We start from the raw sequence: 67,505 nt of genomic DNA on the forward strand, positions 1-67,505 counted from the left end.
ATTAATACGACGTCATCACACAACGGCAAACGTCCCCACGTGCAGCCTACGCAGGCTCTCGACGCAAGTGCTGTTAGCGAGCACCTATTCAGGCCAACACGAGGGGGGGGCGGGGTGGTGGTGGACAGCGCCAGGCGCGACCGCTCTTGTCAATGTTAATGTTTACATCCTCCCCCCGTCGAGTACTCGTTTAGGGCTGAGTCGACCTAGGGGAGGACACCCACACATCTGTGTGGATCACACAGAGATTTGTGAAAATCCCGAACCCCCCGGCTTGTGAGGTGGTGCCCATGAGATTGCAGTACAGCAAGCTGGGAGGGAGGGTTCGTGAACCCATCTGTGCGGCGCTGCGAGTGTTGCCACCCCCTCGTGTTCGTGGTGGGCGTTCTCCGGGTTGTTCCCACGTGAAGCCAAAGACCCCAGTGCAGCAGCAGCAGCAGCGTCCTCGTGGAAACGAGTCCTGACGCTCAGTGGGGGGCCTCTGCTGCGTGGAATGAGGACATCAGTGTTGTTGATCTATCACCATGAGGACGGTGGAGTAACAGCCTGATAATACGAGTCGTCCTGTCGCCTGGCTCGTGCTCGACCATACTTCACCACGCTGGTCAGTGCGTGTGTTGGCGAAATGCATTGTCGGTGGTCTCCCTGCAAGAGAAGTTCGCTTCAACGCCCTCGCTCCTGATGAAATCCGTGGCTGGGAACATCCGAGTTCGTAGCGCGATGCGCTAACCACTACGCCACAGCTCACACCATCACCAAAATGACAAAGCTCATCCGTAAAGCCTTAAAATATTATTTAGGCAAGTGCTGTGAGCCAGCACCATCACCACCGTCGCCACCACCACATATCACTCATGCATTCGTTCAGGCACTCGATCGCGATAGACTGATGATTATTTAATTAATTATACATTCCGCTCCGGGGCCAGGACTTGGCGGTGGTGCCGTCTCGTCGCGCGCTGCTCGCGCGACGAGACGGAGCCGCGACATTTCATCGTGAACGCTTCGCGGAGGTGAGGAGGCTCACAGGTGGCGGTGAATACTTGAGCCGAGCATCCCCCAGCCCCCACCTCGCCACCCACAGGACCAGCCGGGCGTGGCGCTCTGGGATAGGGGCGCGAGCTTGGGGCGCGATGTGCCCCACGCGGACGAGGACCTCGCGTCGGGGCCTGTGGACGGCTGCGGCTGATGAGGCAGAGGCGACCGCGCGGCGTTGGGGCCTCCGGGGGCCTCTGAGCGAGAGACCCCGAACGTCTGGGTGGGGGCGGGGGTGCACAAGCCCCCACTCCCCCCCCCCCCCTCGTGTGAATAAGAAACAAGTTGGGCGCCACGGTGGCGAGGAGATGTTAACTACCTCGCCTGGTGTGCAGGAGGTCGTGGGTTCGATCCCGACCCTGACGCCTGCTGCTGTATAGGTGGAGTTTGCGTGTCTCTCTCTCATCATCATCACGGTGGCTAGGAGATGTTAACTACCTCGCCTGGTGTGCAGGAGGTCGTGGGTTCAATCCCGACCCTGACGCCTGCTGCTGTATAGGTGGAGTTTGCGTGTCTCTCTCTCATCATCATCACGGTGGCCAGGAGATGTTAACTACCTCGCCTGGTGTGCAGGAGGTCGTGGGTTCGATCCCGACCCTGACGCCTGCTGCTGCTGTATAGGTGGAGTTTGCGTGTCTCTCTCTCATCATCATCACGGTGGCCAGGAGATGTTAACTACCTCGCCTGGTGTGCAGGAGGTCGTGGGTTCGATCCCGACCCTGACGCCTGCTGCTGCTGTATAGGTGGAGTTTGCGTGTCTCTCTCTCATCATCATCACGGTGGCCAGGAGATGTTAACTACCTCGCCTGGTGTGCATGAGGTCGTGGGTTCGATCCCGACCCTGACGCCTGCTGCTGTATAGGTGGAGTTTGCGTGTCTCTCTCTCATCATCATCACGGTGGCTAGGAGATGTTAACTACCTCGCCTGGTGTGCAGGAGGTCGTGGGTTCGATCCCGACCCTGACGCCTGCTGCTGTATAGGTGGAGTTTGCGTGTCTCTCTCTCATCATCATCACGGTGGCTAGGAGATGTTAACTACCTCGCCTGGTGTGCAGGAGGTCGTGGGTTCGATCCCGACCCTGACGCCTGCTGCTGCTGTATATGTGGAGTTTGCGTGTCTCTCTCCCTCCGTGGTTCCTCCGGATTTTCCATCCACATTTAGAATCAAAGTACGCTTCGAGTATTCGGTTGCTCTACATTTCCACGTGATGAGCCACTTCGTTGAGCTCTCATTTGTGGCCACTCGCTTCTGAAAAGAGCTACATATCTCAGTGGGGCCTTACCTGGTCAATCTTTAAAAAGTTTAGTTTAAGTGGAGGGACCTCAGACGTAGGCACGTCGTTCCGACTCCTCAACATGATCCACTGCTCACTGTGAGAACTCCCCTTACCCCCGTCCCACTAAAGCGACAGAGCAAGCGGCTCACGATCAGAACGTTGCGAGTTCAAACATTGGTTGAAGGTTGACTCAGCCAATCATACCCCCGGGGTAGGTAAAATACCTACCACTATGTGTGGAAATCAACGGTGGTTTTACGAATAATTGACTCGCCCCTGCTATAGGAATGTGGAATGTCTGTCACTGGCGCAGGGCTGTAAACGGGATATGAGCACCAACGCCTCGTCGCTCGATCGATCGATCGAGCTGGGATTCACGGTGACTCCGAGATGTTTCAATCTGGGTGCGAAACGCGGTCGAGTGACGCGCGTCGCTTGGAGTGAAACAAAGAAGACGGTCGCTCCAACCATCAATCATCATCAATCATCATCATGATGACCATCCGTGGTCAATCCACTGCTGGATCAAGGCCTTTCCCCCCTCCGTCGCCTGGACAAAACGCATCTCACTCCGCGGCGCTAAGGCGTCCACGCGACCTTTGCCCGCGGAGCGAGACGGGGAAGGCACCGGTGGTATTGTCGCTGCTGGAATAATGGGGAAGAACATTCATAATAAATCATCGCAGTCCACGCGCCGGCGTGGAATGAGGCGTCACGTGGTGCATGGTGCTCTAGTCGTCACGTGACGCATTGTGCTCTAGTCGTCACGTGGTGCATTGTGCTCTACTCGTATTGTGCTCTACTCGTCACGTGGTACATTGTGCTCGAGTCGTCACGTGACGCATTGTGCTCTAGTCGTCACGTGACGCATTGTGCTCTAGTCGTCACGTGATGGATTGTGCTCTAGTCGTCACGTGACGCATTGTGCTCTAGTCGTCACGTGGTGCATTGTGCTCTAGTGGTCACGTGGTGCATTGTGCTCTAGTCGTCACGTGGTGCATTGTGCTCTAGTCGTCACGTGGTACATTGTGCTCGACTCGTCACGTGGTGCATTGTGCTCTAGTCGTCACGTGGTACATTGTGCTCTAGTCGTCACGTGGTGCATTGTGCTCTCGTCGTCACGTGGCGCATTGTGCTCTAGTCGTCACGTGGTGTATTGTGCTCTACTCGTCACGTGGTGCATTGTGCTCTAGTCGTCACGTGGTGCATTGTGCTCTAGTCGTCACGTGACGCATTGTGCTCTAGTCGTCACGTGGTGCATTGTGCTCTAGTCGTCACGTGGTGCATTGTGCTCTAGTCGTCACGTGGTGCATTGTGCTCTACTCGTCACGTGGTGCATTGTGCTCTACTCGTCACGTGGTGCATTGTGCTCTAGTCGTCACGTGGCGCATTGTGCTCTACTCGTCACGTGGTGCATTGTGCTCTACTCGTCACGTGGTGCATTGTGCTCTACTCGTCACGTGACGCATTGTGCTCTAGTCGTCACGTGGTACATTGCGCTCCAGTCGTCACGTGGTGCCGGGATAGGCGGCGGACATTCCGCGCGGGACTCCGCGGTGAGATCGCGCATCGCTCTCTGACTGCCCACCCCCCTCTCTCTTTTCTCGTCTCTGCCTCGCCACCAAGTGCTGTGCTGCGTGATCAAACAACGGGTGAGAGACGGAGAAAGATCGCAGCACGCCCTGGGAGATCCTTCAAAGATTCAGCTCCTGAAGAAGTTCCCAGCACCACCGCTGCAAAAACAATATTCATGAGACTCGGTGAGGCTTTCCTGGGTAAATCGAGCGGAGTGAATCATCGTCGCGAAATCTGAGCGTCACGCGGCACGACCCGAGCGCACGTGGGAGAGTCTCGGGTCCCTTCACGACCCGCAGACTTCACTGGCGACGCGGGGAGTTGCCACGACTCGGGGTCACGGTCTGGTCATGTTCAGGGGTCGGCAACCTTCGGCTCCGGACTGCTTCGTGATGTTACTTATTAAGGACCACCGTCTCGTGTTCACGTGCATTGCGTCTCGTGTTCACGTGCACTGCGGCTCGTTAAATATTGACGGGGGGTGTTTTTTTTACTAAATATCAAAAAAATGTCACTTCTTGTTATTTTGGTTTCCGATCCCTGTGGGTGAACACGTCCATCACAGGTCGTGTTGTACGCTGCGGTGGATGTAACGCCTCTCGCGGCTGCAAGGGGCACCCCGAACAGAACGTGGGCACCGATGCGAGTCGAGAATGACGACGGCGCACGTGGGTCGCGATGACGCGGCCTGAACTCTCCTTACGGTAATCATAGTCAGGGTTGTACAGCGTACTGATGTCCGGCGTTTCGCTTCTGTCCATGAAAAAACACTTCCAACACGTGGAGCAAAACGTCGAGCATCGTGCCGAACGGCACACAGGGACACGGGGGGGCTGGAGCGCGCACCCGGACACGGGGGGGGGGGCTGGAGCGCGCACACGGACACGGGGGGGGGCTGGAGCGCGCACACGGACACGGGGGGGGCTGGAGCGCGCACACGGACACGGGGGGGGCTGGAGCGCGCACACGGACACGGGGGGGGCTGGAGCGCGCACACGGACACGGGGGCACATCGCCACGCGGCGAGACGTCGCGACCCGGGCTCTGGATTCAGGTCAAGAGGTGGGATGCCACCGCACGCTCTCCAGGTGAGCGCTACCCTAAGCCTTCCTCGCACCTCCCGTGGCCACGGAGAGAGGGGGAGAGGAGAGACGACGGATTTCAAAGGCTTGAGCTCCGCGGGCATCAGAGCCGCGAGCATGAATGATTGATGCCGCTCGAGGCGGAACGCCGCAATCACTGCGCTCGGTGCCGACAGGTGGCGGAGTCTCAGCGGGGCTGAGCCTGGAGAGCGCTGGGCGCTGGGCGGCCGCCGTGCGTGCCGCGGGCTGCTGCGGGGCCACGCGCTGGGCAGTGCAGCAAGAACGGCGTTGCTCCGCGCGTCTCTGTTCTCATGGGCCTCCTCTAGGTCGACTCAGCCTCAAATAAGTACCTGGTGCGCTGGGTAAACGTTGCTCCTGGGGATACAAAGGCGACCGGGCGTGGTGTCGGCCACCCACCCCCTGATGCGCCGTGTCGGCTTTACTCGATACTCGCAAACAACACTTTCCTCACCAGCTTGTGCGAGCTGCACGGGAGATCTGCGTGGATGCTTGGCCTGTGTGCGAACATTTTGCACGATCATCATCATGAGCCATGGTCAATCCACTGCTGGACGAGGCCCTCCTCTCACGATCTTGCGATGCAAAACTCCACCCGGCGCCTGCCCCATAATCACAGCTCCATCTCCTCGGTGGGCGGTCGTCTCGCACGCTTCCCGTTCCATGGCCGCCGCTCCGCTATTCCCCTTGACCAAGAGGACTCGAGGCGCGCACACATTGGCCACGACCCGATCACTGTGTTAGCTTGACGCGCATATCAACTGTTGACCCCCTTCAGTAACCATCTGTACAGCATTTGTATTATCGCCACTTGGTGTGTCCACGCTGCACCACGCTGGTCACCGCGATGTTCACAAAGGCGGGGAGCAGCACTGCCCTCTGCTGACAAGTCTGCCCACTCAGCAATGTGATGGCCGCCCCAGACTATAACAACTATACACTCTTTCTTTTATTGATTCAACTAAAACTATGAACTATTTTTTATGTTGCCAGCTAAGGCCCACTGAGCTATGTAGCTCTTTTTCAGAAGCGACCTGGCCACAAATGATAGCTCAACGAAGTGGCCGATCGTCGTGTGGACATGTATCGCGACCAACTACTCTAAACGCGTGATGTCGATTCTACACGTGGAGGGAAAAACGGGAGAACCCGGATAAAAATCCACGCGTCCACGGGGCGAGAGAACTGCAAATCTAAAATCCAACGACCTCCTGTGTACCAGGCGAAGTAGTTAACATCTCGCCGCGGTGGCGCATGCCCTCCGTGACCCAGGAGTGTTGCAAGGGGGCACAGGTGGACACGCGCCGGTTCATCGATTAGTATTGATTACTGTTCTCACGAGAAATTAATCGAAACGTGCGCGTTATAATTAATGATATACCATGTATCAATAACACTGTGGGCCTTCTTCACGACACATAGAGGGTGGCATGGGACTGACTCCACCTCTCTGGCCTTTCTATGTACTGTGCAGAAGGGCCGTTGCCTGAAACGTCGCCTGTCATATGTCTAAGACCACACACAACACACGGTGTTGTTGTTGACGAACGCGTCCAGTTGTTGTTGTTGTTGGCTGTGCTCGTGCACCACTGCCAACGCAGCAGCAGCATCCCAGAGAATAAGAATAATAATATTCTTTGGGTCTTTCGGTAAAGCCAGATAGAACAAATACAAAAAAAAATATCGCGACGTTTCGATCGCAACACAAGCAATCGTCATCAGGTAATAATAATAATGTATAAGAATAATAAAAGGAGGTCCCATGATGTAGACGCTCACCCCGAGCTCTCATTACTCTGCTAGTGGCATTGTCTTTGTGCTGAACGCCTTTCGGCGTACTCTGGTCTAACACCGTTTGAGACGAGGCTCAAAAGAAAGCTACTTCACCAAGCTGGTGAGGGCGGTGTTTGGAGCGTGGCTGATGCGTGAGCGCCACCCCGTGGGGAGATCTGAGACTGCACGGAGGTCAGGTTCCAGGCGATTCCGTGTCTCAGCTTATATCATTTCACGAGGCCCACTGAGCTGTGGTAGCTCTTTTTCAGAAGCAACCTGCCCAACGAAGTGGCTTATCATGTGGAAATATATATATATACCAGACACATACTCTCAACGCACTTTCATTCTAAATGTGGAGGGAGACACCGGAGGACCCGGAGAAAAATCCACGCGACCACGGGGAGAGAGGCACGCAAACTCAAATTATACAGCAGGCGTCAGGGTCAGGATGGAACCCGCGACCTCCTGTACACCAGGCGAGGTGGTTGATGTGTCGCCACCACGGCGCCAGGAGAAGCCCTGAAGAGAGCCGGTTGAGTCACGGGGTTTGATACTCCGCGAGTGGAGCCTCGCTGAGTCTCAAGACTCTTTTAAGAGGGGTCCTGCTCCATTGGATGTTTGGCCACCTCTTGTTTTAAATAAAGCAGGCGGGGTTTGTCGTGTTTGCATGAGATGCTGCCACAGTTGCGCAATGGTCAGCACAGTTTACTTGCAAATCCCGGATCGATCTCGCGGCGCGGCAGTTGAAACAAAGAAGCAATTTTATTACATTTCACCCCCTCCCCCTCTATCCAGCAGTCTGAATGTGATCACAGCCATCAGTTGAATCGGTAGTTCTCGCGTGGTGGGGTAAAGTGTGATGGGTACTCTCAGCTCTCCCAAGACATCTGGTCAGTCAGAAAGAGTGAGGCCACGTGGCCACTCTGGGAGAGGCTTTCGAGAGCTCCGCCAAGTGGCGGCCACTACCGCCAGCAAGTGGCGTGGCGAGCAATTGCGGAGCTGCTCCTTTAACTGTACGGGAAACCGGAGAACCTGGAGAACACCACTTCACGCGTCCTCGAGGTGAACACGCGGAGAGTCGGCGATGCAGGCCGCACGGCAGGCGAGTTGCAGCTACTTGCTGTACTGCCATCACGTGGTCCCCGGTCCGCGCGCGTGACTCTGTGGGCGCGACTCGGTGGCATCGCTCGCCGCGATTCTCAGCACCGGGAAGATGCGGCCCCTCTCGCGACCACCACGATGTGAACATCCACGTTGGTGGCACGGCTCACTCGGTCTCCTCCACCCTGCCGTCACCGTTGGAATCCTGGGTAGCCGCTCCCAAATCTTCTCCCCACTCACTCCCACGTCCATCGCTCTCTCACCACCTGGCACCTGTCACGTCTCGCCACCACCATCTCGCAGACCTCTCCTCTACCCTCCATGAGCCACCTGCTTCCAGATCCCACATCTACTTCCTCCCCACCAGTCATCAGTCTCCTTCACTTCTCTGCTCCCGCATTCTCTCTCGATCCCCGCTTCAAGCCCACGCGTCTCTGTGACGACGCGTGGGCAGTGAAGCCACTTACATCTCTCTCCAGTTACTCAACGTGATCCACCAGCACTCACTCACACACACACGCCGTCACCTGAGGTCGTGGGAAATCGCGGAGCGTGACGTTTGTAGCCTCCCCCAAGCTCGAGCCACACCACAGAGGGCCACGCTCGGCTCGGCCGCTCGCCGCCCGGGTTAGCGGCGCGCGGCCACGCGGCGCCCGCGGGGCTCCGTGAGGAGGCTGGGCAGGAACTCGGCGACGATGGGAACCGGCCACACCAGGGCGGCCACAACCCAGACGGTCAGCACCGCCGTCATGAAGCAGGCCACGACGGCGGCCTCCAGCGGCCCCCTGCCGCCTTCGCGGACCCTTGGCCCCTCGCCACCACAGCCCGGGCACAGGTACACCTCGGCGCGGCTCATGTCCCGGCAGCAGAAGGGTCGAGCGCGGGGGGCCCGAAGGCCAAGGGAGGCCGTCGGAGCGCACGAGACGCAAGCTCTGTAGCCGTGGCCATCGTCCTCGCCCAGGTGTCTCTCCAGGAGCAGAGGGGAGCGCACGCGGGTGAAGGATGTGGAGAAGGAGGAGGCGCGGCCCGGGTTGGTGGAGAAGATGTGGAGGTCGCACGGCGGGGAGCCGGTCCCGCTCCACCGCGCCTGGAGCCCCGTGGTGCCCGGAGTCAGCGAGATGTTGCACGTAGCGTCCGCTGTAGACCATGGTCCACCACCACCACCATCTCCATCATCATCATCATCTCCAATATCGTCGCCCTCACGATCAGCGTCATCTCGAACATCGTCATTTCCACTGTTATCATCAACACCAGCACCAACATCATCATCGTCGTCGCCAACATCATCAACAAAATGTCCAGCAGCATGAACATAACTTCTAACAACGTCATCCTCACCACGTGCACCCGCGTCATCATCAAGAGGAGGACAATCCGAGCTCGTGTCCTCCTCTGCACCTTCGGGGTCGGGGCCCGGAGACGCGGGGTCCGGAGACGCGGGGTCCGGAGACACGGGGTCCGGAGACGCGGGGTCCGGAGACACGGGGTCCGGAGACGCGGGGTCCGGAGACACGGGGTCCGGAGATGCGGGGTCCCCTCTTGGCCGGGGGGTCGCATGCGGGGACCCCGGGGAGACCCCTGGGACAGCAGCAGCAGCAGCAGCCACGGTGGTGCCGAGTGTCCAGCGACTCGTTGCCTCTGCTACAGGTTGTGACCCCACCACCGTCATCATCAGCATCGTCAACAGCATCATCGTCAGCAGCATCAGCAGCAGCCGCCGCAGCGGACATGAGGGTGCGACGGCGACTTTGGCGCGGAGTTGACGATGCGACCACCAGCAGCAGCTGGAGCTGCAACAGCTGGAGCTGCAACAGCTGGAGTTGGAACAGCTGGAGATGGAACAGCTGGCGCGGGTGGTGGAGCTGGAACAGCTGGAGTTGGAACAGCTGGAGTTGAAACAGCTGGCGCGGGTGGTGGAACGGATGGTGGAGCAGGTGGCTGAGCGAGCGGGCCGCATGTCTCCGAGTCTCCCGCGGGAGATGCGCAGCGCGAGGAGGCTGGTGCTGCTGCTGCTGCTGCTGCTGGTGGTGCTGCTGGTGCTGCTGCTGCTGCTGGTGCTGCTGGTGCTGCTGTTGCTGCTGTTACTTCTGCTGCTGCTGCTGCTGCTGCAGGTGACGCTGCCGCCTCCCGCGGGGAGGTTCCGCGGGGGGCCGCTCCGCTCCGCCCCGTGGGACACGCGGCTCGTCCTGACGTGCTCCGGCGGATGATGATGACGATGATTGTGGTGATGCTGATTGTGGTGATGGTGGTGATTGTGGTGATGGTGATGATAACGATGATAATTGTGGTAATGGTGATGATTGTTGTGATGGTGATGATGATGATTGTGATGATGGTGATGACGATGATGATTGTGATGGTGATGACGATGATTGTAGTGATTATGATGATTGTGGTGATAGTGTTGATGATGATTGTGGTGATGGTGATGAAGATTGTGGTGATGGTGATGACGATGATTGTACTAATGGTGATGATGCTGTTGCTGATAGCGTTCCCGATGGTTTTGATAATGATGTTGTTTGAGATGATGGTGTTGATGCTCGTGATGTGAATGGTGGTGGTGGTGGTGATGTGTTTATTTTGAACGCAGCTCTCCCTCGGAACAAAGACCATAGATCCAAGATTTTGATGGGCTCATTAGGAACCAACATGACAGCACTTTGACACTCACTGCTGGATGAAGCCCCCACGTCAGTCAGCATCGGGAGGTTCAAATGAAGACTACCTGATGACGACGATTATTTATTAATAATTGAGTTATGATACGTTTTATATTGATGATTTTAATGATGGTGATTAGGAATGATGATGCAGATTTTTGATCATGGAAATGTCTGGTGATGTTTAATTCTTGTGCTGATGTTTTATGGTGGTGGTGGTGGGAGTTTGACAGCACACACACCCACTGATCATCCACGCGAGATCTCTCCCTGGCGCCCGCGTCTCGGGTTTAGCAGCCGCGGCTATTTCCGTCTCCCCGCTCACCCCGCCCGGCAGCCCCGTGGCGTCGAGGGGGTGCGGGGGGAGGGATGGGGCTGGGGGGCAGGTGAGGGCAGGTGAGGGCCCAGGTACAGGTGGAGAATGTTCCATTATTGGTGCGGCTTCAGCGCAGCCTGATTGACGGCCGGAGTTTGTTTTTATTGCTCATTAGAGGCCGCCACAGGGAGGGCCCGGGTCGGGCCATCACTCGCCACTGACGTTAGCCGTGGTCGGGAATCGGAACTCTGGTGGCCTGATCTTAATTTTGGAGCTTTCGTGACTGCAGGAATTACTCTTTGGTTCTTTCGGTAAAGTCACGTATATAAAGATAAAATAATAAATTAAATAATACCATACGACGTTTCGATTGCAACACAAGCAATCATCATCAGGTATAAATGAAATAGCAACAAAAAATCGATTTTTGTTGCTATTTCAGGTGGCCTGGTTCACAGCGGCGGAGTGCGCGAGCCACAGAGCCCTGGCCACGACTGAGCGCAGTGTCAGCCCACTGGTGGGCCCAAGCCACCCTACGCCGTGCCGCTCGCGGGGGTTGTTGCTTCTGACCATACTTCACCGCGCTGGTCACTGCGGGTTAACGACGGTGGGGGGGGGGGCATGTGATTGAGGGCATCACTCCCCACTGATGTCAGCTGCGGCCACAACAGTTCTAACGCCGAGACACATCGCGGCACTTCTCAAGGTTGACAGCCAGCGGCACTGCTCGCCTTGCGCACCACGGGAGGCAGCAGCAGCAGCGGCGGCGGCGCTGTGCCTCGCAGCTCCACAGCCTCACAGCTCCACGCTGCTGCTGCTGCTGCCTCCCGCAGCGCTGTGCTCCACAGCTCCACAGCCTCGCAGCTCCACGCCGCTGCCGCTGCTGCTGCTCGCCACGACCGAGAGGGCTTCAGCACAGCGAGTTCGTGTCGCTGTTCCGTCGTACATCACGGACACTGTTGTCACGTGTGTGTACTTCAATCATAATTGACGTACAGCACACTTGATGTGCTCTGTTGTGCGCGAGTTTTGCGTTGTGATGCCACGCGGCTGCGGTGACTCCTCGGCACACGCGCGTGTTTATTCTCAGCCCCGATTGGCTAAATGGACTTCGGTCTATTTGCATAAATTAACATAATCACCCTCGCGCTGAACCCAGCAGCGCCGATATCAACTTTATTGATACAACGAATAATCGGCACACGTGGGCGACGGTGTCAATAAAGTTTCTCCCATGGCGATTGGCCGGTGGGCGGCGTGACGTCATCACCGCGCGCGTACCGCACCCGGCGGCCATGTTACTAAGGGAGAGAGGCGTCTACCGCTCAATGACGTCACTCGCGTTCCTTCCCATTGACCAATCAGAATGAAGTGCGAATCTGAAGAGCTATAAAGCTCTTGGAATAGGTTTTCCCCTTTTTTCAACGTTTTTACTCAACTTGATTCCTGTGTCGTGGTCAAATCTTGTAATCAACATTTAGTCTACTTCCTGTTGTCCAATCAACTCCACATTCTACACACGTACTCAGATCCGGTGACAAGTTCAAGTTCATTTCATGTTCAAGTTTATGTATTTGGTGTAGCCCTGTGAGCCATTCGGCTCTTGAATCGGGTGCAACCGCAACAAACAAAAAACAAAAACATGAACAAAAAACATCTTAAAGTGAATATGTGACTGAGTGCAAACAGAAAATCCAAGAAAAGACAGCAACATATTGCAGAAAAATCACCGTACACCAACGCTGTGCAAAAATCCCAGTGGGATGCAAGTCAAACAACAACAACCACAAGACAACTTAGATTAAGGCCATCAGTCTAACTCTGTACTACAACAAACAAACATGGCCAAACCAAAAACTTTTCGAAAATCACCAAAATAAAGCCATAAAAGCAATGTAACAGTGATCATAGGAACTGTGACCGAATTTTCACAATAAACGACGTAAACAACATGTACCACCAAACTCTGCAGCCATAGCTGGCTGCATGAGTCACTCCACAACAGCAGGAGCATCAGTCGGAGTATCAACATTTGTCAATGCACCTTTAAGATCAGCACACTAAATCAAAACACAGATCATACTTTGCAGCGATCATCCGGATCGCAACACAAGCGGTAGTCATCAGGAGAAGGGGGTCACAGCCTCTAAAGGCAAACTACTTATAGCATTTCCCATAAATATGCTAAATTCATCTTGATATGCAAATTATTTTGTCAAGGCGCTCTTCCCCCTCCAACCCAGCAGCTTAAATACACGCTCCAAGCCTGGGGTGTTTCATTCAGACGCTGTCTTCCCGACAGACCTGTTCTTCACTTGAGAACGGCTGCTTGCGTTGTGGCCGAAACGTCGTGAGAATTGTATTTTATTATGTTTTATTTTTATTAGTTTATTATTTCCCTTCTACGTGACTTTACCGAAAGACCCAAATTGTATGAAGCTCTTCTAGTCAACCGTGCTAGTCGGAGGTTCTGGGTTAATTAAAGACAAGCCACAGAGCTGGTAGACTTGCACTTTACACCGAGGAACATGCTTTTAAGACCAATATCTGTGCATAGTTTATATTGTTGATGTCACCTCAAGCAATGCTCATCGGGACACATTCCTTCAAAAACTGTGACCCCTCCCTTGGTGCAAACGCGCAATCTCCAACTCGTGTCACCCACTGTTTATATGCCATGAATGAGGGTTATTGCCCGAAACGTCACCGATGCTATACCTCTTCCTTGTAAAGGCCACAAACAGACGGTGTTGTTGTTGTTGTTGACACGGACCGTGTTGTTTGTGCGCCGCACGGAGTGTGCACAGCCACTGCGGGGGCTGCCCCTGAGCAAGATGGCGCGCGCGGCTCGCGCCCCCTGAGCAAGATGGACGCGCAGAGGGCGACCCTGGCAGCACGTGTGGACGGTACAGTACACCACCACGGCACGTGTGCGCGCGTGTGTCCGCTGTGTATCGAGCAGTGGAGAAGGCACTGTTTGTAGTGGGTACACACAACTATTGTCGGCGGGCGAGAGCGGATCGGTCTCAGACAACCGCACGCCGAGTCGCCTGCTGTACGCGTGAGTGTTGCACACAGAGAACATCAACAACAATGTTGATGAGGATCTTGTTACAGCGCGCACAGTTTCTGTTCACTCGGAGAGAGCGAGCGCGAGTCAGAGGCGCGGCAAGCCACAGCCTGCAGAACCGGCGCCAGCAGATTCCCAAGTTCTGTGGTCCGATGTTGCGACGTTTGCCCAGCTCCATCATCAATGAGTGATCATCACCGTCTATGACATGAACAATGTCGCGAGTTGTCGTCTCGTTTGCATGGCTGTTGAATCGCCCGTGCCGATGAAAGTCACACACATGGCGTGAACCCCGTAGATGCTGTGTGTGTGTTGTGTGGGGAGCGGTGGAGTAGCGGTTAGCGCTACGAACCCAGAGACCCGGGTTCGATTCCCGCTCACGGCCAACACCGGTGACGATTATCTGAACCGATCCTGGGCCTCCCCTAGGTCGACTCAGCCTTAAATGAGTACCTGGAGCGGTGTGTAAACATCGCCACTGGGGAGACAAAGGCGGTCGGGCGTGGTGCTGGCCACCCACCCCCTCGTGTGCCGTGCCGGCCTTCGTAGGTGCTCGCTAACAGCACTTGCCCCTACAGTCTGTTAAGGCTACACGGGGGATCTTTGTCTTTGTTTTTACACACAATGCCCGTACTGTCATTGTCGGATAATTGTGCGAGCGGTGGGGCAGTGGTTTGCGCACTGCGCGATTAACGCAGCAGCTACCCCGACTGTCTCTTACCCACCACGGCTAACATCAGTGGCTACGGTACTTTGTGAACCGGTCCTGCTCTCATCCAGCAGTGGATAGACCATCGCTGCCGGTGATGAAGAAGCCGAGCCAATTGAGTTAGAGGAGCACCCAGTGCCATCGATTGCCGCCGGGCGCGTGACGCGGATGAAATGTAACGCGCGCGCGTGACACGGACTCGCGCGCGTGACACGGACGCGCGCGCCGGGTCCACTAATGAGTGCTCCCGTCCGGGAGATCTGATGACAAATCCGTGCCGATGTCCCGAGTCTCCTCCACCCCGTCGCCTCACCTCACCCCGTGCAATTTTTTTGTAATGAGCTCTGGGATGAAAAACTTCCGACCCCTGACCCCAGCCGCAGTAGTGAGTTGGCCATGCGACTCGCAGCCCAGACACGGCCCCGTGACTTCATTCCAGACCACGGCCCGACCACGGCCCGCAGCAACACGAGGCCCGCAGCAACACGAGGCCCACCGCACGACAAAACCCGCGAGAGGCGACGTCCATCCGTCACGGCGCTCAACTAATGAGCCGTGCCCATCGTGGCCACCGTCCGCGTTGTGCAGGTCATGCTGCTGAGGCTGCGCCTGCGGGCCCCCCGCGTGCCGTGGGCCCCCCAGCGCTGCGCGTGGCCCCCGCCGCGCCGCGGGGTCCCGGCGCGGAGCATCTACAGCGAGACGGGGCAGTGGGAGAAGCGGTACACGGCGGAGACGCGCGCCAAGGTGGAGCGCTGGTGGAGACCCAGGATCCAGCAGATCTGCAAAGAGCTGTCGCGCTCCTCGGTGAGACGCGGGCACACCACATCCAGTATCGCCCTCGCTCGCTCTGGCCGTGGCTTCGACTGGCCACGTGTCGCCGACTCCGGTCTCGACAGCGATCCGGAAAATATCCGGTTTAGAAATTTATGCATAATGATGATGCTTGTTCAACCTCAAGGGCTTATGGATCCGAGGCCATTATCGTCAGATGATACTTGCGCATCATCGCAAGGTCCCTCTGCATTCCAACTGAGTGTCAGGCATTGGAACCACGTGCCACGTGGAACCGCGATTTAACTCCCCACGAGACACTAATGGGAACCGCCTGTCCCGTTTGTCCCATTTGCAAGGGAATACACCTCAAAATGTAACTGTAGCATAACGGATCTCGTCAATAACAGCCGCCAAGTGAAATTCACAAAGGTCGTGTTCAATGCGCATAATAGGAAATTAAATCACAATCGTCTGAAGCGGTTTTATTAAATTAATGTAATCAAGCCCGTATCATAAAAGCGCTTGTAAAAATAGTGTCGGAGAGGGTAATAAGTCCGGTGGGAGCAGACCGCTCGGTGCGTCCAGCGCCACAGCGGACGCAGCGACGCAAGCTTCTTAATCCCCACCGCCGCCTCTGTCCATCCGGCAGCACACATTAGGATACACTGGGATTAGACGACCAGCAGGTCGAGTGCTGGCGGGGTAAAGTAAGAGAACTCCCACCTCTTCCAAGACGTCTGGCCAGCGTGGGAGACGAGGCCACGGAAGCCTCTAAAGGTGCTCTGCAGAGCACCTCTCTGGTGGAAGCCCTTCCGCCAGCAGTGGCGTGAGCGAGTTATTGCAGGGATGCGCCTTTACCTTCCCGCAGCTGGTGTTTGCACGCGAGAGTGGCATTTGCACGGACGGCGCAGTTGCAAATCGATTCGTGGAACGGTCCACGAAGACCTCGTGAGACGCCTCTCTAAATGAGCATCAAAGCCCCCCGGTGGCTCGCAGCGCACGAACCCACAGCGCCGATTCGTCCCGGGGACGCCCGAGTAAACAAGTGCGATCCGCTGCTACGCGGCCCTCCCGTGCGCTTTCGGGTCGTGCTGCACGACGTTCGGCGCGGTGTCCGACGTTTCGCTCCGCGTGCTGCTGGGAACGGCTGGTTTGAGCCGGCTCGGTTGTCCCTCCGTCATAAAGCGCCGACGGCTGCTGCTGACGTTGCTGCTGGCGTCGCTGGTTCTTGATGCTGATTGGCTCGGCTCGGTTCGTCGCGGGGGGAGGTGAACGGCTCGGTTCGGTCCCAGCACGTGGAGCAAAACGTCCGACATGGCGCCGAACGACGACGCGATGCGACTCAAACACGAGGTTCAAGTCGCCAAGTGCGGTTTGTGTGACCGCGAACTCGAGAGACGAGGATTAGCCTCATTTTGCAAGCGCGAACTCGGTCACCAATCTGACAAGAGCAAAACAGATCATTTGAAGCACAACAATAATGCAAATAGAAATATGAGCAAGCACAACTGCATATGGTTAACATCTTAAAATATTTCACAATTCTAATTACGTATGAATGAATTAATTCCCTGTAGCCTAAGTCGGCTTGGGCAGATTATTTTTCGGCTGATCGTAGCGCAATTACAAAATAAGTTACAGAAACATTAAACAGATATAGGGTGACTGTGGTACGAATACAGATGAGGATATACGAGTCAAGTGGGCAATGTGAGTGTGGGAATTGTTAGTCTGTGGGCAATGCGAGTCATTGAACAACGTGAGTCTATGTGCAGTGTAAGTATACGGTGACTCTTGCCATGAAATGTAGACACGAGGATATTCAATAATTGCAAGTGAAGTTATCGTGCAGAATCGACCTTTCGGCATCGAGCCGCTCTTGAGATGGGAGAGGAGCCAAGGGCGTGCGTGTGTGCGTGAAGCGATGGCTCCAGCAGTTTTGGGGCGTTGACAGCGATGGAGTGAGGCCCACGAAAGTCTCCGTGGCGCCACGCGCTTCAGCGGTGCTGTGAGGAGCGAGCACCGGAGAGGCGATGCGCGGTGTTAGCCGGCGCACGGCGCGAGATCGCCGTGCGAGCCCCGCTCCACCCGGCTGCCCCGTGCGTGGGATCGGAGTTCACGTTGACTCCCCCTTTCCCGTGACCCCGGCCCCTGAACCGTTCTCGTCGTGGCTGCAGCCACCGCTGGGCTCAAACCGGCGCGATCGATGCGCGTCTCCTTAAAACGCGGTCTCTCGCCCGCGATTGATTTTTGGGGCGAGGTGAAAGTCCTTGTTCCGGGATTCTTTAAATCTCTACGCTCGGTCGTTGACCGTGGTTCGTTAAAAACCCACGGCGCTCTTGAAGTCGCCCGGCGCCGCCGGAGCGAGCGCCTCGGCTCTCGCTCGCTTTGTCCCTTCGTGTCAGGGGGTCGGAGGTCATCGTAACAGTATCCTTGGCGCAGCACGGAGTCCGGAGGCGCGGGCGTTACCGCGCTTTTGTGACAGCGCGTACGGGCGTCGCACCGAACACGCAATCCCATCCGCTTAAATATTTGCGCCGAGTAAATATGTGGCGGTATAATTACAGGTCCTGTGACCTTAAGTTGACAGTGACATAGGCACACAAACCGCGCGATCCATTTATAGATGTTGTTGTTGTGAGCCGGTAACTTCCTTACCGCTGGACAAAGCCCCCCCCCCCCCTGACAAAGCCCCCCCCCGTCTTCCTCCACCCCGCTGCTCCCCGCTGCTCCGTGCGGCCGTGGCCTCTGCTGCTGATGCCGTCTCTTCCGCTGTTTCCTTCCCTGTTGGCTCTCCACTTCCATGACAAGTCCGACACAAATTACTCTCCATTCGATTTGCTTTAGTTACAGCATCGCTGACCTGTGTTATTCCTATTTAAAGATACCCCACGGATTTATGATGATCCAACTATAGAACCCCACGGATTTAGAATGACCCCTCAATAGAGATCCCACGGATTTATAATGACCCCGTTATAGATACCCCACGGATTCATAATGACCCTGCTATACAACTCCACTGATTCATAATGACCCTGCTATACAACTCCACTGATTCAAAATGACCCTGCTATACAACTCCACGGATTCATAATGACCCCACAATGCATCTCTGTGAACTACAATATTCTTTTCTCTAGAGTTTCTCCCCACAATTTAGTTTTTTCGGGCATCCACGAGTTTATCGCTGGCTATATTTAGCGGTTGTGTTAATTACGTTTGATAAGAATCTCCCGTGGACGGTACGCTACCCCGCTAAGCTGGCCACAATGCACCTCCAGCCCTCCCCTTCCTCGCTACCCGCGGGCGAGCGGATGGATTCCATTGGGAGCGGATTACCGGGGACATTGTGAACCGCTCCGGTGGGGGAACGCGATGATCCGGCGCCAAGCGGTCCGGTACGGGACCCTCGCCACTCCAGAGATGGCCCGCTTGCCCGGGTCACGACCTGCAGAGCCCAGAACCTCGTGGGTTCACCTGGTTGGACCTCGTTATCTTCATCAGCCACAGGGAGGGCTAGTATTGTAGCAGTGGAGCATGGGGGTAAGGTGGGGTGGTGTGTCCAGCACCGTGCCCGGCCGCCGTTATCTCTCAAGTTTTGATATTTACACACTCCACCAGGTACCCATTTAAAGCTGAGTAAACCTAGGGGAGACCCAGAACCGGTTGAGACAATCATCACAGATGTTGGTACTTAGCGGGAATCAGATTCGGGTTGTCGGGTTCGTGATGCACTGTGCTGACCACTCCACTGCCGTGTATAATGGGTGTGTATGTGAGAGTGCTTAGGGAGCAGTGGCACAGTGGTTCATACAGATCATACTCGGCAAACCGAGTTCGATTCCTAAACTCGGCTATCGTGAGTGATGAGTGCTAACTTGTCCTGAGCCACAGCTAGATCACCTCAGCCATAAAAGAGTACCTGGTGATGTGGTGGTGCAACGATGGCGTGGAAGCGATGTGGTGACACAGCAGTGAAGATGTGGCGGTGTTGATGATGTGCTGGTGGTGGTGATGGTGTGCTGTTGTGGTGGTGGTGATCATGTGGTGTTGATGATGTGCTGGTGATGGTGTGCTGTTGTGGTGGTGGTGATGATGTGGTGGTGATGATGTGGTGGTGTTGATGTGGTGGTGGCGGTGGCGGTGTGCTGTTGTGGTGGTGGTAATGATGTGGTGGTGTTGATGTGGTGGTGGCGGTGTGCTGTTGTGGTGGTGGCGGTGTGCTGTTGTGGTGGTGGTGATGATGTGCTGTTGTGGCATTGCCTCCTCCCCAGGCTGAGAAGCCCAAGAGCTACGTGCTCTCCATGTTCCCGTACCCGTCGGGGAAGCTGCACATGGGGCACGTGCGCGTCTACACGATCAGCGACGCCATCGCGCACTTCCATCGCATGAACGGCAAACAGGTGACCACCACACCACCACCAACACCACTGGCACTACCAACACTAGCAGTACCGGCACCAACACCACCGACACCACCACTACCAACACCACTGGCACTACCAACACCAGCAGTACTGGCACCAACACCACCGACACCAGCACCGACACTGCCATCACTGTGACCACCAACACTTGACACCACAAACACGGCCACCACCGCCAGCGTCACCACCCGCATACCTCGCGACGGCCCAGCGCGTCGTGCTCTGCCGCCCCGCGGCTTCCCGAGGGAGCGAGCGCCCGGCGCGAGTGCCGGGCCGCACCTCCGTTCCGCCGCCGCCGCCGCAACCGCTCGGACTCGCGGTGCGGTCGACGGCGAGCGCGTCCCCAGACGGGACCCAGAGCGGGAGGGGGGTTACCGTGAACGCTCCTCTCGTGGCGCCGCGGCCCGTGACCACCCGCCCGACCCCACGACCCGCGCTCCATCGCCTGTGTGCGGTGGAGGGTGTCCTCCGCCCCGTGCCCAATGCCGCGTGCCCCGCACTGCGTGTCCGACGCGCGGTTGCCCCCTAACCGGGCGCCCCGTGCCCCCTGCCGTGCCCCCCCAGGTGCTGCACCCCATGGGATGGGACGCGTTCGGGCTCCCCGCGGAGAACGCGGCCATCGAGCGTGGCCTCGACCCCGAGGAGTGGACAACGAGGTGGGGGGGGTCGCCGTGGCGACGTGCGGCTCGCAAGTGAACGCGAGCATTCCAGATGTATAACGTCGGCAAGACCTGCGCTTGGATTGGCACTGGACTGGCATCTGTGCCGCGGGCGGCGTGAGGTGGTGGCGCCCCTGTCTGGGGATAAGAGGGAATTGCAGGGACCCGAGAAGCGGTTCTGTGACGTCATCTTCCAGGGTCGCTCCTCTTGCACGGCGGGGCGCCGCTTTCGTTACTTAGCCCCGTGACGCCCCCAATTCCTAACCCTCCTAACCCTGCGTCACAAATGCCGATGTCGAAGCGCACCCGAACGCGTGCAAACGTGTGTCTGCGTGCAGCAACATCGCCCACATGCGGACTCAGCTGCAGAACCTGGGCCTGTGCTTCGACTGGGACCGCGTGAGTAGCACCCCGACTCGCCCCGCGGATACGCGCGTACGTTCACACGCTGTAGACACACGTGGGTTGCTGTTGGCGCGGCGACGGTGCGGCGGTGCGGCCCGGCACGGGCTGATGCGTGCCGCGCCCTGCGCGCTACCCGCCCCACGTCTCGTTCCAGGAGATCTACACCTGCAAGCCGGAGTACTACAGGTGGACTCAGTACCTGTTCGTCAAGCTCTTCGAGGCTGGCCTGGCGTACCAGAAGGAGGTACGCGACGGACTCGCCATTTGTACGCTTTGGTCGTCAGAGTCGCGAGAAGGGACGATGGCCGATGGTGTAGACTCGTGATGGAGCGGAGGCCAAGGGGACATCCCCGACAGAGATGGAGTGATACGATGAGCCAATGTGCGGGTTCCGGATGGATTGTGACATCGCAGCATCATGGGAGATGCCGACGGCCTCATCTAGCAGTGACTCCTGCGAGAGCAGAAGCCCTTAAAGCCCGTGTGGGGTCGTGGTGGTGGGTGGTGGTGGGTGACATGCACCTGGCCTGGCACCGCGGTGACGGCACCACGATGGTTGTTGCTGTTGGGTGATTGTGGGTGACGTGTTGGTGAGCAGGCGCTGGTGAACTGGGACCCCGTGGACCAGACGGTGCTAGCGGACGAGCAGGTGGACGAGTCCGGTCGGTCGTGGCGCTCGGGAGCCGTGGTGGAGCAGCGCTACATCCGCCAGTGGTTCCTGCGCACGACCGCCTACGCCAAGGTGGCGCGAGCGCGGACGCACGCACGCGCGGACGCACGCACGCGCGGACGCACGCACGCGCGGACGCACGCACGCGCGGACGCACGTGCCGGCACCGGCGTGGGCCGGGCGTGGCTGCGGCCGTTGAGCGTCCACGTGCGGTGTGTCACCGGCAGGCGCTGCTGGATGGGCTGCAGGAGCTGCCCGCGTGGCACGGCGTGCGTGCCATGCAGGCCAACTGGCTCGGGGACTGCTCCGGCTGCTTCCTGCACTTCCCCCTCGAGGTGACGGCCACCGCACACGCGGCGCACAGACAAAGGTCCCCCGCGTAGCCTTCGTCAGACCGTTGGGGCAAGTGGCGTCGGCGAGCACCGCTTAAGGCGCAGGAGGGGGCGGGTACCACAGCTTTTGTCTCCCAAGTGTCGATGTTTACGCACCGCAACAGCTCATCATTTCAGGGGAGTCGGCCTAGGGTAGGATCAGGATCTGTTCAGATATTCGCCACTGATGTTGGCCGTGAGTGGGAATCGAGCCCAGGCCACCGAATTTGTAGCGCAGTGCGCGAGCCACCGCACCACCGCTCTCCACACACACGTGTGTGTGTGTACACTTGTGTTGTTCTCGCTGCTAGTTTTGACAATCAAGGACAGTCGCTTGGGTAGTTTGGGTTGGTAGCGTCGCCCTTGATGAACAGACCTCTCGGTAGTTGAGGCTGCCCGTGTCACCCGTGGTGACATTCGGTTCGTTCGCACTCTCAGCATCACTCTTGATGGACAATTTGTCAGCTTCGCCCATGAAGATGAACATTCCGTTGGGTAGTTGAGGCTGCCGGCGTCTCCCGTGGTGACGAACGATCGCTTGTGTGGCGGTGGCGGGGCAGGTGGACGGCGAGCCGACCGGCGAGGTCCTGCCGGCCTTCACGTACGCGCCGGAGGCGGCGCACGGCGCATCGCACCTCCACCTGCTGCGCCGACACCGGCTACTGCACCCCAAGAGCCAGCTGCGCGCAGCGTTCGGCGGTGGCGACGTCTCTCCCGACACCGGTCAGTCCCCAAATCATCCTCACGAGCCGTGCTCGATCGGTCGCAATCGAGGTCACTCGGTCTTCGTGCCGCTACCACCACCGCACCTCCTCCTCGCTACTGATGCCCTCTCCCCTACGCCAGACCCCGCCGCAGCAGCCGCAGCAGCCGCAGCTGCTGCCGCTGCTGCTGCCGCACAGTCGAGAAGCGCAGTAGAGACGCTCCCGGCCTCCAATGTCCGCCCCGACGGTCTCCCGCCGTCGCCCAACGGCGCAGCAGGCCAGGCCTAGCCGGGTCGGGCGTGATGTCACGTGCGGGCGGGCCGTAGAGAAGAGTCGCGCTCTGGCGCGGCTCGCCCTGCTGCGTTCCCGGCAACACGGAGCGTGTTTGCTCGTCGCCCTTTCCGCTCCGGTTCCCGTCTCCTACGTTTGTGACCGTCCGGCCAGCGGTCGTCATTGGAGTCGTAGTCTCCGTGTCATACCAAGGTGCCCGTGGCGCGACAGCGAGTCGACAAATCAACCCCGCGTCACCGTGTGCACCGCTCCGGCGCTGTCTCCACAGACGTCCTGACCCAGGTGAAGGCCGTTCACCCCTTCACCGGACAACGGATCCCCGTCGTCATTGCCGCCAACTCGGAGTTCGAAGGTTACCTGGAGTGCGTGATCGGTACGCCTTCGACAATATCAGCCGCGATCCATCCACTGCCGGGTGAAGACATTGGTGCTCCGATGGTGATTTTGGTGGTGTTTCGGTTGTGATCGTATGGGGATTCGGTGGGGGTTCGGTGGTGATTTGGTGCGTCCGTGTGCTCGTGAATCGTCCCAGGAATCCCCGGCGCATCCCCCGAGGACGCCGCCGTCGCCGAGAAACTGGGCCTGGAGCGCATGGCCGTCCTCGAGAGCCTGCCCGACGGCACGGAGAGAGTCATCAACTCCGAGCAGGTGCCGGGAGAGCGCGGGGAGAGCAGGCAGAAGAAAAGGGGAGAGTACGGGGAGATGCAAAGAGACTCGTTAGCGTCGTCTTTTCTGGGTTCGTCACGCTTGGTGATGATTTCCGTCCGCACTTTGTCACCTTCGACTAAAGTGAAGGAACGCCGTTGGTGAAAGTTTTCGCCGTAAATTCCATGAACAGATTCACCACTGGCCCCGAGCCACCCTCTGGCCGCGTGGTTGGTCCACTACCCGCCCCACAGTGGCTCAAAGGGAGGGCAGTGCCCGGAGCCACCAGGCCTCCCGGATTCTGCCCACACAGACAGAAACACAGACGGGTCGCTCAGATCTCATCGTCATCATCGTCATCATCGTCAGCCCCGATCAAAGCACTTCGTTGACAAACGCTTTCATCACCAGTTTTGTCCAGTTCAGCCAAGTGGAGCCAAAAACAAACACAGATCATGGGTCCCTAATTTCGTCCACGGAAATTGACGCTGCCTCTGTCCTCTGACCTCCGACCCCCCCCCCGCGGCAGCTGTCGGGGCTGGAGCGGGGGGCGGCACGCGACGCGGCGATGCTCCTCGCGCGCCGGCTGGGTGCCGGGGGCCACGCGACGAGCGCCAAGCTGCGCGACTGGCTGGTGTCGCGCCAGCGCTACTGGGGCACGCCCATCCCCGTGGTGCACTGCGCCGGCGCGTGCGGCGCCGTCGCCGTGCCACCCTCGCAGCTGCCCGTGCATCTGCCCCGCGTCGCCACGTTCACGGGCAAGGGCGCGTCGCCCCTGCTCGCCGCCACCGACTGGCTGCACTGCCGGTGCCCCAAGTACGGTGGCCTGGCGCGGTGTGGTGCGCGTGCGTCTATCGTGCTGTTAGGGGAGCAGTAGTGTCGCCGTTAACACGCTGCGCTACTAACTTAACGACCTGAAGTTTATTCCCGCTCACGGCCAACACCATTGATGGTCCTGGGCCTCCCTTAGGTCGACTCAGCCTCGAAATGAGTACCTGGTGCGATGTGTAAGCATCGCCACTAGGGCGTGGTGTTGGCCCTTGCGTACCGTGCGGGCCATAATAGGTGCTTGCTAACGCACCAACATCCTGATACTCCGTATGGTGCGAAAGATGCACATGGACATATGCGAGTCTTTGTCTTTATGTTTTTGTCATGTCTGTGTGATGGGCATGAGCTAGTGATTGAGTGGGCGTGGCTATGTAAAAGTGGGTGAGGCAGAGGGAGGGAGGCGCTACCAGCCGTCCTATTTGAGCCTCGCAGAATTTCGGTATCGTGACCGTCGGCATCGTCCTGGCCGTGACGTCAAGGCCACGAGCTGCTAACGGCCGGGGTCCACGGCCTCTGCCCATCTGCGCCAGGTGCGGCGGCCCGGCGCGCAGGGAGACGGACACCATGGACACCTTCGTGGACTCGGCCTGGTACTTCCTGCGGTACACCGACCCCGACAACGACACGAGGTGAGTGGCAGGCCTGGTGGCGCAGGCCTCGCCCGACGGGGCTGCTCGACCCCCTCCCCTCCCCGTGCGCCCCTCCCCCCACGGCAGCCATCGTGTCACCATCTCGCCCTGTCCTCAGATTTGATGGTTCCACTCCTAGAAGCTGCGCTCCCCTTCTAGGATCGTCGGGGTCACTTGAATGGATCTCATAAGTAGTTCCACGTTGTCTCCTTCCACAGGCCATTATCTTGGCTATTCTTTAACACAGGGTGCATTGGGGTAAAACCTTGGATAAATAAACATTTTACAAAATATGCGTTGGCACTCGTGCGCGGCCTGCGCTGTGAATTACGGTCGTGTTCGGGTCCCGGCAGGATGTGCGGGCGGAGGCCGAGATGGAGATCTCCTGATCCGCGCGCTCTGTTTACGATCTAACTCTGCGATTGGACTCTCAAATTGCTGCTTCTTCCGGCGAGTGCCGGGGTCAAGGAGCCGAGCGTCCCCGCTCCGAACCCAGATCGCCGAATCGTCACGTCAGCTCCCTGGGCCGTCCGCACACCAGACAACCAATCGGCAGCGGTTTCGCTAGGAGCAGGACGCAGTACCGCACCCTGTGATTGGTTGATCTTTGGAGAGTGGAGACGGAGTCTTTGCAGTGGTGCGGTGCGTGTGGTGTTACAACTCGGTGTGTATTGTGGTGCTGTTGGAGCGTGGCGTTATAGTGTTGGTGTAGACGCATGCTGCAGTGTGGTATTGTGCCCTTGTGTTGTGGCATTATGTGCCACAGTTTGTGGCCTGAGGTCACGGTATGGTATGGTGCGGTGTAACGGTGCGGTGTGACACGCCGGTGTGACATGGCGTGATGTGAGAGTCCGGTGTGATGCGGTGCGGTGTGTGACGCGGTGCGGTGTGACAGTGCGTTCTCGCGGGCCCGTGCCGACCGCTGGATGCCGGTGGACGTGTACGTGGGGGGCAAGGAGCACGCGGTGATGCACCTCTACTACGCACGCTTCCTCAGCCACTTCTGCCACGACCAGGGCATGGTGGCCACCAGGTCGGCTCCTCCGCCGCCTCCTCCGCACCCGGCACGCCGCATCCAGTCGACCTTCTCCCACAGTTGTTGTTCTTGCGATTGCCCTTGTTCACCCGGGAGAGCCTCGTCGAGTTCACGTCCTCCCTGTCCTGCACGTGTGTGTCCTCCGGGTTCTCGGGTTTCCTCGCACAGCTAAAAGAAAAAACATGCAAACATCCTCAGCGCTGAAAAATCATCTGAGACTTTGCTGGATAAATAAGCGGAATAAAAATAGACTATAACGGGCCTTTTGAGCATGATTCCAGAGCTCCCCACTGGATGGCAGGCTAACCCTGTTAGAATGTCGAGAATTTAGCATGGCGATCGCCCATTGAACAACCGTCCGGGGTGGTACCGTGGGATTGCATTCCGATTCCTGCCAGAGCTGCCCAGCACCGGTCTGCACCTTGTGCGTGTCTGCTTTGTGGTGCATTAAAGATTCCCATTCACACGAATGGAGATTTGTAGAAATGTCTTCTGCCACGTCCTCCAGGGAGCCGTTCCGGAGGCTGCTGGTGCAGGGCCTCATCAAGGGCCAGACGTTCCGCCTCCCGTCCACCGGCCAGTTCCTCCCACGCAGCGAGGTGCTCGTCAGCGGTGAGCCGGGGTCACGTGACTTTCAGACAGAACGTTGGGGGGGAGGGGGGGGAAGGCGCGTGCCTGGCGGTGGCGGGGGCGGTGAGCTGGCGTGCCGTGGTGTACGGGCGGTCGCCGGTCCAGCCGCCTCAACGCACTTGGCCGCGGCTCGCGATGGTGAAACGCGGCCAAACGCGGCTCGCCGAAGCGGTCGCCGGGTTCTCTCCCGGACGGTGCCGCGACCGCTCGCCGTGCCGTCGCTTTGGCATCGACGTGACCGCCCGGATGCGGGTGCCGCGGCCGCGCGAGTCCCAACACCGCCGTTGCTCCCTGCGCCCCGCGGGGCCCCCTCTCGATCCCGCGCAGGCGACAAGGCGACGCACCGCTCGACGGGCGAGGCGCTGGAGGTGACGTGGGAGAAGATGAGCAAGTCGAAGCACAACGGCGTGGAGCCAGACGAGGTGCTGGCCGCCTACGGCTTGGATACGGCCCGCCTCTTTCTGCTGTACGCCGCGCCGCCCGAGCAGGACCTGCTGTGGGACAGCAAGAGTGGGTGGCGCCGGCGTCAACCCCACCGCAGCACCACACGCTTGACCACGCCACGTGCATCACCACGTGCATCACCACGTGCATCACCACGTGCATCACCACGTGCTTCACCGCACTGCCCATCCCACCGCAACTGCTGTGTCAATCGCCCCTCACTACCGGTACCACTGTGGCACCCTCGCTCTGCCACCTTTACCACCTCACTGTGCCACTATCATACGAACTGTACAATCCCTACTGTGCCACCTGTAACACTGTATCACCTGTGTTCCACCATCCCTGCAATCACCCACTGAGCCACTGGTCCCATGCCAACACTGTGCCGACGCTAACCGTACAACCCACCCTCCCCACCACTCCTCTGCCACCGGAGCCGTGGCCTTCTCCGCTGACCCCGCCTGCTACAGGGGGGTGGGGGCTGGGGCAGGGGGTGCGGGGGGTGAGCAGTGCAGCTTCCCTGCTCCGTTCACAATGGCCGGTTTCGCGGCGATCCTGGCGCCGCTGCCGTTGCCCCCCGCGCCCGCCCGCCCGCCCGCGCGCCGCGTGCCAAGAGCGAATTCCTGGCTCCGAGCCGATCCCGGCTCGGCCGTAATTCACAGTGGCCGCCCCCCCCGCTCCCCCTCACACCCCCCACTCCACATTCCGTCTTCCTTCCCCATGACGCATTGTCCCGAGCCTCTCTCCGCCCGCTGCGCTGCTCCCCGGCCGCGCAGTCGGTGCTCCCGTCGTGGTCTTGTCGCTCTTTAGTCGCTCGCTCAGTTTAGCCGCTCCCTCAGTTTAGTCGCTCCCTCGGTTTAGTCGTTCCCTTAGCCTGGTCGACTAAAGAAAATAGACGAGTGAGGGGTGCACAATTCCCCCCGCACACCCCCGCAGTAAATATTACGAGGTCAGCCAATCGGTGAGCTCGGGTCAACCATTTTTTGTCTAGCCATTGACCACGCCTTGATTCCTCGGTGCACTGCCGTCCCTCGTCACGTGATCGACGGTCTCGGGCTGCGGCCTCGTTCATACTCGGTAGTGCCCTCTCGCTTGTGCCCCCTCTGTAGTTTGTATGTTTAACTTTGTTTGCACCATACGTAGCCAACTGTGCTAATCGGAGGTGCGGGGAAAGAACTAAACACTAAAAGCAGCCCTCTCAGAAATTCCCTCTTGCTTTGGGCTGTGCGTTAGAAGTCCGAGCCATCGTCGCGCTCGATGAGTTTCATTCCACTCAGTCTCCGTTGACACAAATCACTGTGGCGATGAATATTATCGTCACTTATTGGGCGTGTGTCCCACCCAACGTTCCATGCCATTGTGTCCCATTGTCCTGCCCGTGTTCCCGTGTACCCTGTGTGCCCGTGTCCCCTGTGTTCCCGTGTACCCATGTGTGCCAATGTACCCCCCGTGTGCCCGAGTGCCCATGTACCCCCGTGTGCCCGAGTGCCCATGTCCTCGTGTATCCATGTCCCCGTGTGCCCGTGTCCTCGTGTCACGGTGTCCCCCGTGTCCCCCGTGTACCCGTGACTCCATAACCTCGTGTGCCCGTGTCCCCGTGCCTCGCGTGCCCGTGTGTTCGGTGCCATGTGCGGCCGTCGGCGCTGGCAGCGGACGCACTGCCCGGCGTGCTGCGCTGGCAGGTGCGACTCTGGGCCCTGGTGTCACGCCTCGTGGCCGGCAGGGCGGCCGCGGGGCCGCTCGACGCCGGCCTGCTCTCCGGCGACGAGAGGGTGGAGGCCGCGACGATCCGCGAGCAGAGGAACCTCACCGTCCGCAAGGCCAGTGATGCCAGCGTCTCCCCGCGGCATCGCAATCCCAGCGTGTCGCCGTCCTCATGTGTTCGTCACTGTGTCGCCATCTTTGTATGTTCGTAAATGCGTCACTGTCTCGTGCGACGGTGGCTGCGTCACCGCCTGTGCGTGCGCGACATGCGCTAATGCACGGTAACACGTAAACACCCGGTGACGCACATTTGTCAACCCCGCCGATTATTTCGGCCGTAAATTTGCGGTTCGCGTGCAGCAACGGCGCGCGCAGGGTCGTGCCTTTGCGTGCCGCGGCGCGCGGTCACGACGATCGCTGACGCCGCGCCCCCCGCGTCTCCTGCAGGTGACGGCCGTGTTCGAGGAAGAATTCCTCCTCAACTCCGCCATCTCCAGGCTCATCGGGCTCTCCAACGTCCTCACTGTGAGCGCAGACACCCACGGCACTGCCGGTCCCCACTCGGGTCGACGTGTTCATCGCCGCGTCACGTCCCCGCCTGTTCCGGGCCACGTCGTGCGACCGTGTGAGACGTGTTGCCGAGACGGCGCACGGCTGATTGGTCTGTACAACGCGCGAAAAACTGGGCAGCTCGCACGTTCCCGCCGCGCGCGTGTACGCTTGCGTTTACTCGTGCGTGTGTGCGTGCGTGTGCGCGCGTGTGTGCACCTGTGTACCAGAACGCGTCTGCGCGTGTGGCGCTGCTCAGCGAGGAGTACGAGGAGGCGCTCGCCACGCTGTGCCTCCTGCTGGCGCCACTCGCGCCGCACCTCGCCTCCGAGCTCTGGAGAGGTGACGCCGTTCGCAAGCCGCGACCAGCCGAGCGAGATCGATCGTGTCGGCGTACACGCACACACGTGCACATACAGAAGCCCGCGCCATCTCTCTACTAATTGTAGAAACGTTTAAGATAACATTGTTATCAATACATGTTTTTTAATGCACGTGTAACTTGTAATGTGTAAGCACTGTGGTGCTGCCGCTGGTGTCTCCCGGCCAAGTCGCCCTCGACTCGGGGACTCGACTCCTGGCTCTGACACCAACGAGCAGCAAGTTCCAGAGTGAGATGGGACTTTTACCCCCGGGAATTCTGACCCCTTTCCCTGCCGCTGGGGTTGGAACACGATATTGGGTTCGGATGTCTGCCCAAGGTTTCTTACAGCCCTGTGCAAGTTGACTTTCGTCTCCACAAGATGAATGGGCTAACCACCATTATAATTATAGGTGTGAAGAAACAGAATGACTCACGGGGGGGTAGGGGGGTGGGTGTTCAACTCACGTCTCGAATTCTGACCCCGGGGTCGTGAGTCTGCGGGCGGTCAAAACGAAACTCTGACTGTGGCGTGCCCAGGCGTGGGCAGCGTCCCACACAAGCAGACGGGCCGGAAGTTCGAGTGGGACCGCGACGTCCTGCAGCAGCCGTGGCCCACCGCCAGCTCTCAAGTCGTGGAGCGGGAGCCCGGCATCGTGAACGTGATGGTCCGGGTACGATCGGCCACGGCCACGTTTCAACCGCTCGGCCGCGGCGTGCGGCCCCCCGGGACGCGCCGCGCGCCTTCGCCGCCACGCGCAACCGTGGACGTCTTGGAGAACCGAGGTGAGGAATCTCAAGCGGTGTCCGCGTCGTGTGCGGGCGCAGGTGAACAACGTGGCGGTGGGCTCCGTGCCGGTCCCGCGGGAGGCGGCCGGCGACGCGGAGGCGGTGCGCAGCGCCGTGCTGCTGAGCGCGCTCGGGGCCGAGCACCTGGCCGGCCGCACCGTCCACAGGGCCATCCTGTCACACCGCACGCCCCTCATCAACTTCCTGGTGGAGCGGGAGGATCCCTGAGCCCCCCCCCCCCTCCCTCCCGACCTTGGGACCACGCGGGGGAACCTGGAACCGCTCTGCAGAGGAGCAGAAACGGAGACGGGGCGACGAGTGAGCCGACAGCCCGAAGGGACAAGGATGCAGTGGAAGGGTTTTTCGTCATAATTTTTTTTATGCCAATTGTGTCAACTGCAGCAGCCTACGAGCAACGCTGCACCGCTGCTCCGTGCTCAAGGACCCCCCCAACGTCCCCGTTGTGAACGCAGTCCGGGAGGAAGGAGAAAGCGCCCCGTCTTCCCGCAGTGGAAATCTGCGATCCGACAAGACGGCCCGAGTCCTCGCGAAGAACCCGTAACCTACACGGCGGGAGCACGGGAGGGCAGACCGAGCAGCCGAGGCGGAATGCGGATTCCTCCCCCGTCAGCCGTGCCGGGAGAGTTGACGCAATCTGGACGAGACGCCCGTATAATTACGGCTTGCATTAGCGTCAAGCTATTTAAAATGCTCTTGCCAAATCATAATGGGGGTTGGGTGATGAGGCCTCGCTCGAGGCTTTGTTGTGTCGTGGTCTCGGGGATTATGGGCGTAAGGGTTGCGAACTCAGCGCCGCTGTTTGAGTTTGGATGTCGCATGTCGGTGGTAGCAAGAAAGAACCTGGCGCTGAATCTGTGTTCGTCTTCCACGCGTTGCATTTGACACCAACTGGCATCCAGTAGCCTCGCGTGGCTGTCCGATATCCCCTCCCCCCCTAGTAACCTGGCACCTGAACCGCTGTGGCCCGTGGGCCCCGCTGGACTTGTACCGCCTGCACGCCCGGCAGCCACGCCACTGCTGCTCGCCGTAGTTGTGTCGCGTTGTGCTCAACACTCCCGCACATCATCACCGCCCGTGTATCGTTGTCGCTTTGCAGATCAAGTTCTGTGTGATAATTCAGCACAAGCTCATGTGATGGCGCTTGGGGGCATGGGGGGCGGGCAGTGTGCGTTAAGTATGGCACGATACTCTTTTAACTCAGAATCGGAATATTTATACTGCAGAAGGAATCCGAAGAGCTATAAAGCTCCGTTTCGCAGATGTCCAGTAGGGGCGGGTAAGAACGTTACAACAAACTACAAAAAACAAATCACCCAAGCACATTCAAATGAAACTAAACAATCCCCATCGTACCAGGCAAATGCCACTTGAGGTATTAACTGCTACAAGAATTCGCCTCTCAAAAGAACGAGCTGTGAAGGAAGCTGCAACGAGCAACGGCGAACGACAACCGAGAGCCCGGCGGAGAGCGCTGTGGGAGTTGGCAGCTCGCTCGCTCTCCACGCCACTGCCCCTGCCTCGCTCGACTCGGGCTTGCTCAGACTTGCCGGAGATTGGTAATGAAGGGCTTCTGCACGTGGATTTTCTTTAACACAGTGGATAAAAAGAGGTCCAAAACGCCGAGTGGCATCAACAAACAGCACCATCAAAGTTGCAATTAGCGGTGACGCGGCCTTGCTCGAGCGCGGCTCGCCGCTTGTTACAGGGGTTCACGGTTCGAATCCAGCGGCCGCCCTGGTTATTGCTGCGGCGGAATAACCACAATAATACTTAGCGCCGCCTGCTTCACTCACAACGGGCATTAAAGATGCCCTGACGCCGTTCACAAGCGTAGGCCATTGTGTACCGACGTCAGGGCCTAAATCTGCCACACAAAATACTCGCACTAAATTGGAACTCGGCGTTGCAATTATCGCCTCCAACTGGCAGACGAATGCCCTAAAGTTCGCACCTGGCTGTGCCAATAGTGACGTCTGCTGGCCACGACGCGGGGGCTTCAAGACTTGCTGTTCCTCCTCCGTTGAAGGGGCGCAGAGTACAGCGGGTTCACTAGACGAGGGGCCATCGTTTGGGTTGCGTGACCACAATGGCACTGGGCGTGTCTTTAATGTGCCTCAAGGCGTGTACCGCAGACTCACACGCGTCTGTGGGTCTCGCCTGTCTGCGTCTCTGGGTTTAGTTTAGTCCATCGTTTAGGTTGCATGGCCACTAGCTCTACTGCGGATTGTCTATTGTTTTTTCCATTTATGAATGAGACGTGAGCCATGGTTCCTGTCGACGATGTTCTCTGACGCGGTCGATGGTTTCCACCAGGCGAGCGACGTGAAGCCCCCGCCGTGAATGAGCACGTGGTGCCGCATGAGCACGTGGTAGTCGCACGTGGTGCCGCCTGACCACGTGGTGCCGCCTGACCACGTGGTGTGAGTGCACCGCGACCCGTTAGAGCGCGGCGCGATTGGCCCGAGCGGCAGCCCAAGGCATCGGCCCCTCCCACGCGATTGGCCAATCGCGTTCGAAAGATGAAACGAAGTGGGTGGGACGGTTTGACGGAATCGATTCTGTCGAGTATCGTGGAGAACGCGCGTCTCCTGCAAGACGACGCTGTTGACCCAGGGAAGCCTCTCCGAGTCTCCAGACTGGTGCTTTTTCTCTTCAGCAGGGACCCTGCCGAGTCGCCGGGGTATGGGGCGATGTCGCTGCTGTGGTTCGCGCTCCTTTGACGCGGGAGCAAGAGCAGCAACTGCGTTAATCACAAGGGGGCCGTCCATAAATGACGTCACGCACCTAGGGGGGGAGGGGTCAGACATTTGTGACGCCGTGTGACGAGGGGGGTCAAAAATCGTCCAAAATCGCGTGACGTCATTTAGCCGCTTACCACCACCAGCCACGGCCAGTGCCCTGCTGGATGAGGTCCCTGCCCACGGTGTAGGGGTTTGTGTGGCCAGACTGCACGCTGGCCACTGAGTGCCCAAGTTGGTTTGTGTGGCCAGACTGCACGCTGGCCACTGCGTGCCCAAGTTGGTTTGTGTGGCCAGACTGCACGCTGGCCACTGAGTGCCCAAGTTGGTTTGTGTGGCCAGACTGCACGCTGGCCACTGAGTGCCCAAGTTGGTTTGTGTGGCCAGACTGCACGCTGGCCACTGAGTGCCCAAGTTGGTTTGTGTGGTCAGACTGCACGCTGGCCACTGCGTGCCCAAGTTGGTTTGTGTGACCAGACTGCACGCTGGCCACTGAGTGCCCAAGTTGGTTTGTGTGGCCAGACTGCACGCTGGCCACTGAGTGCCCAAGTTGGTTTGTGTGGCCAGACTGCACGCTGGCCACTGCGTGCCCAAGTTGGTTTGTGTGGCCAGACTGCACGCTGGCCACTGAGTGCCCAAGTTGGTTTGTGTGGCCAGACTGCACGCTGGCCACTGAGTGCCCAAGTTGGTTTGTGTGGTCAGACTGCACGCTGGCCACTGCGTGCCCAAGTTGGGGAGTGTGGCCAGACTGCACGCTGGCCACTGCGTGCCCAAGTTGGTTTGTGTGGCCAGACTGCACGCTGGCCACTGAGTGCCCAAGTTGGTTTGTGTGACCAGACTGCACGCTGGCCACTGAGTGCCCAAGTTGGTTTGTGTGGTCAGACTGCACGCTGGCCACTGCGTGCCCAAGTTGGGGAGTGTGGCCAGACTGCACGCTGGCCACTGAGTGCCCAAGTTGGTTTGTGTGGCCAGACTGCACGCTGGCCACTGAGTGCCCAAGTTGGTTTGTGTGGCCAGACTGCACGCTGGCCACTGCGTGCCCAAGTTGGTTTGTGTGGCCAGACTGCACGCTGGCCACTGAGTGCCCAAGTTGGTTTGTGTGGCCAGACTGCACGCTGGCCACTGAGTGCCCAAGTTGGTTTGTGTGGCCAGACTGCACGCTGGCCACTGCGTGCCCAAGTTGGTTTGTGTGGCCAGACTGCACGCTGGCCACTGCGTGCCCAAGTTGGTTTGTGTGGCCAGACTGCACGCTGGCCACTGAGTGCCCAAGTTGGTTTGTGTGGCCAGACTGCACGCTGGCCACTGCGTGCCCAAGTTGGTTTGTGTGGCCAGACTGCACGCTGGCCACTGCGTGCCCAAGTTGGTTTGTGTGACCAGACTGCACGCTGGCCACTGCGTGCCCAAGTTGGTTTGTGTGGCCAGACTGCACGCTGGCCACTGCGTGCCCAAGTTGGTTTGTGTGGCCAGACTGCACGCTGGCCACTGCGTGCCCAAGTTGGTTTGTGTGACCAGACTGCACGCTGGCCACTGCGTGCCCAAGTTGGTTTGTGTGGCCAGACTGCACGCTGGCCACTGAGTGCCCAAGTTGGTTTGTGTGGCCAGACTGCACGCTGGCCACTGCGTGCCCAAGTTGGGGAGTGTGTTTAGACGCGGAGGCTTAGAAGTGCAGTACAACAATGGATTTAGCTGCACTTCATTCGACGAAAGTTTCAATTAAAAAAAATTACCACCTCGGTTGTGGGGTTCAGCCAGCCCCTGAGTATGCGGGATGTTTGTGTCTGGTCACGTTCGTCATCCAGCAGTGGATAAGTCATGCCTGTTCATCATGACGCATTCCTGACGGTGGTGGTGTTGGACTCCGTACCCAAACATGTCACGTTGAACCAACAGTTCCAACAACACTGCCAACGTTGGCTCATCGTTCCAGGTTTAGTGGGTTCACACGAAAGTGCACTTACAAACGTTTAAAGTACTTACATATACTGTACATACAGTTACCATAACTGTACACCTGCCTGCACGAATACAGTAGTTACACACGTGTACATAATTGTCTCAACATATACACACAAATAAACTTTAAAAACAAGACCAAGTTGCTATAAGCGACCACCTACGATGGCTGGCACGGGACACGAGGGGGTGGTGTGGCTCGTACCACGCCCGGCCGCCTTTGTCTCCACAGTGATGAAGTTTGCACAGCGCCCCTCAGATACTCGTTTTAAGGCGGAGTCGATCTAGGGGAGGCGCGGGCTCATTCGCTGGTGTTCACCGTCGGCAGGAATCGAACTGGTCGCCAGATGTCTTGCAGTGCGCTAACCACTGCGCCACCGCTCCCCATACACCTCGGCTGCTCGATACAACCAACCCTGACCCTGCCAGTGCACGTGTGATGGCGATGGTCTGCGCGAGTGACCCACCATGAGAATGCGTAACAGGTGATCGCCAAACAGTAGCGGGGGGTAGGGGTGTCGTAGAGCAAGTGAAAGTGACTTTCCAGCGACGGTAACAAACACCACATGCACAGCGATGGCATTCCGTTTATAGTTTAGTTTCATTCATCACTTCTGCCGAAGCTCTAGGGGTCAGGTCGCTCTTGTGAATTAAGCCATCGGACTCTTTTGGTGAGTGGAAGTGAGGTTATAGTGACGGACAGCAAAGGTGGCTTTGGAGAGACTTACTCCCGCCGTGAAAATGTGGAATTTCACACCGCTGGCTCCGGGTCGTTTTGACGGCGAGTGTTGCCCGTGAGACAGCACAGTATTCAGTTGAACTTCCGCGCCGTACGTAGCCAACCGTGCTCATCGGAGACGCTTCGCTCCAGTGACTTCCAAATATCGGAAGAGCGTTCCAGACGGCCGTGGAATGGCACCTGAAAGCGCCGCGCGGTGCAGTGGCCGTCTTTGTTCGATGGCTGAGCCAAAAGCCGCCGCCGCCGCTGCTGCTTCGAGGATGACCCGCGGGGTTCGCGTGGTTGATGTTTGTGGTCCTTGACGAGATGAGAGAGAGAGAGGCGCCATGTCACTGACGTTGGGGTTGGCGCAGCGCGGCCTGCGTCTGTGGGAAGCTCTGGGGCAGCTGGGAGACACACACACCCCACCACACAGACACGCGGACACACACCACCACACAGACACGCGGACACACACCACCACACAGACACGCGGACACACACCACCCGCACACTCACACCACCACACAGACACGCGGACACACACCACCCGCACACTCACACCACCACACAGACACGCGGACACACCACCCGCACACTCACACCCCCACACAGACACGCGGACACACCACCCGCACACTCACACCACCACACAGACACGCGGACACACCACCCGCACACTCACACCACCACACAGACACGCGGACACACACCACCCGCACACTCACACCACCACACAGACACGCGGACACACCACCCGCACACTCACACCACCACACAGACACGCGGACACACACTACGCGCACACACAACAACAACCGCCATTCGCCACTAAGTGTCGGTGATGTCACCACGACGCTTGTGCCAGGCCATGTGCACATTGAGGCCACGTGAAGTGTCGAATCCCGCTGGCAGGAGGTCACGGGGCAGACCCAGCAGGTGCCACGGGTCGATTGACCGAGATGACCGAGATGATTGGCTGATGCACCACCTGTGCCCCCTACTGTGCCAACTTGCTGTGCTTTAGCCACCCGGCGCTCCGCTCGTTGTTGTGAGCGTCGCTCCTCCGCCCTCCGTTATTGTTGGAGGGCAACTGCCTCCAACTGCCCAGTAGCGTCCTTCACGAGCCTCCTCCACAGAGGCCGATCTTGACACTGCTGGTACCAGTCATCGGCAAGTCCACTCAGCTCCACGTCCTCCTGTACCACATCACTCCATCTCTTCTCTAGCCCGTGCCGCGCCCGTCTAGCCCCCTCGATCCGGCCGAACAAAATCTGTTTAGGCATGCGGTGGCTGGGCATGCGGGCTACATGACCCAGCCAACGCAGCCTTGCCTGCCGGAGGAGCTCACCGATGGGACCTTGTCCAGATCTTTCAAGGATTTGTGAGCTCCTCACACAATCCAGCCTGGTTAAACCCAGGATGGATCGTAGGCAGGCCAGCCTAAATGTTTCCAACCAGCGAAGATGCTCCACTAGGGGGGTCCACGTTTCGCAAGCGTAGAGAAGGGAGGGAATGACTGGCCGAGAAGACCTGAAGCTTCGTGCGGAGCGACAGACCAGGTAGCTTCCACACAGCGTTACGCAACCGATGAAAATATATTGCCGCTCGACTGATTCGGAGTGAGACCTCTGCTGTTAAACTGGAGCCGGTCATAAGCACACTGCCCAGGTATGGGAAACTCTCCACACTCTCCACTATTGCCCCAGCACCGATTGGGAGTTGTGAGGGAGGAGTGTCCGATGGTACAAAATACCCAGGCAGGTGCTTAGTTTTAGTGGGGCTGATAGGCCCCACCTCTTAGTGGCACGCTCCAGTCTCAGCAGCAGCGTCTCCAACTCCTCTGAATGAGCAGATATTACCAAATCATCGGCATACATAACGTGGTTGACCAATAGGGAGCCATCCCTTGATCGCACCCGGGCATCGATCAGCCCACATTATATCTATACCAAATGGAAATTCCCCCGGAACAGCTATTGAAGGCTTCACGAACTACGTGGTAAAAATATATGTTAAATAATGTGGGAGCCAGAGGACATCCCTGTCGCACCCCAAGGTGTACAGGGAAAGGCTCTGACTCCCGACCACGTAGTTTTACCCGGGCCCGCTCACCATCATGAAGGTCCTTAATGATCGTGAGCAGAGGGTCAGGGACTCCGAAAGCACGAAGAACAACCCAGAGCCCAGGCCTACTGATGGTATCATAGGCCTTGACCAGATCAATAAAGCAGAGATGTAGGTCTTGTTGGAATTCCCTACACCTCTGCTGTAGCAGACGAACAGAAAATATGGCATCTGTGCAGGACCGCCCTTTCCTGAAACCGCATTTGGGCTCCACAAGCCTCTCCTCAGCGTGCCGAGCAAGGCGATGTTGAATAATCCTTGCCAGGACCTTTCCCGGCACACTGAGGAGTGAGATGCCCCTGTAGTTGTTACAGTCTGTGCGGTCCCCCTTCTTAAAGAGGGGGACCACCAGGGCATCCTTCCAATCCTGCGGAACCCGTCCAGTGGTCCAGACTGTTATGATGTCATATAGGGCAGTCTGTGCACAAACGCCACCCTCCCTCAGCATTTCGCTTGGGAGATCATCTCTGCCCGGTGCCTTTCCTGGTCTCAGACTCCAGATCGCCTTCAGTACTTCCTCAACAGATGGCACCTCAGCCAGCCACTCACAGGGGGTGACATCTTCCAATATTTGAGGCACCGCAGCCTCAGCAGGGTTATCCCCACGTTGTGCCATGATGTTTTCCTGGCTGAGGGATTTCCCCTCCCCCAGGACCTCACAGAAATGCTCAGCAAATCTGCAAACCTGTTCCTGGGGGTCGGAGATTGGATCACCGTTTTTCCCCCTAATGATGGTAATAGGTGTGGCGCTGCAGGTTACTCACACCACCACACAGACACGCGGATACACACCACCACACAGACACGCGGATACACACCACCACACAGACACGCGGATACACACCACCACACAGACACGTGGATACACACCACCACACAGACACGCGGACACACACCACTCGCACGCCCACACCACCACACAGGTACGCAGACGCTGCTGTCACGAACACGGTGTCGTGAACAAGCCGACTGAACAAACGGCATAAACACCGCTCTCACCACCAGCACCACCACCACTTTGCCTGCCTCCGAGTCTAACAACGACCCTTGTGCTAACCCTGCCCTTGTGTTAGGGTCAGGGTGAGGGTCAGGGTGAGGGTCAGTGTCCCCTCCCCCCTCCCCACCCTCCTCCCACTCCCCCCCACCACCAACTCCGCACCCTCCCCGCCCCGCTCTCGGAGAGGTCCCCGAGCGGGCGGGCGGGGATCGGTTCTGGTCCAGGGAGGAGGAGGAGACGCGGCCACTGACTCTGCGGGCGGTTCGCTCTCTCACGTCCGTGCGAGTCGCGGTGGTGGGTGGCCGAGGCGCTCACGTCGGCACGAGTGGCCGAGCCGCCTGTAAGGACGACAGCAACCAGCGCCACTCGCTCACAACTGCAGCAGCGGCAGTGGCAGCAGCAGCAGCGCCTCTCTCGAGCCTCTTGTGAGTGAGTGGCCGAGTCTTTAACCCGAGCAGACGTGAGAGCCGGTGAGTGTGGGCGGCTCGTGGTGAGGATGAGCGGCTCGTGGTGAGGGTGAGCGTGGTGAGGGTGAGCGTGGCGAGGATGAGCGTGGCGAGGCCGCCCTGCTGCTGGTCTCCCCCTCCTCCCCCTCGTGGCGCCTTCCTCCGCCGCTGAGGCGCTCCCGGCGGACTCCGCCACGGGGCCCGCGTCCTCGCCCAGGGGCAGCTCCCCAGCCGACTCCAGCCGTGACATTACCGTGCTGTGAAGAAGGGCCATTGCTCGGAACGTCGTCTATTGTGGCGACCCCCCCTTTCAGGGCCACACGCGCACTGTTGTCGAGGAACGCGGTGAGTCCGTGCCTGCTGCACCGGTGACTGCCCCTGGGGTTTGCGGTCCGCTCCGTGTCCCCGAGGGGCGAGGGGGTGTCGGGGTCCCTGCGGTCGTCAGGGAGGTTCGTCTGTAGGGGGGGGGGAGGGGGCGGCTTGGTGTGTTCAGGTGTCTCCGGGGGTCTCCGGGGTGTGTGGAGTGAGGGGGGTAGGCAGCGACCCCACACGCACCCCCAGTGCGCGCGGCATAGCACGAGGAGGACACGAGACGCATACTCACACACACAGACTCGCTCAAAGACGACACACAGGCAACACACACTGACAGACACACTCACCGATAGACGCACAGACTGACAGACACAGGCGGACACACTGACAGACACAGGCGGACACACTGACAGACGGAACAAACGCGCCCCCCCCCCCATTCCCAGGAGTGTGAGCGCTGCCGCTACTGTGAGCGCGGTGGCTCCCTGGCGGAGGAGGAGGTGTGAGGAGAAGGAGGAGGAGGAAAGAGATTCGAGGAGCAGGACACAGCGGGCTGGCACTCAAGGCAGCGAGTAAGGAGAGAGAGGAGAGAAAGCGGACGAGGAAGAGGATAGAAGTGGAGCGAGACGAGGTTTAATCAGGAGTGGCGCGGGAGACGACGACGAGGAGGAGGAGGGGATTGGAGAAGGAGGAAGTCAGGAGGCGAGCAGGAGGAGGTGGGCCAGCAGTGAGGTGGACGCTGCCGGGCGACCATGCATCACCAGGGCGACGAGCTGGAGATGGAGGCGAGCCGCTTCCTGCAGGACCTGGACCTGTACGAGGCGTCCAGCCACGGCCTGTTCAGGGTGGGCAAGGCCGACGCGCCGAGCGCGGGCTTCGAGGAGGCCAGGCAGCGCTTCTCGGGCCGCCTGAGCCTCCAGCCCGACGGGATATCAATGTTGCCACCATCATCGCCCTCTTCAGCAGCAGCAGCAGCAGCAGCAGCGGTGTCACCGCCATCATCATCACCAGCAGCTGCTGCCCAGCCAGGGGCCGTACCGCGTCGCCTTCCCGCCGACTGGAGCTCTGAGGTCCACGGCTCTGGAGGGCCCGTGGCTCCGGGCAGGAGCGAGGCCTCCAGAGAGATGGGGCCTCCAGCCTGGGCCCAGCAGCAGCAGCAACATCACCCCGAGGCGACATCGGCTTCTGAAGAGAGTTTCTTCAGGAGCAAGGAGAGACTCCAGACCGCGCCGGTGGATGGGGCTGTGGTCTTGAGTGAGAACCACCACCAAGGTTCATTGCGCGAGGGACACCAGGGCAGGTTGAGTGAGCGCCATCAGAGTATGTCGAGTGAGGGACACCAGGGGCAGATGGGTGAGGTGCACCATGTGAGATTTATTGAAGGACAGGAAGGGAGATCGAGTGAGGGATACCATGGGAGATCGAGTGAGGTCAACCAGGGTAGATTGAAGGAGGTCAACCAGGTGATATTTAGTGAGGGACACCAGGACAAGTTGAACGATGTCCACCAAGGAAAGATAAGTGTGTCGAGTGAGGTCCACCAGGTGGGAATGAGTGAGGGCCACCAGAGGAGATTGAACGATGGTCAGCAGGTCCAGCCACCGGCGTGCCCCGCACCGCCACCTCTGCCCCATAAGTGGGGCCTCCAGAGGGCCACAGAGCCAGCGGGCCCAACGGCACCTCCTCACGGCCACAGGTCCGCGAAGTTCACCATCCCCGTGCAGAACAAGCAGGACTTCAGCAGCAGCACCGAGGAGCGACTTGAGGCCATGGCCCAGCAGATCGAGAGTGAGCTGGACTCCAAGAAGCCCGATGAGTACTACGGTGAGTGGAGAGTACACAGGCACATGACATTTGCACAAGGAACAAAAATCATGCATACGCGTGGATTCGCTAACGCGTTCCAACGTGCATGTTCCCTCGAAAGTCGGTGTACTTACGGTGGCGCCCTTGCCAGGCACGCACGAGGCGGTGCTCCTGGAGGCGGCGGTGACACGACGGGGCTGGGATAGCGACGGGCCGGGTAGGACACGGGAAACCCTTTTGTCATTTTAGTCTGGATTTCTCTGGGATCAGTCCCCAATCGCAATGAAACTTTAAACTCGAGTTTTGCGGAAAGTGGCCGTTACCATGCGATCCACAGTCGCATCAGCCGTGCCATGTTCTGATGTAGCCCAGCACGGAGCGAGTCGAACCCGGGAGGGTCGTTCTGTGGAGTCGCCAATGCACGTGCTCGCTCGGGCCACGGTGCCTCAATGTCGAGCAGTCACAAACATTCACGAACATTCGTGTTGCCGTGGTGATTTAGTCCACGTCTAACCAGGACCACCACGGCGTGGGGAGGTTCTCATCCAGCAGTGGGTTCATAATATTAGGGGCATGATTCATGATTCATCTTTGGATCAAGACACACAATGGTCTAACCACATCTGTGTCGTTAGACCATTGTGTTTACCTGAGTTAAATTCCAGCCACTGGTAACATCAGTGGTAAGTGATGTCCGTCTGAACCGGTCCTGGGGCTCAATCGGGTCAACTCCGCCTTTAAACATCAGTACCGGGGAGACGTGCGGCTGGGTGTGATGCCACACCACACCATTGTGTAATGTGTCGGCCCTAATAGGCGCTCACTAACAGTATCATGTTCCACCTGGCTCTCAGTTCAATAACATGCACAATTACACACATGCTCCTCACTTTGAGCAACACAGACAATGTCGCTGCCAATGTCTCATCAGCTGTATCTGTAGCCAGGCCAAATTTTGAATGCAATTGTCACTTGAGTTCTGTCTATGAAATTCTTAATGTGGTCACTGAATATTGTTCAGGTCTTTGGTCGACTGGAGTAGGTGGCACCTGGCTAGTAGTAGCCGCAGTCATAGGGGGTGATATACTGGATGCGGTGTGCCGGGTACATACATTACTGTAGCTGACACGTTACAAACCCCGCTGACGTTGAGCCCTCACTGACCCACTTTGCAATCCCCCGCGGGGAGAGTTGTTCTTGTTCCATCTTCCCACGCAGATTAATTGTCAACTTTTTCTCATCCAGTTAATCCTGCTCGTGGGTTATCACGTTCCTCCAGGACACCAATGCAATTCTCGATTGAAACCACGAACAAGCCATGCGTCCGCGTTTTGTGATCTTCCTTTTGGTTTGTTAAACGCCACGTCTTGGTGTTGCTTCATGCCACTCAGAATATGCACCACGGTGGGCTACTTTCGGTGCGAAAGAAGTTCAACAACAACATCACAGGATTGCGAGAGATGCCAGCAGTGGATAGATCATGGCTGACGACGACGATGAGAATTGTAATATGAATGCCCCCCTCTGTTTTCGTTGTGTGTGTATGTGTGTATGTATGTGTGTGTATGTGTGTGTGTATGTGTGTGTATGTGTGTGTGTATGTGTGTGTGTATGTGTGTATGTGTGTGTGTATGTGTGTATGTGTGTGTGTATGTGTGTGTGTATGTGTGTGTGTGTATGTGTGTGTGTATGTGTGTGTGTATGTGTGTGTATGTGTGTGTGTATGTGTATATGTATGTGTATATGTGTGTGTATGTGTGTGTGTGCGTGAAGGTGTGTGCGTGAAGTGCAACGAGGGAGTGTACGGGATGGGCGAGGCCTGCCAGGCCATGGGCTGCTACTACCACACGCGCTGCTTCACGTGCTGCTCCTGCGGTGAGTCGTCCGAGGCACACACGTAGCCACACCGCGCCACTCTGCCGGTGGGGTTGGTGAAGGAAGGGAGCATGGTTGGCTACGTACCGTGGGAAATCAGTTCAACATACATACATACACGGGTACATGGAAGCACAGTACAAACATGGATATCACCACCCGCATGCCCAGAATGCAGCTCCACGCCAGGCTGAGATGACGGCTGCTCTGTGGGTGCTGGTCACCACGCTCGGCCCTGGAAGTCAACGATCTTTATATAATAGACAACGTTCCAGGCAATGGCCCTTCTCCATATTAAGTATATATTTTTACGGCAGTGTTTGTGACGATTGTGCTTACATTTTTTGTCATTTGTGCTTCTGCAACGCTGTCAACGCAGTATCGCAAAACCATCAACGCTTAAAACAGTTGGTCTGGCAAGAACTACGACCCTGGATGCGGTGTGCCAGGCGTGCAAAATGATTTTGGGTGGGGGGGGTGCGCGTGGGACCGTGTGGCTCGCCGCGGAGGGCGCCTGCCGCCACCACCACGCAGGTGCCGGGCCCGCGGGAGGGGGGGGGCGACACGGGGGGCCTCGCCGGGGCCTCGGGACTCTGCGGAATGTGAGACCCGGGCCCCCGGCTTGTCAGCGGGGAGCCGGTGTCATGCCTAACAAATGTTCAACTCAATACGAGCCTCCGGAAAAAAGCCCAGCGGCAACCTTGGGGTAAATAAGGACCGGCGTCGTGGCGGGGTGCGGGGTGCGAGCCGCGAGAAAGTGATTTGGGGATTTGCGTTTGGGGAAAGGGCACCGATTAGCCACGTCGACGACTGTGGACGCGCCCCGCGGTGGTTGCGGGTCGTGCCGCGAACCGCGCCGTGGGAGCTGCTTCCCCTTGTTTGTTATCGATTACGCAGCAGCTCGCGTTCTCCCTGGGTTGTTGAGCGTTTATTTGATCACCCGATTGTGGGGATACACTGCACACTGGTCGGTCCGGGTCGGTAACTCTAAACACGTTTCCGCACCCAACACTCACGCCGCGTCCGCCATGCCCCTCGCTGTGCCCCGGGGCTGTTTAGTCGAGTGCCACCGACTCCAATCAGCCAAAGACCCTGAAATTGCTCCGCCCCTGCCAAATTCAAAGTCACAGCGGCCTCCTGCCGCACAAACGATCATTGAGGCGTTGGGTGCTTGTCTCCCGTTTACCGCCCTGCAGAACCAGTGGTGAAAATTCCACATTCGTATGGCACGGGTCGGTTTATACATAGGACAAGCACAGTTGGCTTCCCAACAAAGTGGTACTGATTTTATCGACCCCAGATAAATGACAGGTTGAGTCAACCCTCAACCAGGAATCGAACTCGTGCACGTCTGATTGCCGCTCGCTCCCGCGCTGCGCCACCCACCCACCCACCCGGCCGGGCGCGCTCGCTCGCTCGCTTGTGACGCCGTTCGTTGTCGTCACGTTCGACTTGCAGGCAGACGCCTGCGCGGGAAGGCGTTCTACAACGTCAACGGGAGGGTCTACTGCGAAGAGGACTATCTGGTGAGTGCCACGTGCGGGCGTGCCCACCGCATTCTCCCGCTTATGGGACGCACTTTCTCTCGCAAGGGTTGGGGCTGCTTCTTCGCGTGCGAGTCTCCAGATGTGTGCCAGTTGGCACGTGGGGATCACAGCTGGTGCACCTTTCGGCAATCTGTGACCCACAGCACCTGGGTCTGTCGCGCGACCTCCTGCCAGCAGCGAGAGCCTTCCGCACCTCACGTGCACCTGTTGTGGTGATGTCACCTAGACACTTAGCGGAGAATGGCGGCTGTCGTCCAGGTTTGTTGAACTTTATTGACATCGGGAAGAACTTTGGGGTACGTCTCACTTCCCGGGGCGTTTTTTAAATCCGGACAGTGCATAACGGCACAACGGCTACGCGGCAACATTTGCAGAAGTCTTTCCGAGTCCCGTGGCGCGTTGGCGCGACGATCGCGGCGTGAGAGACTGGGTTATCGTGCCCTATCGAGAAATATAAACATGGCATAAATAGATTAATACGATAACACGTTGCTTCGGCCGTGTCGGATGGCAGCTGTCAACAGCCAGCGCCGCTATGCGCAAACACCGTGCCAGCAGCGCACAGCTCCCCACGCCGGGCTCCTGTTTACCCCGCTGCCGTTTCTGGAAAGCAGACAAGCGCCAAATTAGCTTCTCATGCGCACCGCCGTGCGGGCGGGAGAGGGGGGTGGGGGGCACAGGGTTTGTTTGGGAGTGCGATGGGGTAGGAGTCGTGGACCCGCTGGTGTTGGGTAGCACACGGTCTCTGCTAAACTGCGATGGTGAGTGCCGGGCGGACTGGGGCGGCTAAGTGGAGCTGGTTAGAAACGCGCGTTACGTATGTATGCATGTTACGGTGCAGCGTGGACTTTGTAAATGATGTCAGTGTGTGACCGCGTCTCTGGACGCCGTGCGCAAGTGGTCGATGCTGTTTGTTTTGTAGGGGGCGGAGGTCGTAGGTCTCTGTGTGCCAGGCTGTGGGTCTTTGGGTGCGAGCCTCTTCAATGCGACGTGGATGTACGTAGCGTCTAAATGTGACCACGTGGTGCTGTACAGAAACGGTGAGCATCTTTTGTAGAAAGATGCAGGTCTCTGTGTGAGTTTGTGGGCATTTTGTGAGTCTATGGGTCTTTGTGAATCTATGGGTCTCCGTGTAAGTCTCTGGGTCTCTGTGAAAATGAGGCAGGGATTCAATAGCACAGGCGGCTGGCGGAAGGGATTTCCAGACTGTGCGGGTCAGCAGAGGAGAATGACCTTTCTCGCGTGGGATGTTTCTCAATGTTGTAAGTGGTCTGCTTCTGTGACGTAGGCGCGGCGATCCGAGCGTGATCTTCGGGGTTTCGGCCGCGTGTCGAGCATTCCTTCCGTCCAGCGCTTGCCACGCACTGCTGCGGCATCCTCAGGAGCCGGATCGAGGGAGCCTCTCCTTGCATCTGCCGGTCTTCCTCCTGCAGGAGAGGCGATGCTCGACACGCGGCCCGACACTGACGCTGCGAGTGTTTTCCTCCCCCCTCCCCACTCCTTGTCGCGCAGTACTCCGGCTTCCAGCAGAACGCGGACAAGTGCTTTGAGTGCGGCCACCTGATCATGGAGACGGTGAGGCCCGCTCTGTCCTCCGCGTGGAGCCGTCGGCTCGCCGGCGCCGTGCGGTGCGACGGCGTGGCGACGGCACGGCGACGTCGACGACGCGGGCGGGCGCAGAGGCACCCGGCTTGTACGCGGTCGTGGGGCAGAAGTCTCAAAGTGGTTTCCGGCTGCTCAAGCGACCGCCGGGCCATTGGTGCTCATCTTCTGTCTACCGTCCAGCAGAGGCAGTGGTTGGAATACTACATTCCTATGACGGGGTTGAGTCTATCCGCAGGACAACCACTATTGACCTCTGTAAAAAGTGGTGCTAATTTTATCAACCCCGAGGAGGATGATAGGTGGCCTAACGGTAGAGCAATCATGATTTTGCCATTGAAATCCTGTTTGGGTGTTGGCTCGGCCCATCATCCTCCCGTGGTCGATAAAACAAGTATTACTTTTGTGGTCATCTTTTGTAAAGACTCGCCCCTGCCATAGGAATGTGGAATTTCCACCACTGGCTCAAGGCTGTAAACAGGAGATGGGCCCCGCCTCAATGTTCCTTGAGCAGCAGGAAATCACTCTGATTTCCAAATGCTCTTTATTTGTTTAGGAAAAACAGGGGCGCCTCTGCCCTGGGGATTCGTGGTTTACCGAGAGGGCCGCCTCGCCCCTCCGGTGCCACTTCCCCTGCCACGAATCTCGGTCCCCGGTGGTCGCCGCGCCGCCGGCATCGCAATGCGTACCCCCTCCCCCCTCTTCGTTACATCCCCCGGGCCCGCTGGGCACGCCCGCCGTGAACCCTGCCCTCCGCAGGGTCGGTAACCGTGCGCCCCCGCCAGAGATAACCAGTCGCATTTCTGCATCTTAAGTTGGCGGCAGGGGGTCTCTCTTTCATGGCTCGTTGAGCCTCAGGAATTTGCGCTGAATACAGTGGAGAACCTGAGTGGGGCGGCCGAGCCTGGCGCGAACAATGGGCACCGCACGAGCACTGTACCGACCTCCGCCTCGCCAGCGGGAAGAAGAGAAAACACACGCAGAGCGAGCGTCCGAATGCCAACGCTCTCTGGAGAGTGATGAGAAGCCGCGAGGTTGACCGGGTGACTCAGAGGTCAGGCACGCGGAGCTGGCGACGCTGAGACCCTGGGTTCGGGTTCCAGCCACTGCCCCTGATTCCACCGGGTTCTCAAGTGCAGCCAGTTGATGGTCTTGGCCCGGTCACCAATGATTAGTTCTCGTTCAATTTTGGCAAATTCCAGCACTGAGAATTAAATATATCAGTACTCTCATATGCAGAGCGAGTGTGGAAATTCCACCTCCAAATCTATGAGTTCACGCGGAAGGTTCTCGGAGGTACCTCTGTGATATTCGCTTCCATTGGCCGATCTCCAATTTCGTACGAAGGGGTTGCACTGCTCTGCTGGAATTCCAAATTGATTCTTCATCTCTTGCTGAAGTAACACCAACAGCAAATTGTAACAATAAAAACAACTCCGCCATTAAACTGGCGTTCTTCACGATCATGCCCGGTGTGAATATTTGTCCTCCCAAGACTGAAGTCCTAGGCGGTACGTACGTTGAACTTTTGTCGCACCAACCGTGCTCATCGGAGGTACGGGGAAGGACAACAAACTAAACGCAAAGAGCAGTTGTAATGAAATGAGCGTGCGACTGGCAGCCAGATGGAGAGATATACTGGATGTGGTGTGCCGGGTCGTGCCGGCGGTCAGATCCTGCAGGCCGTGGGCAAGGCGTACCACCCGACGTGCTTCCGCTGCGTCGTCTGCAACGAGGGCCTGGACGGGGTCCCCTTTACCGTCGACCGCGACCACCGGGTCTACTGCGTGCAGGACTACCACCGGTGGGCCCCACGGGGGGGGGGGGTCCCTGCCCGTGCCGTCGCTCGCGTCGTCTCTGCGGGGCGGTTCGAGCCCGGCGCCCGGCGGCCGCCCTGGTTAATGCTGCCGGGCGTGTTAACGAGAGCGAAAAAAATAACGTTACGACATGTTTAATCTTTAGGCCATTGTGTTCTGGCGTCACGGTCTAAACTTTGTCACGTTTTGGGAAATTCTCTGCAAATTATTTAATTGTATGTAATTACGTACTGTACACTGCAGCATCACCCCCCACGGGCAGACTGTGGCCTCTGATAAAGCTTAGCAAGCATGGCCATAGCCCCTGCCCTGACAGCCTCTGTGCCATAGGAGTTGCGTGACTACCACCAGATCTACTGAATGCTCGACCAGGGCTCAATATAGCACCCAATATTTTTTGGGTCGCTGAAAGACTGGGAGTAGGTAGCACGTGACTAAGTAGCAGTGTTGTAACTCCGTGGGCTGGGTGTTCTAACACCGTGGACTGGGTGTTGTAACACTATGGGCTGGGTGTTCTAACACTATGGGCTGGGTGTTCTAACACTATGGGCTGGGTGTTCTAACACCGTGGACTGGGTGTTGTAACTCCGTGGGCTGGGTGTTCTAACACTATGGGCTGGGTGTTCTAACACTATGGGCTGGGTGTTCTAACACTATGGGCTGGGTGTTCTAACACTATGGGCTGGGTATTCTAACACCGTGGACTGGGTGTTGTAACTCCGTGGGCTGGGTGTTCTAACACTATGGGCTGGGTGTTCTAACACATTGGGTTGGGTGTTCTAACGCCGTGGGCTGGGTGTTTGAACACCGTGTGCTAGCTGGCTCGCACTGTGGGCGGTGTGGCTGGCGCTGTGTGGCTAACCGAGCACTGGCTAACAATGTTTTCTTTGCATGTGGCTCTGGCTGTGTGGCGCCTGCTGATGCGCAGATCCAGGTAAAACGCAAATCGCTGGCCACAGACACATGCTGCACGTGTGTGCGTGCGTGTTTGCGCGCGTGTGTGTGTGCGTGCGCGAGTGCGTGTGTGCGCATGTGCGTGCATGCGTGCGTGTTTGATTATTCACCTCGGAGTTGCGACCGCAGTAACAACAACACTGCTGCATGTTTCGCGTGTGTGCTTGTCGCGTGTGTGTGCGCGTGTGTGCGCGTGTGTGTACGTGTGTGTGCGCGTGTGTGCGCAGGACGTTCGCCCCGAAATGCGCGGCTTGCGGCCTCCCCATCCTCCCTAACCAGGTCAGAGGGCGCGTTCACCGGGTCAGAGGGCGCGTTCACCGGGTCAGAGTGCTCGTTAACTGGTTCAGTAATTCGCGGCCGTCTCCTCCTGCATCGATGGACGGTGGAGGATGACCCCAGAGTGCGACTGCGATCACCGCACAGTCTCAGTAAAGCTATGGATTATCATATGAGGCTATGGGTGTCTAAGTGGGGCTGTGGGTCTCTATGTGAGTCTGTGGTTGTCTAAGTGCGGCTGTGGGTCTCTATGTGAGTCTGTGGTTGTCTAAGTGCGGCTGTGGGTCTCTATGTGAGTCTGTGGTTGTCTAAGTGCGGCTGTGGGTCTCTATGTGAGTCTGTGGTTGTCTAAGTGCGGTTGTGAGTCTCTATGTGAGTCTGTGGTTGTCTAAGTGAGGCTGTGGGTCTCTATGTGAGTCTGTGGTTGTCTAAGTGCGGCTGTGGGTCTCTATGTGAGTCTTAAGTCTGAAACCATGGACCACATAGACAACTGAAGCTGTCCACTGGCTGACTCGCCAATCTCCACATGGTTGTCACGGCAAGGTTGTGGCTCGGTGCGGTTGTGTTACACTGCGGTTGTGTCTCGGTGGTGCAGGGTTCGGAGGAGGTGATCCGTGTGGTGTCCATGGACAGAGACTACCACGTGGAGTGCTACCACTGCGAGGTAACGCATAACCACCGCCATCACCACCACCACCGCCATCACCATTCACCACCGCCATCACCATTCACCACCGCCATCACCACCACCACCACCGCCATCACCACCACCACCGTCGCCATTGACACCATTGCCACCACCGCCACCACCACCGCCACCGCCACCGCCGCCGCCACCACCACCACCGCCGCCACCACCACCGCCACCGCCGCCACCACCAACGCCGCCACCACCGCCACCACCACCACCACCGCCGCCACCACCACCGCCGCCACCACCACACCGGGGCTACCCCTGTGCACCAATCGTGGTTCCCCGAGGCCGATTTGATCCCCTCAGGAAGCAGCTGTCCAGTTGTACCCCAAGGTAAATGAGAGGTAATGAGTGTTTGTTCCCAACAGTTAGGGATATGTTTAGGGTAAATATATTCGTGTTAAGGTTAGTTAGCTAGTTAGGGTTAGTTCATGTTAGGCTTATTTAGGGTTAGAGTTTAGGTTTACTAATTTGGGTTAGTCTCTGCCCAGGAAACCTTCAGAGAGTGCATCTGTGAGGATAAGGTTAAGACCGACCAGACGCTCTGAGTAAGTAAAACGACACCGCAAACTGGGAACCTCCTTCACGAGTTTGAAGGGGGCTTTAATTTTAAGGTTTTTGTTGAAATCATAGATATCGACTGCATGGGTAACCTATTTAGAATAAATTAAGGGAAACGAACATTCAGAAGGGAACCGATGCAGTCGGAAATACTCAGGAATATGATTTCACGGGAAAACAACATTTGGGGGATAAAGTGAGTTCTCTTCCACCGCTGCGGCAACGGGCAAAGGTCGCCCATGACCACGAGCGTGGGCGCCGCCCCGGTCGCCATGGGCACCGGCGCTAGCCCACGGTGCCGAGTTCCCCATCCTGCCGCCCCCGCAGAGCTGCAAGATGCGGTTGAACGACGAGGAGGGGCGGCGGTGCTATCCGCTCGGCGGGCGCCTGCTGTGCCACCACTGCCACCTGCAGCGGAGGGAGCCGGCGGGCGGCAGCAGCGCGTCGCCGTGACGACGCCGTCGTCGCCGCCGCCGCACGACGATCCCGGCGCAGGTCGGCTGCGTGGCCGTCGTCGTCGCTGTCGCCGCTGAATCTGATACCGGTGCCGCCCGTGCGCTTTAGTCGGACCGTGGGGGATCCCCGGTGGCAGCTGTCCCTGTGCGGCACAAGATGAACGCAGCACCGGCCTGCAAGTGGGCGCCAGCCTACCAGCGGGGGGCGATGTGTTGCTGTGCGTGAATAGGGATTCAGTAGTTTGCGAGTAGTCGATCACATTTGGGGCGTGGCGGCAGCACACGTGGCCCACACTTTTGTTGAATAATCTTGACACCCACGACACATCGCAGCATTTGCCCAGGTTGGCCGCCGGCTTCGAAGGTGCAAACCTCTTCTGGCGAGCGGCGAACGCGCTACCGCTCGGCTCCGTCACCGCCCCGGTTTCTGGACCGCCGGCAAAAACGGAGAAAGCGGGAAGAGACGACGCCCCGCATGCTGCCAGCCGGGGCTCTGGACGGGGGCTCCCCAATAGCCTCTCTCCGGCTGTTGACCGAGTTCATTGTCCCGCGGTTGACTTCCTACCGTGAATCTGGGAACGAAGTGTGAGACGGCAGGGTGCCTCACCTGCTGCACCTGCTGCACCTGCTGCACGTGCTGCACCTGCTGCACCTGCTGCACCTGCTGCACATGCTGCACCTGCTGCACCTGCTGCGCATGCTGCACCTGCTGCACATGCTGTCGAGCCGCACGTGGGTCCGCTCTCCGAGCACATCTGGAGAACAGGCACTTTAGCGGGCATCGTTTTTAATATTTTTATTTTGCGTGGACACCGCGGCAGTTTGTTTAAATTATAGTGCACCCAGCCGAGGTCGTGGCGCTAAATTAAAGGTGTTGTTGGTACCGAGTCGGGTGTGTGGTGGTGGAGGTATTTTAATTTAAAGAGAATCAAATTAATATAATTAGGATACATAAAAAATGCTTGTATTTTGAATAAACGTTAGAATTTTGTACTGGAAGCGTCTCATCCATCAGCGCTGCCGCTCAGCCCTGCGCCTGGGTTTCTTCTTCCATGCCGTGGGGGGTTTGGGGGGGGGGGCGCTCGCTCGGCAGCGTCCACCTGCGTGCGCGTGTACGCGGACATGTTCAGCGGTTGTCTCTCGGCGTTCACGTGGAGGTCGTTGTGGGATGTTCCCGGTTGTCCACCACAAGTGCCGGAGGAGCAGACCGGCCGCGTGTGCCGTGGGATGTTCTGCCGCGTTATTAGTCGCGGCGGCAGCACAAGCCGCCGTCCTGACGCTGGAACACGCGGGCCCTATTACCAACGGAGCTCGGCTGTTTATAGACCCGGTGACACCTCGCCGCCCTGTCACTCATTCACACGCCGCGCTCGGCGTTCGGAGCCGTCGCGCCACCGCCAACGCGCCTCGCTACCTTTGCTCCCCGGATGGAACCGCGACTTCGCAAAGTGCCGGGGGCTCCCCGCCACCGGCGCCGTCCGCGTGGAGGTCTCGAGGCGGACGACCGGTGGCGGGTCGGAGGGCGGAGGGCACTGAGCGAGCTGCTGAGATCCCAGGTGTACGAATTGAGGCATCCGTCCTGGGATTTGAGTTGCCACCTCTGAGAAGACGACAGAAACCGGGGACCCATCGTGGAAAGAACGTCTCCCAGTCGTTGTGGAAGAGAGGAGAACCACGTGGCAATGCCTTAATTTCCTTGAGTGGTGCCTTATTATTACTACTACACTCAGAAAACAGGCACTTTTAATGTTTAGCGACTCGGGAAGACTTGCGGATTTCCCAGGACAATTTAATGGTCAAAACGACGATTCTGGGAAAACCAAAACCCTGCCTGTGATTAACCCAGGTTCCCGAGTGTGGTGAGTGGATGGTGTCAGAAAATATCGGTCCCACCGTGAGGCGGTGGGGATTGCTCTGCAGCAGGGAACGTAAGAAGGTGCGTGGGGAGGCTTGCGCGAGTGTGCGTGTGTACGTGTGTACGTGTGTGTGCGTGTGTGCGTGTGTACGTGTACGGGCTTTGTCGTGGTGGTGTCGCGGTTAGCGCTCTGCGCTACGAGCCCGGCGACCCGAGTTCAAGTCCCGCTCACGGCCAACACCGGTGACGATTATCTAAACCGGTCCTGGGCACCCTCTAGGTCGATTCGGCCTCAAATGAGTACCTGGTGCGGTGCGTAAACATCGACACTGGGGAGACAAAGGCGACCGGGCGTGGTGCTGGCCACCCACCCCCTCGTGTGCCACAGTGCCGGCCTTAATCGGTTTTCGATAGCAGCACTTGCCCAACCGTCTGTGAAGGCTATACGGGGATCTTTGTCTTTGCACGGGCTCAGCGATACCCCTCACCACCTCCCTCTTCAACCCGTCCTCGCCGCCGTCTTTGTCTCCCCCGTGCCGCTTTGCGAGCGCACGTGGCGATACACATCACCGGCGCGCGCATTCCTCGCATTCCGCTCCCACTCACTCAGCCCCCTCCCCTCTTCAAGCACTCACTGAGCCCCCCCCCCTACACTCACTGAGCCCCCCCCTACACTCACTGAGCCCCTCCTACACTCACTGAGCCCCCCCCCCCACTGCACTCACTGAGCCCCCCCCTACACTCACTAAGCCCCCCCCCCCTGCACTCACTGAGCCCCCCCCCTACACTCACTGAGCCACTCCCCCCCTCTTTACTCACTGAGCCCCCCACCCTCTTCATACACCCCCCTCTTCACGCACTCAGCCCCCCCCCATTTCAAACACTCAAAGCCCCCCTCTTCACACGCTCAGCCCCCCCCCCTCCTTCACACACTCAATCACCCCCCCCCCCTCTCACCGCACACTCGGCCCCCTCCACTCGCTCTCTTACTTCACGCAGCCGCCCTCCCCTCCCCGCACACCGCGCCAAGCGGCTCGGAGGTCCGCCCGGAGCCGCCACGAGAGGCGGGGCCGCATCTCGCCCGCCAAGCCCGCAGGCTCAGCAGGGCGCAGCCTGGACAACGTCCCGGGCTGGCTGACCGCCACGCTGCAAAGCACAGGCGTCGCGCAATCCGCACCGACCACTGCTCTCACCCTGCAGTGGTCGACAGACGGGTTGTAGTGCAGGTAGCCAACACGGTGGGGGTGTCGGGGGAAATAAAACGCGTCTAAGAGGCACGTTCAGCGAGGAGATGGAGCGATCAATGCCCATCGAGTGCAGGTGGCTGGGTGGATCACTCCGTCGCAGATGCGGAGACCCTCGGGGGGCGGGGTGGGGTGGGTGGCTGGGGGAGGAGACATTCATCCAGCAGTGGAGCGAGCGTGTCTGCCGCTGATGACGATGGGGGTTGTGGTGGGAGCCGGGGCTGTGAGTCCGTGGCAGGGGTCAGTGTCTCCGCGTCTTTATTTAGCGCGGTGCCGGTAACGAGACCTCGTCACACGCCCGCGCATTCCGCCGTGACGGCTCGAGCGCGGGCGCTGCCCTTCCGATGAAAGCCGGCACGGCTGGACAAGCCGGGGCCGCTGTTAGCGGGTGACCGGGTGGGGGGGGGTAGTGGGGCTGAAACACCATCCGTGGCCGTCATCATCAACATCGTCGTCATCGTCGTCGTGTTAATTTTGGTATCGCCCTGCGCGGTTGTCGTTGGCTGAACCCGGCCAGGTCACGCGTGCGAATTAAGACGTGGACGCGATGCGAGCGGCCTCCCAGCCGGCGGGCGTGTGGGTGGACTCGAGCGTCATCGATGTTTCATAATCGCGATTGCCGACGACCTGCACACCGGCTCACCGCCCGCGTGGCTGTGGGAGAGCAAAGCTGATCGTGATGAGAGTTCAGATCCTCGTTGGGGGCTTGACTTCGAGCCGCTCGAGGTTGATACAGTACTGCTTTGTGGGGAATTCCACAGTGGTTGTCCAACGGATCGAACTGTCCCGGTCATAGGAATGTGGAAGTCAAATCACTGGCCCGGGGCTGTTTGTAGGGGTCTAGGGGACTCGCACCAACCCAATATTTCTGCACTCATTTATGCAGTTACTCATTTTGACTTTAATCGATTCATGTTAATAATCATCACGATCGTCATTGTCACACTCAATACATTATCAGTCGTCATCATTCATCGATTACTCTATGCATCGTTCACCTGTACATGTGGTGTTGTACAGTATTGCATGATTTCCACAGGACCCACGCTCTCACATTTACGAATCGCGTTTCACGTGTTCGTCCCCCCAACAATCCCCTCCCGTGCACGCGGGCTACCGTAGTCACGTGGTGCACTGGAAGTCGGCGGGAAACTCAAGTCGCTGTTCCGATACCGAAAATCATTCCTCCCGTCACTCTCATTCCACTCGTCACTCTCATTCCACTCGTCACTCTCATTCAACTCGTTACACTCATTCCACTCGTCACTCATTCCTCTCGTTCCTTCCGTTCCCTGCGGCCAAGGCGGCGATGGAGCGACCAGCGGCTCAAGGTGCTGTACCCCCACCATCACCGACCATGCTCGATCCGCTGTTTGGTGAAGGCCTCCCCAAACCCTCACCGCCACATCTCACGGTTGTTCAGTGCAACACAAGCAACGAGTGCATCACAAGAAATGGGTGCAACACAAGCAATGGGTGCAACACAAGCAATGGGTGCAACACAAGCAATGGGTGCAACACAAGCAACGAGTGCAACACAAGTAAAGAGTGCAACACAAGTAAAGTTGTGCCCGATGTTGTCCTCCGCCCGCTCCAGGCAGCAGCAGCAGCAGTAGGGCGAGGTGGCCGGGTCTGCTGCCCCGTCGGCACCGGGACGGTGGCCCGGGTCTGGCGCCCGAGCTGACGGGGACGGCGCCGCGAGCCGCCGCGTCGGGCGCAGACTCCCCGGAGCTCGAGCCGCTGCGGCTCCTCCTCGCGGGCACGGAGCCCGACGTCTCGCGGCTGCTGCTCGACGTCTCCCGGGCCGCGGGGAGCCTCGCGAGGCGCGTGGCGCTCGGGCGCAGCGTGCAGGAGGTGCGGGCCGCGTTGCCCCGTGGCGTGAGGGCGGCGTGAGTGGTGGTGGTGGTGGCGGTGGTGGCGGGTTGTTGCGTGTGGCTGTAGCGGTGCGTGGGTTTTGGGGTGTGCGAGTGGTGGTTACGTCGAATTGTTGGCGCTGATATCTCGATGTGACTGGTGGCTTGAGGTGATGGTGTCATCACGGTTATGTGGTGTAAGTACAGGCGTGTTATTGATGGTGTCATTGATTTTGTCGGTGTCACTGTTGTTGATGGTGTCATTGGTGTGTGGTGCCAGGCTGAGAAGGAGATGAATTCGCACAAGGTGGCCTGGCTCAAGGGGAAGGTGCTGTACGATGAGATCCAGGATATTTTGCGTGACCTCAAAATACGGATTGGGGACAACGTTGCCACCTCCGAGGACAAATGCGTAATATATTCGCACACGCCATGGAACGCGTCAATTTGAACGTTTCCAGGAATAATCACGCGCCTACCACCAAACCACCCAGACTTTACACGATTCGTCAGATCGTTGGCCATGCAACAAAATCAGTTGTACTGTGCTTCAATGCTCCTACGTCTATGCTCCACATCTTCACAAACCCGCAATGACCAGCGCAATGAAGTGTGGTCAAGTAACCCCACACGAAGCGCACTGCATTGGGAGGCCTTCATCCAACACGGGATTGACTCTCGGGCTTTACTTGTGCGGTCTATTTGTTTCTATTCCAGGAGTGCCATGCTGAGGCGTAGGACTCTTTCAGGAGGATCCTGCTTTTGGGTTTTTATTTGAAGATGTTTTCAGCCAATTAATGATGAGTGTTTGTTAACCGTGTGGGAGGAAACTGGAGCGCCAATACGTGCGATGGAGGCAACGCCATCCCCATACAGATGGAATCAGGGGGTGATTAGTCCACTTGCAGCACTGCCTTCTCCTGGCGAGCCATGATGATCACGGGAAAGGAGTTTCACCACATTTATCTGATCCACCAACCCTCGCCTCCACAGTGCTGTATTTTAGGCGTGCATAGCCAACACTGCCCGGTAATTGTCAGGTATATAAAATATTCTTCGTGAAGTGAGACTTTAACGAACGTTATGCACTAGTATTATTATTCGTGTACTCCATGTTGTGAAGCATCCTGCGACGTGGTTGAGCGGTTGTCGGTTGCGTCTGAAATGGTGAAGTGACCCCCTATCCGCCTGTCGTTGCGCTTTCCTGCCGTGCAGTTTTTCCAGACACTGGAGCAGTGCCTCTTCGTCACGGAGAGCATCCGTCTGCTCGGGACGGACTCTGACAGAGAGGACAAGCCGCCCCTGCTGAGGCTGCACCGCGACGACCTCCGCCAGCTGCTGCCCAATGCTCAGGTGCGGCCACTCTGCAGGATGGCCGGGGCGATGAGTCGCTCTTGTCGGCTAAAGTTCACGTTGTCGAAAGTGCTGTTGGCGAGCGCCTTTCAAGGTTTCCGCAGCAGGTTGGGGTGGCGCAGCCATATGAAACACCCGGCCACCTTTGTCTCCTCGATGGTGATGTTTAGACGCTGCACTTAATTAGGGCCGAGTCTGAGCAAGCAAGGCCAGAGACCAGTTCTGCCATCGCTCTTGCTGATGTTAACCACAGCCAGGAAATCAAACTCAGGTCGCGAGGTTCTTCGCACACGTCGCTAACCACTGCGCAATCACTCCACCATTCACCACACTTGAGCACTCACTGTCGCCAGTGCTGTGGGCTCGTATTTCTAATCAAACGGCACTGGCACGTTCAGCACGATACAGCGCAGTCTGGCGTGAATAACTCGCCACTCTCGTGCGCAACGGAGTGCTTAGCACACCGTGCCATGAATCTGGGAACCCGGATTCCAGTCCCGACCACAGCTAATGGCAGTTGAGAGCGATATATGAGGGAGTCCCAGGTGCCCTCTTGACCAACCCGCATTGACCAGCATGTGAAATACGGCTCAAACAACGGCCATGCATGACATGGCGTGGTTAGACCTTTATCCAACAGCGGATTGGCAAATGCCTGTAAACGGTGATCGTTACAACTATTGTGTTCTCGTCGTGTTTGCAGGAGCAGAATAAGATGAAGGACAGGCTGGCCCAGGAGTTGGAGGAGAAGTTGAGCCAGAAGTGTTTGTCTCTCTTCTACTACTTCAGTCCAGAGAAGGCGCAGGGTGAGGTCCAGCAGAGCCAAACTTCGCAATCTCACACGGCAGCCAGTGAAGCCCCGACTCAACCGCATCCTCTACAGCAGCGGTGCGGAACCTTCTCATCGAGGGCCCAATTGGAATTTCTAGCACCTTTGGCAGGGGCACACATTTACACAAAAACTCCCAATAATAATGTGCGTGTCAACCGTGTATAAAGAGGCCCTTGGAGTGGCAGAAGCGACTGAGAATGATGCTAAAATTACAAATTAGTGTCATCACTGCTTTGAACAAATTTTCCCTCTTGCATCGAACCAGTTGGGCTAAGATGCAGTGATGGATACATTTCGTTTGCATGCCGTTCAAAGTGGCAGGTCTCGAGTGGCCGCGGGCCGTCGTGTGAAATGAAGCCGCAGGGCCATTGGCTTCCCAGCCCGATTCTGCAGAAATACTTGCGACTCTCAACGAGTCCACGTCCCCTGAAGGCTTCAGCCGTGACCTTTGGCAGCAGATTGTCGAAGCCACAGTGTCGCAAGTTGCACCTCCGATTAGCACAGTTGGCTACGTATGGTGCAAAAGAAGTTGAACATAATACCTACAAGTTACTTGGCGGTTCTGCCGTGTGCTGCGCACAGGGGAGGCGGAGAGCGAGGCACTGCGCCTGGCCAAGGCGTGCCGCTTGCACGAGCTGGTGCGCGCCGAGCAGCAGGCCGTGCAAGGCGGCGCCGCTCGGCTGTGCGAGCTGCGGACCGCGCACGATGCTCACGTCAGCACGCACCTCAAGGTGCCTCCTCCACGCGCTCGCTCCATACGCTTGCGGGCGACAACTCTTGTGAAGCTCTGGAGGAAATGTGGTGATTTACCGCTCTATTGGAAGGGTGGGGAAGAGCACGGTGACGTGTTAACCGCGTGTGACGTTACTCGCACTGAGAACATCGCGACGCCGCAGTATCGACACGCGTCTCAACAGATTCATTGCGAGCGATAGTGGCACGGCCCGGCTTTTGCCACCTCCTGAGCCGTGCCAGGGTGGCTGGGCATAGCCCCGGCGCGGTTCAGTTATTTAGTGAAAAAGAGGTATTAGAGTGAGTGCTGACCAAGTGAGCTGATGACCTGTATTTGTAGACGCTGCAGGCCTCCAAGGCGGTGCTGGAGAAGATGCTGCAAGACCACCGCCTGTCACGTCAGGCCCAGAGCGACGCCGTGAAGGTGGCCTACCTGCAGGCCAAGCACAAGACCATGTACCTCAAGCTGCAGTGAGGGCCTCGACTCGCCTCCCACTCGCCTTGCGGCTGTATTAACCAAGAATAATACACGCCATCTGCCTGGTTGCCATTGGAAAATATCGCCTTAGCTCAATGGGCCTTACCCAAAATGAATCGATTACAACAGTGGATGTTAAAGATCCCTTGATGTTATGGAAAAAAAAGTGGGCGATTAAGTGCTGAGGTCACAGTGTCCATTTTCCAGATTGGATAAAGTTATCTGCAAACGACCGTATTTTGTACAACAACGTAGCAACATCGCCTTCTCCTGGTAGACTATCAACAGTGGTTGTCCTATGGACAAACTCGCCACTTCTATCGGAATGGGGAAATTCCACCACTGCGCCTTCGCGATAGCTTTGCGCCGCTGTAAGAATGCCGTGTAAACCAAACTTATAAATGATTGTTTATCAAAATGTATTTTTTTTACAGTTGGGTGGATGTGTTGGGGATTATGCTCATGAGTTCCGCTCTGTCCGCACCGCAGGCTCGAGGAATTGAATATTCTGTGTGACACATACACCCCCGACAAGGTGCAGGCCCACAAGATCATCAAGTACGTGGTGCAAACGTCAACATTTTCTGGATTTTCCATGCAATTATAAATCACCTCGCACCGTTATCAGTTAACACCAGCCATGTGTTTGAAGATGACGTTTACAACCCTTTTGTTAATCCACTGCTGGATGAGTTGCTTCTCACGCCGTGCGGGTGGCGGGAGTTATTTCACCGTACTTCACCACGCCGGTCAGTGCAGGGGTAAAGGCAGGTCACGTGCACACACGTGCACACACGTGCACACACGTGCACTGAGAGAAGCGAGGCAATGCAATCAATTTTGCCGCACTGCCCTCTGCTGACCGCCGTGTAGCACAGTCGGCAAACCGCCGCGACAACGTTATTCTGAAACAGCAGACCGTGTATGCCGGCATCCTGGTCCAAATGCACGGTGGTTGCCCATCCAAACACTATCCAGGCTCGACCTCGCTTCGCATCCCAGATCCAACCGATCGGGAGTAATCCCGTCGAATTGGCCACAGGGTCACGGGACGCGGCATCGAACGACCGCGCCGCTGGCGAAACGCTTCGGGTCGTCAACGTCGCTCGCACTGCAGCCGTGTTCCCCGATGCCGTAGGAGAGAGCTGAAGGCCGCCATGGCCACGGAGAAGAAGGAGCAGGCGCGGGTGAGCGGCGAGCTGGCCACGTACGGGACGCTGGGGCCCGATTTCGAGCGGCTCGTGCAGGAGTACACGCAGCTGCGCGATGCCATCGACAACAAGAAGTGGGCGCTGCGGGAGTTCAGGAAGAACGCGGCGTGACGTTGGCGGCCGCGGCCTGGGCCCCGGGCCATCGCGGCGAGCAAGGAGGGGGCCCACGACGCCAAGTCGGTGCTGCCGCTTGCGGCTCGTACCGAGAGCTCAACCTTGCGACGGAGCGTGGGCGACCAAACGCAGACTTCGTGATCATCCACTTGGACTGCCTCACCCACCGAGGCTGCTCGCTCTTCAGCTGCTCAATCCCCTCATACTCGGTCATGATCAATGTGCATTGCAGATTCACCATCATCAGCCATTATATCAATCTCTGCAGCGCAGTCATCCCCTTCAAAAACGTTCTTAACCTCCCACTGCATAATTTCACCACAGAGCAAAGGGCATGGCTAGCGAGTGTACAGGCAGTGCAATTGCACCGCATCCCACAGGCTGTCGGGGACGAGGATCCCGGCCTCGAAGAGGGGTTGGAAGGGAGACATGGGGGCAGGGATGTGCACTTACTGTTTTGTACCAGGACCAGTGCCTGCCACCGCTTCAGCAGCAGGCTTTGGCAAATGTAAGCCAAGTGTGCGTCTTTTCTCCGTAACATAACGCCACTAGTGAAGAAATACATTGTGCTGTTTTATTTTGTTATACGTTTCCATGTTGCTCTTAGGTTAACAATTGCACGACCGCGTGCATTTGTAAGATGTCTCAAATAAATTCGAAAGATGTCTGCATGTAACGGGGCTGTCGTCTGCTCATTAAAGGGGGTTTGGGGAGAGCTGCGATGACGAGTCGATCGGGAATTGTAATCGACCACTTGTCTTGTGATCGATTTCTCGGCCCATTAAAACAATTGGTGGCAGCTGCTCCCACATTGCGTCTCCTGATGGCGGGAACCCCCCCACGCCGAGCGCCTGGCGATGCCGGTGGTGTCGCTGAACCCGCCCCCTCGCCTCGTGCAGTGCCACCAGACCTCGGCACAAATACATTCCTGCCACCCCAACACAAACCTCAACTCCCGCAGTATTAATCAGGGCGGCCGTTGGCCTCGAACCGCGGGCCGCCGTAACAATCGGTGAACAGAATGAGAATATTTAGACTGGAGGAGGAATCCGATGAGCGATGCAGCTCTTTTTCACGTCAAGTGGCGATGGGTCGGCAAGTTTTAATAACAAGCAAAACAAACAACTCTAGGAGTGCAAAATAGATAAAAAAGGTAAGTCACTAATTAGCTTGGGCAAGGCGGAACACGACAAAAACAGTCCCTCAAAACAAAAGGCACGTTCAAGTTGAATATCGACACACGGCTGGTTCGGATCGAAGCACTTCTGCATTCAGGATGTGTTTGAACGCGCTACCGCTCGGCCATGTCACCGCCCTCATCGATGCATTCACCGCTGCCATGGGAACGTGGAATTTCCACCACTGGCTCAGGGCTAGAAACGGGATGAAGAGCACCACCGCCTCTGCCATGTGAGCGCAAGGTTTGTGAGCTGCTGGGCCGCGGTGATTGCGTGCAGCCCCCACGCCGCCACATAGGGGGCAGCACATCACGCAGTGCCAGATCGGGTTCGGTTAACAACGGCGAAACTAAACTTTAACACAATCTACGTGCTGGATGCGAACGCGAATTATGCGACGCGTTTGTAAATGACGTTCCGTATAAATAAAGACAACACGTCACGTCGAGTCGATAAAACACAATATAAAAAATTCGAGCCTGGCAGGAGTCGAACCTACAATCTTCTGATCCGTAGTCAGACGCGTTATCCATTGCGCCACAGGCCCCACGATTGTAGAACGTGTGCGGGGCGCCTCTTAAAGCCACGCACACTGCTCGTCGACTCACGTGTCCACCCTCGTCGTGGACACAACCCCAAGTTATCGTCCGCGTTGGGCAGTCCTTGGTCAATCCACTGCTGGATGACGGCCTCCTATCACAGCTTTGCAGGATCGCGGAGCATATGTGACCATAATTCACCAGGGGTTGGTGACGGTGGGGAGCATAGAAGCACAGTACAATTCATTGTTCTGTGGCCAGCACTGTCGCCCCGCAGCAGCCTATAGCATCTGGTATGCACGGCGGCGGTGGTGGTGGTCACCTCTCCCTCCGGGTACTCTCCGGGCGCTACCCCTGCCCAGTCCCTGGCGTCGGACGGGATCCGGGCACATGGCGGAAGGGGGAGGGGGTGGGGGGAGAGGGGTGGGGGTGGTGGGGGGAGGGGGTGGGGGCAGGGGGTGGTGGGGGGAGGGGGGTGGGGCAGGGGGTGGGGGGAGAGGGGTGGGGGTGGTGGGGGGAGGGGGTGGGGCAGGGGGTGGGGGGAGAGGGGTGGGGGTGGTGGGGGGAGGGGGTGGGGGGAGGGGGTGGGGGGAGAGGGGTGGGGGTGGGGGCAGGGGGTGGGGGTGGTGGGGGGAGGGGGGAGAGGGGTGGGGGTGGTGGGGAGAGGGGTGGTGGGGGGAGGGGGTGGGGGCAGGGGGTGGGGGGAGAGGGGTGGGGGTGGTGGGGGGAGGGGGTGGGGGGAGGGGGTGGGGGGAGAGGGGTGGGGGTGGGGGCAGGGGGTGGGGGTGGTGGGGGGAGGGGGGAGAGGGGTGGGGGTGGTGGGGAGAGGGGTGGTGGGGGGAGGGGGGTGATTAAACAATTATCATGTTCACGACGATAATTACTAATTACAACAGCATAACCTCATTACTAATTACAATAATTGAACCAAACTGCCTCATTACCTCCTGTGGTAACCCCTCGCCAATGACAGCGTTATAAACCGATTACCTCGACCTCATCGCCAATCACTTCATCACCGATTACCTCATCCCCGTTACGTCATCATCATCCGCCTCACCACTGATTACCTCATCACTGATTACCTCACCACTGATTACCTCATCAATGCTCTCATCACCAATTACCCGATCACTAAGGGGACGTCCATAAATTACGTCACGCGATTTTGGAAGATTTTTGACCCCTCCCCTCAAAAAATAAAACACGCTTCAAATCGCTTTAAACTATTGTCATTGTAGTGCGTATTTAATGTGGCGCTGCACTCTGATGTTGTAGGAGAAAACATTTATTAAAAAGTCTATTTAATTAAGTAGAACGTGTTGTCTATATTTATTTCAAGTTGCACATGTTGATGTGACGTCACATTTCTCACCCCCCCCTCCCTTGTCACACATCGTCACAAATGTAATTTATGGACGACTGATTACATAATTAATCAATTACTTGTTCGCCAATTACCCCATCACGCATTAGGATTGCATCGTCAGCTCCCCCCCGGCGGGCTGGGTGACCACTCGTCCAGTGGCAAGTTCGTGACGAGTGGGGTCGACTCCCCCCACCGTAACCCGCTCGGTTTGCACTCCACCATGGCCAGGTGCGGGGTGAGGAGGAGGAGGAGAGACTCGAGAGAGGATGGGGGGGAGGAGGATGGTGAGGAGGAGGAGGAGAGAGACTCGAGAGAGGATGGGGGGGGGAGGAGGATGGCGAGGAGGAGGAGGAGAGAGACTCGAGAGAGGATGGGGGAGGAGGAGGATGGCGAGGAGGAGGAGAGAGACGAGAGAGAGGATGGGGGGAGGAGGATGGTGAGGAGGAGGAGGAGAGAGACTCGAGAGAGGATGGGGGGAGGAGGAGGATGGCGAGGAGGAGGAGGAGAGAGACTCGAGAGAGGATGGGGGAGGAGGAGGATGGCGAGGAGGAGGAGAGAGACGAGAGAGAGGATGGGGGGAGGAGGATGGCGAGGAGGAGGAGGAGAGAGACTCGAGAGAGGATGGGGGGAGGAGGATGGTGAGGAGGAGGAGAGAGACTCGAGAGAGGATGGGGGGGGAGGAGGATGGCGAGGAGGAGGAGGAGAGAGACTTGAGAGAGGATGGGGGGGGGAGGATGGCGAGGAGGAGGAGGAGAGAGACGAGAGAGAGGATGGGGTGGGATGGCGACGCACGGATGGAGTTGGGAGAGGGGAGGATGGTGACGAAGATGGGGAATTAGAAAGCAGCGAGAGAGAAAACTGATGTGGAGGGGAAGGAGGACGATGGCTGTGAATGAGGAGACGGGGGAAGAGGGTGTGAAGAAGAGGGGGGAGGCTGATGAGGGAGGAGGAGGATGAGGGAGGAGGAGGAGGGGGGTTGTTGATGCAGGGAGGAGGCGGAGGAGGAGCCGCGGGGCTCCGCTGAGCGCGACCCACTGGGGCCAGAGCCAAGACGACAAGACGCGGACGGGAGACGACGACAACGACGACAGGTCAGCTGGGGCACGGGGTTACCTGCTGGGGCACGGGGTTACCTGCTGGGACTCGGGGTTACCTGCTGGGACTCGGGGTTACCTGCTGGGGCACGGGGTTACCTGCTGGGGCACGGGGTTACCTGCTGGGACTCGGGGTTACCTGCTGGGGCACGGGGTTACCTGCTGGGGCACGGGGTTACCTGCTGGGGCACGGGGTTACCTGCTGGACTCGGGGTTACCTGCTGGGGCACGGGGTTACCTGCTGGGGCACGGGGTTACCTGCTGGGACTCGGGGTTACCTGCTGGGGCACGGGGTTACCTGCTGGGGCACGGGGTTACCTGCTGGGGCACGGGGTTACCTGCTGGGACTCGGGGTTACCTGCTGGGGCACGGGGTTACCTGCTGGGGCACGGGGTTACCTGCTGGGGCACGGGGTTACCTGCTGGGGCACGGGGTTACCTGCTGGGACTCGGGGTTACCTGCTGGGGCACGGGGTTACCTGCTGGGGCACGGGGTTACCTGCTGGGACTCGGGGTTACCTGCTGGGGCACGGGGTTACCTGCTGGGGCACGGGGTTACCTGCTGGGGCACGGGGTTACCTGCTGGGGCACGGGGTTACCTGCTGGGACTCGGGGTTACCTGCTGGGGCACGGGGTTACCTGCTGGGGCACGGGGTTACCTGCTGTGCTCCCAGTTTATGTGGAGGTCGGCTTTCAACTGGGGCTCGAGTGTGAATGTTGTGGTGAATTTCGATTTAAAGATTTCGTGACTGCAGGGATTCATCTTCTTGGTTCTTTCGGTAAAGTCACGTAGAAGGGAAGTAATAAAATAACTAAAATAAAACATAATAAAATAAAATAATTATCACGACGTTTCGGCTACAACGCAAGCAGCTGCTTGCGTTGTAGCCGAAACGTCCTTTCTACGTGACTTTACCGAAAGAACCAAGAAGATGTTGTGGTGAAGTTGAACAGCAGTCGGTCTGTCTGCAGGTGGGGGGGGGGGGGGCAGTATTGGGGGAGCCCTCCCACGTGTCGTGGTGTTTTTCCTGCAGTCGTCCATCTCTCCCTTGCTCGAGACTGCACCATCGATGGCCTCTCTAAGCGATGGACATGCACTGCAGTGTCGTCTGCAGTGATCCGCTCTCCTTGCTCGGGACGCGGTTGTCGGTGGACTCCCACGTGGTGGAAGATCCCACTCATGGGGACCTGCAGGGTAGGGAGCGAGAGGTTGGTCGAGGGGTTGGAGTCCCGTCGCTGTGGGTCTCGCAATGCTGTCATGTCGCTTGTTGATGACCCGCGGAAGAGACCGGTGACGGAATAGCAGCCAGAGGGAACGCGTCGGAGAGGACCGCCACGGTGGAGGCGGATCGATGAGATCGGTTAGTTTGCAGGAGATGGAACCCTTCCGGATGGTGATAGCATATGGAGGTCATCATCCAACGGTGGATGGAACATGAATGATGATGATGATGAATTAAAACAATGTTTTGCATCCCAGCTCTCCCTTGCTGGAGAAAGGGTCCTTTTTGTGGCTTCTGGGTGATGGATCTAGTCCATTTTGTCTGGACTGTGCAAATGTTACGGTACAAACGGCTGTTTTGATTGCAGTGAGATTCGTATATAAGCGGTCGCAGGTGACAAATCACCCGGCGGTTCTGCTAAAATAATCACCACCTGCAGCGGCACCGCGAGCCGAGCGAGTCAACCGCAAACTGCTGAATGTTGACCCTCGTTCTGGTCTCGTTGCTAAGATGTGCTGTAAAGTGACCGCAGCTCCGACCGGTTCACTTTGGATAATTCTGTTCGTGAAGGAAACAATTGGAGTCCGTGACACATTTACGGGCACTAAGGTGTAGTGGTGGAGTTTACGGCAGTACAGGCTGCTAAATACGACAGCCTTGGGGATCCTAGATTGCTGCCAAATAGCTCCAAGTGGCACATCTCATCTCGTAGCTGTCGTCTAGAGCGGTATTCGGAACCCAAATGGCGGTTTTGTGGATTGGGGAATTCACAACTTATTATATAAACGTTCTTTCTTGAAGTCAAATTGAAATATATTTTTGGACCTCCTGTAAATAAATGTCCATATACCGACACCTTCCCCTGATTTTTTTTCCGTGGAATTCCGCAGGTATCCTCGTGTCCCCGCACTCCGATGGGAACGTTTGACGAGCAGGGATGGGCGCCCGTGCACCACGCGGCCCACGAGGACGACGCGGC

The 67,505-nt window shown here is 58.0% G+C and overlaps 6 protein-coding genes, 1 long non-coding RNA gene and 1 other non-coding gene across 15 annotated transcripts in view; 5 read left to right on the forward strand and 3 right to left on the reverse strand.

The window, feature by feature from the left end:
- Window positions 1-1,189, forward strand: part of LOC133350756 (copine-7-like) — a 39,359-nt gene extending 38,170 nt beyond the window's left edge. Inside the window, exon 8 of the mRNA XM_061565479.1 lies at window positions 1,085-1,189. Coding sequence (XP_061421463.1) covers window positions 1,085-1,189 — 105 coding nt within the window. The remainder of the gene's footprint in view (window positions 1-1,084) is intronic.
- Window positions 1,190-7,240: 6,051 nt separating this feature from the next.
- Window positions 7,241-9,867, reverse strand: TMEM158 (transmembrane protein 158). Its single transcript, XM_061565491.1, has 2 exons — window positions 9,206-9,867; window positions 7,241-9,001 (listed from the first exon to the last, which is right to left on the reverse strand). The coding sequence occupies exons 1-2, from the start codon at window positions 9,822-9,824 to the stop codon at window positions 8,493-8,495; spliced, it is 1,128 nt and encodes a 375-aa protein (XP_061421475.1). The 5' UTR covers window positions 9,825-9,867; the 3' UTR covers window positions 7,241-8,492.
- A 3,624-nt stretch (window positions 9,868-13,491) lies between these two features.
- Window positions 13,492-33,694, forward strand: LARS2 (leucyl-tRNA synthetase 2, mitochondrial). Of its 3 annotated transcripts, none has more exons than XM_061565827.1 (21): window positions 13,493-13,752; window positions 15,214-15,429; window positions 19,677-19,805; window positions 20,394-20,485; window positions 20,827-20,887; window positions 21,048-21,137; window positions 21,492-21,635; window positions 21,791-21,898; window positions 22,495-22,657; window positions 23,198-23,302; window positions 23,462-23,577; window positions 24,104-24,390; window positions 24,936-25,034; window positions 25,930-26,067; window positions 26,579-26,682; window positions 27,028-27,210; window positions 28,798-28,967; window positions 29,299-29,376; window positions 29,631-29,742; window positions 30,302-30,435; window positions 30,590-33,694. In XM_061565827.1, the coding sequence occupies exons 2-21, from the start codon at window positions 15,217-15,219 to the stop codon at window positions 30,776-30,778; spliced, it is 2,715 nt and encodes a 904-aa protein (XP_061421811.1). In that variant the 5' UTR covers window positions 13,493-13,752; window positions 15,214-15,216; the 3' UTR covers window positions 30,779-33,694. The 3 variants fall into 3 exon arrangements, 2 of the variants coding, with proteins under 2 accessions (XP_061421811.1, XP_061421812.1); XM_061565828.1 differs by having other exon boundaries at window positions 13,751-13,907; XR_009756129.1 differs by lacking the exon at window positions 30,590-33,694 and having other exon boundaries at window positions 13,492-13,752; window positions 28,798-28,971; window positions 30,302-30,365.
- LOC133350968 (uncharacterized) lies at window positions 15,867-18,064 on the reverse strand. The gene is made up of 2 exons (XR_009756130.1): window positions 17,259-18,064; window positions 15,867-16,840 (listed from the first exon to the last, which is right to left on the reverse strand). It is a non-coding gene; the product is annotated as an uncharacterized LOC133350968 (long non-coding RNA).
- Window positions 33,695-39,250: 5,556 nt separating the features above from the next.
- Window positions 39,251-52,443, forward strand: LIMD1 (LIM domain containing 1). Of its 5 annotated transcripts, none has more exons than XM_061565829.1 (9): window positions 39,257-39,895; window positions 40,312-41,689; window positions 43,445-43,546; window positions 45,005-45,072; window positions 46,606-46,668; window positions 48,369-48,499; window positions 49,694-49,745; window positions 50,338-50,406; window positions 51,325-52,443. In XM_061565829.1, exons 2-9 carry the CDS (start codon window positions 40,618-40,620, stop codon window positions 51,448-51,450), a joined length of 1,683 nt encoding a protein of 560 aa, XP_061421813.1. In that variant the 5' UTR covers window positions 39,257-39,895; window positions 40,312-40,617; the 3' UTR covers window positions 51,451-52,443. The 5 variants fall into 5 exon arrangements, with proteins under 5 accessions (XP_061421817.1, XP_061421813.1, XP_061421814.1 ...); XM_061565830.1 differs by having other exon boundaries at window positions 39,257-39,574; XM_061565832.1 differs by having other exon boundaries at window positions 39,257-39,533.
- Window positions 52,444-55,055: 2,612 nt separating this feature from the next.
- LOC133350971 (HAUS augmin-like complex subunit 4) lies at window positions 55,056-61,787 on the forward strand. 2 transcript variants are annotated; one of them, XM_061565834.1, is made up of 9 exons: window positions 55,056-55,882; window positions 56,149-56,405; window positions 56,685-56,816; window positions 57,620-57,757; window positions 58,461-58,563; window positions 59,172-59,320; window positions 59,662-59,792; window positions 60,289-60,357; window positions 60,917-61,787. In XM_061565834.1, exons 1-9 carry the CDS (start codon window positions 55,861-55,863, stop codon window positions 61,119-61,121), a joined length of 1,206 nt encoding a protein of 401 aa, XP_061421818.1. In that variant the 5' UTR covers window positions 55,056-55,860; the 3' UTR covers window positions 61,122-61,787. The 2 variants fall into 2 exon arrangements, with proteins under 2 accessions (XP_061421818.1, XP_061421819.1); XM_061565835.1 differs by having other exon boundaries at window positions 55,059-55,882; window positions 60,938-61,787.
- Window positions 61,788-62,776: 989 nt separating this feature from the next.
- TRNAR-ACG (transfer RNA arginine (anticodon ACG)) lies at window positions 62,777-62,849 on the reverse strand. The gene has a single exon. It is a non-coding gene; the product is annotated as a tRNA-Arg (tRNA).
- A 3,540-nt stretch (window positions 62,850-66,389) lies between these two features.
- The window catches only part of LOC133350757 (ankyrin and armadillo repeat-containing protein-like), a 13,317-nt gene continuing 12,201 nt past the window's right edge, over window positions 66,390-67,505 (forward strand). Inside the window, exons 1-2 of the mRNA XM_061565480.1 lie at window positions 66,390-66,512; window positions 67,417-67,505. The exon at window positions 67,417-67,505 is cut by the window's right edge and continues 791 nt beyond it. Coding sequence (XP_061421464.1) covers window positions 66,390-66,512; window positions 67,417-67,505 — 212 coding nt within the window. The remainder of the gene's footprint in view (window positions 66,513-67,416) is intronic.

Source organism: Lethenteron reissneri, chromosome 35, assembly GCF_015708825.2.
Source record: "Lethenteron reissneri isolate LAM-NWPU_2019-01 chromosome 35, ASM1570882v1, whole genome shotgun sequence".
In the NCBI taxonomy this organism is placed as follows: Eukaryota; Metazoa; Chordata; class Hyperoartia; order Petromyzontiformes; family Petromyzontidae; genus Lethenteron; species Lethenteron reissneri.

Bases quoted from the DNA above. Each gene is read 5' to 3' on its own strand.
- LIMD1 (XM_061565829.1), top strand. From the start codon at position 40,618: ATGCATCACCAGGGCGACGAGCTGGAGATGGAGGCGAGCCGCTTCCTG. The intron at 46,669-48,368 runs GTGAGGCCCGCT...GCCGGCGGTCAG, and splicing joins GCCACCTGATCATGGAGACG to ATCCTGCAGGCCGTGGGCAA. The intron at 48,500-49,693 runs GTGGGCCCCACG...GTGTGTGCGCAG, and splicing joins TGCGTGCAGGACTACCACCG to GACGTTCGCCCCGAAATGCG.
- LOC133350971 (XM_061565834.1), top strand. From the start codon at position 55,861: ATGGAGCGACCAGCGGCTCAAG. The intron at 57,758-58,460 runs GTGCGGCCACTC...TCGTGTTTGCAG, and splicing joins AGCTGCTGCCCAATGCTCAG to GAGCAGAATAAGATGAAGGA. The intron at 60,358-60,916 runs GTACGTGGTGCA...CTCGCACTGCAG, and splicing joins CAGGCCCACAAGATCATCAA to CCGTGTTCCCCGATGCCGTA.
- LARS2 (XM_061565827.1), top strand. From the start codon at position 15,217: ATGCTGCTGAGGCTGCGCCTGCGGGCCCCCCGCGTGCCGTGGGCCCCC. The intron at 20,888-21,047 runs GTGAGTAGCACC...GTCTCGTTCCAG, and splicing joins TGTGCTTCGACTGGGACCGC to GAGATCTACACCTGCAAGCC. The intron at 29,377-29,630 runs GTGAGCGCAGAC...CCTGTGTACCAG, and splicing joins GGCTCTCCAACGTCCTCACT to AACGCGTCTGCGCGTGTGGC.
- TMEM158 (XM_061565491.1), bottom strand. From the start codon at position 9,824: ATGCGGCCCGCTCGCTCAGCCACCTGCTCCACCATCCGTTCCACCACC. The intron at 9,002-9,205 runs GTGAGGATGACG...CATGGTCTACAG, and splicing joins TGATGACGCGGGTGCACGTG to CGGACGCTACGTGCAACATC.